This window comes from Euphorbia lathyris, chromosome 8 (genome assembly GCF_963576675.1).
Source record: "Euphorbia lathyris chromosome 8, ddEupLath1.1, whole genome shotgun sequence".
NCBI classification, from domain to species: domain Eukaryota; kingdom Viridiplantae; phylum Streptophyta; class Magnoliopsida; order Malpighiales; family Euphorbiaceae; genus Euphorbia; species Euphorbia lathyris.
In genome coordinates this window covers 44,356,059-44,428,147 of record NC_088917.1, presented here as the reverse complement: position 1 = coordinate 44,428,147, position 72,089 = coordinate 44,356,059, and the positions used below count along the sequence as shown (strand labels likewise).

General features: G+C 36.1%; 2 protein-coding genes, 1 long non-coding RNA gene and 1 pseudogene across 6 annotated transcripts; 1 reads left to right on the top strand and 3 right to left on the bottom strand.

Moving 5' to 3' along the window:
* Nucleotides 1-28,086: 28,086 nt before the first annotated feature.
* On the bottom strand, nucleotides 28,087-45,986 carry LOC136202093 (protein tesmin/TSO1-like CXC 6). Of its 3 annotated transcripts, none has more exons than XR_010674311.1 (10): nucleotides 44,960-45,986; nucleotides 44,467-44,574; nucleotides 43,553-43,730; nucleotides 42,807-43,160; nucleotides 42,309-42,385; nucleotides 42,119-42,213; nucleotides 33,878-34,294; nucleotides 32,622-32,723; nucleotides 32,432-32,538; nucleotides 28,087-28,145 (listed from the first exon to the last, which is right to left on the bottom strand). XR_010674311.1 is itself a non-coding variant. In XM_065992564.1 (9 exons), the coding sequence occupies exons 1-9, from the start codon at nucleotides 45,229-45,231 to the stop codon at nucleotides 32,489-32,491; spliced, it is 1,653 nt and encodes a 550-aa protein (XP_065848636.1). In that variant the 5' UTR covers nucleotides 45,232-45,986; the 3' UTR covers nucleotides 31,532-32,488. The 3 variants fall into 3 exon arrangements, 1 of the variants encoding a protein (XP_065848636.1); XR_010674310.1 differs by lacking the exon at nucleotides 28,087-28,145 and adding an exon at nucleotides 30,742-31,423 and having other exon boundaries at nucleotides 44,960-45,985; XM_065992564.1 differs by lacking the exon at nucleotides 28,087-28,145 and having other exon boundaries at nucleotides 31,532-32,538.
* LOC136202094 (uncharacterized) lies at nucleotides 28,697-29,598 on the bottom strand (annotated as a pseudogene).
* On the bottom strand, nucleotides 45,124-48,492 carry LOC136202095 (histone H3.2-like). The gene is made up of 2 exons (XM_065992565.1): nucleotides 47,676-48,492; nucleotides 45,124-45,262 (listed from the first exon to the last, which is right to left on the bottom strand). Exon 1 carries the CDS (start codon nucleotides 48,328-48,330, stop codon nucleotides 47,917-47,919), a length of 414 nt encoding a protein of 137 aa, XP_065848637.1. The 5' UTR covers nucleotides 48,331-48,492; the 3' UTR covers nucleotides 45,124-45,262; nucleotides 47,676-47,916.
* Nucleotides 48,493-62,346: 13,854 nt separating this feature from the next.
* LOC136204193 (uncharacterized) lies at nucleotides 62,347-64,849 on the top strand. 2 transcript variants are annotated; one of them, XR_010675075.1, is made up of 3 exons: nucleotides 62,347-62,625; nucleotides 62,742-64,454; nucleotides 64,545-64,849. It is a non-coding gene; the product is annotated as an uncharacterized lncRNA (long non-coding RNA). The 2 variants fall into 2 exon arrangements; XR_010675074.1 differs by having other exon boundaries at nucleotides 62,742-64,849.
* The last annotated feature ends 7,240 nt before the right edge of the window (nucleotides 64,850-72,089 follow it).

Below are 72,089 nucleotides of genomic sequence, written 5' to 3'. Positions count from 1 at the left end.
TTCCATTCAACCCCCTTTGGAACTAATTCTACCTAACAAGGGACCAATAAGTGGTATAAGAGGTTAAGCTCTATTCATAAGATAAAACCATCTTGAGCCAGATCCTTCAATGGCATCTAATAGCACACGTTTCCTTTCGGGAAATAAGACAACTCAAATCCTCCCAGAAGGATTGTCCATCACCAGACCACCTTTGTTTGGATCAAATTATACATTATGGAAAAACAGAATGAAGAATTTTACCCAAGCACAAAACATGAGCGTCTGGATAACGATAATCAGAGGCTTTTATGAACCATTTGAAATGTTTGATGAAACTCAAGTCCCGAAGTCTGAGGACAAATGGACAGAAGAAGACTTAAAGAAGCTACAATATAATGCTTCGGCTATCAATATGTTTCACTGTGATCTAGATGCTGCAGAGTACAATAAGATTTCAAGTTGCAAATCAATATAGGAAATATGGAACAAATTGGAAGTTACCTATGAAGGCACCAACAAAGTCAAGTAGTAAAAGGTGAATCAGAACATGAGACTCTTGATAGAGGTAAAAAAAACCCTATCTTTTATTTACTTATTCAGCTATTTAGTTTTCGCACTCACTTCAGCACTTTTTATAGTTTTTTTTAATGTCTTTTTAGATGTTTTTGGACAGAATAACGTCAAAATAGCACAAACTTGAACTTCACCCTATTTATTTTGGCCGTCACCAAAAGTCACACAAAAAAGAGTGTTTACTCAAATCCAAAGACCAGTGGATCAATTCGGCCCTTGGACTAATTATTTTTGGAGTTTAATGCTTGTGTGCAGGTCAGACGTGGGTGAAAACGGTGGAAAATCGACATTCGGAGACCCCCGGGAGCAGCCTCGACGAGTTGGGCTCAACAGCCCACCAAGTTGGCATCCATTGGCCAGCTCGGCGAGTTGGCCATCGAAAATCAGTCAAAAAGACTGATTTCCGACCCTTCGGGGCAATTTTTCACACCTAAAATAAGACTCATTCTCGAATGTATTTTTTTATCTTTTGCTTGGTAATTTTACCTTCCCCCAACCTTGAGAATCCTCCTTCCTTCCATCTTCCATTGAAGAGCTCCAGCTTCAAGGATTCACAAGGTTCCATCCTTCAGTTCTAGGAAGACGACTGCTTGGTCGACATGTTCCCATAAAGAGATTTCTACTCTCTTTTTATTCCTGTTTGCTTTAGATCTTTCCTATGTATCCTAGGTCGATTGTACTCGTGACATATTTTCTCCATCTTTAATATAATTTTCGTTGTTAATTTCTCAAGTGATTGTTATTTCTTCTGTTTATGCTTTACCTAATTGATTTAAATCATTTAAAAGTCCAAATATAATCTACGTTCATATTGCGAGTCGAATTTGATTATCCCTGATCAAAGAACCTATGAAATTGACAATTCTATAGTTGGTAAGACCCAAATTCCTGAACCTTAGAGCTAGCTCGGCCTGTAACAAAGGAATAGCGGACTAGGAACCCTTGAACGATAAGTAGGTTTAATCGCCTTAGGCCTAAGCAACTCATATTAGATTATCAATTAATTGTTAAATTTGGTTGAAATTCATATTATCGTATCATTCCATCCATTCCCTAGTTTAATTTCCTAGCTTAAGATCACTTAGAAGTAGGATTAACTTAGATAAAACCAATCAATCCAATCTTCCACCGCCTAGATAACATTAGAAGCCTAGTAGTTTGGTACTTGTGGTATAAATCATGTGGATTCGATACATGGACTTGTCCATATTATTACTTGATAACGACGGGGTACACTTATCCCTTAGTGAGCCCTTGAGCGTCAGCTCGAGGCACATCAAGTTTTTGGCACCATTGCCGGGGATTTATTGTCTAGCAATATCGAACCAAAGGTCGAAATTGTTAGTTTAGACACTTTTTATGAATATTATCTTTTTTATGAATATTTGTTTTTAATTTTTATTGTTATTTCTAATGATTCTTCTTTTTTAAGGAGATGGCTCGAAACAATAAGGTGTTCGTTAAGAACTTGCTTGATTTACTATCTATTCACGAAGATAAAAATGGTGAGTTGTATGCTCCAATTAAAGGTTTATGCATACAAAAAGGGATCTTAGTTGATTCAACCGCGGACGAATCAATCAAGGAACCCAGTTATGTTGGTCAAGTTGAGGAGGTAATATATTTTTCCATTAAAAATGAAGAACTGATCCTTAATTATGAGAAATCAAAAGTTTCAATATTAATTGATGAATCAGTTGAAATTGAACCTCTAAAGAAGAATGTAAAAATAGATGAGTTCGGGTTTGCTCCAAGGCCATAAATTTTTATTCTCTTTGATATACCAAGGGAATAAAAAATGGAACAAACTAATCTTTTTCATAATTTATTCAAATATTATTGTTTATTTTCATTAAATTTCTTTGAAACTGATAACCCGTTTTGTAGGTACGAATTATTTATTCCGGAATTTGAATTCCTAATGTGAATGGAAGCATGCACTTATGAGGGAATTCTATGTCAAACTCACCGACTATAACGTAGCGCTTCTTGGGAGGCAACCCAAGTTTGAATAAAACTTGTTCAGGTTTTTACCTTTTCATAAATTTTATATTATGGGTATGCTTTTAGGTTAATTATTTCTTTAGTTTTCCTTTACATTTTGTTTTTTTAAATTGTCCGGATTAAAAACTAAAAAAAATAAAAAATAATTTTGGCACTTTCTGCTAGCCGGCCGGCAGCTGGGCGAAAAAAAATTCCTGAATTCCTCTTTAAAGAATTTTTTTTATTAAATTAATTTAAATTAAAATGAAAAAGGAAAAAAAAAGAAAAAAGAGAGGAAGAGATAGGCCTTCTCTTCCTCATCCTACCTTTCACTCTCTCTCCTCACATTCATCTTCTTCCTTCTTCTCTCTCACACACTCTCTCTTTCTAAGACCCTAAACACAATCCTTCTAATCCTCAACCAAATTCAACGTTTGAGGCATGATTTATTACTAATTTTTATTTTATGTATGTTTCTAATCTTAGTTTATCAATTGGCGATATCTAACTTAGTTTTTGTGTAAAACCTAACTTTTACCCTTTTCTAATCTATGGTCTCCTTGCACATTTTTGTTGATTTCTTGCTAGTTTGTTTGATAATTAGTCATTCTAACATGTTTGGGTTATTAATTGTGCTTTCTAACTTTAAAATTGTGCAAACCCTTACCTTTGGGTATTTACATTATTTGTTTTTAGGCTAAATGCCTTAATTTTGCATAAATCTAACCCTTGGGACTAATATTAAGCTCATTGATAGCCCTTAAATTTGCAAATAATTATGAATTTTATATTTATGCCTTGTGAATTTTTGGGGTAACCTAAAATTATTGATTATAAATTAGGTAGCTAACTTTGAATTGTATAAATACTAAATGTTGTTATTAACTTAGTCTGCTTGGTGTTTTCCTCTAAATTTCAGTTAATATGGGACGGAAATCTGCAATTCTGAAAGGAAAGGGTAAAGCAATTGAACAAGAGGAGGATATTGCGCCTGAGGTAGAATTCACCCATTCTCTTAGAGGTAAGTATAATACTCCTTTCGACTTGACTTATGAAGATGAAGGGATTTAAGCATTTTTCCACTCAGACTCATGCCCCTCAGTTTATTTTTGATATGGGTCATTTAGCAACTCTAGGGCTAGACAAGGTAGTTCTAAAAATCCTTAAATTTCAAGGATGGTTCGAACTAGCCATCAAGAGAGTGGTTGCTTATGATAGCCTCACACTAGAGTTCCTAAGCACACTCACGAAAGAGGAGTTAAAGAATGGGGATACTTATTCATTCCACCTCAATGTGCGATATTTGTATCGCCTAAAACAAGGGTGCATATGTGCCTTTATGGGGATACAGAATAAAGAGGGGGCTATGTTGCATTTCCAAAGGCCTATAGACGCTGATCAGGCTTGGCTTGAACTGACTAGGGATAATAACTTTCATTATAACAACTCTAGCCTCGGGTCTCTACGAGACCCTGTGCTAAATTTAATTCATAAGTTCATAGCCCATAATTTACTTGGGAAGAAGGAAAGCAACAAAATCAGTAGGACTAAGGTATTTATCTTGTGGTGCATATATAAAAGGATACCAACTAATAGCGTGGATGTTATTTTCACTTGCTTTCATGAAATGCTAAGTCATAGGCGTAAATACATTGGGTTGGGCTACTTAGTGACTAATCTTGTAAGGGATTGTTGGAAAAACACATTCTTTGAGGAAATTGGCCCACACCCACCTTGTGTTATTGGCAAGCACTTCATTGGCAAGTCCACTTTTAGCACTGTTTTGCAGAACTTCAGGGACTCGAAAGCAGAATAAAGCAGCCAACCACAAAAAAGAGCAAGAAAACCACCACAACGAAGGCTGAGGAAGAAGAAGAAAAACACAAAGAGGAAGAGCAAGGGCCGACGATCTAGGCTCAGCTGCAGTACATGCTCACCATGATGCTCGAGATGAAAGATCTCAATCTCGGGACCTATAATATAGTCCAATACATGGATCAGCGTTTGTCAAGGCTTGAGCACGTGGCGGAGGATTATTGTAACCGCCACAATCTGCAGTGGCCCTGGCCTCTGGCCAATCGTTAAGTTGTCTTCTCCACCCTAACTTTTTACATTGTGCACGTTCATTATTAAAATTGCAATGTTGGAACTTATTGCAAATTTTGAATGTGAGAAGGAGGGGTAGACAAACTTACAAAAAAAATTCTTCTGTGTTATTTGTTTAAATTTTTTGTTGTGTCATATCTAGTTTAATTTTATGCTGTGTTTAGCTTAATTTTGTGTTATTTGGGTTTTTGTTTGTTTAAATATGTCCTAAAAACCCACGTCCTTCAAAGTTAAATTTTGTTAATTGTCCATGGAAATTGAAAATTGAGCCTAATATTGCATGCTAGCTAGTTTAGGTGTAAGACGCAACCCCTGTATCTGTAAAAGCATGAGCTAAGATCACACATATACCCTACTTTGAATAAAATGCTAAAATCGTTACTTAAGTAGATAAGTTAAGAATTGAAGGCATGTGAAGCTAAACTTGGGCTTAGGAGAACTAGTAACACAAAATTAAACCTAACGATTTGTGAGCTATACTTGAGCCTAAGAGCGAAAATCAAAAGCTCTTTTTTGACATTTTTGTGTGTATGCTTTGACTTGTGAGAAATTGCAGATTTTGCACTAAATACTGAGTTGAGTCTACACGTACTGATGTGAAAAAGTAAACGATGAAACAAGCTTTCGTAGAATTAATCTTTTTCTTTACCTTATTTTTGTCTTTTTCATCAACTGTAGAAAGCTCATTTGAGCTTTATTTTGATAAATTTCAGATGTTAGTTTTTCTTCTTTCTCACCCAAATTTTTGCAAACTCTCATTGAGTTTGTTTTCTAACCCATATTTTTGCAAACTCCTATAAAGTTTATTTTAGAACTTTTTCTTTGTTTATGGCATTTAATAAAAAGTAAGCTAGAAGGCTAAAAGGAGAACGAGCACACTCATTTCAATAAAGGTCCAATCATTCAGTCCACACCTTAAAGAAAAAAAAAGAGAAATAAAAGGGGGAAAACATCATTCCCAGGTTCAATTATGATCAAATCTCACAATTTTGATCATACCAAAAAGAATTTTTTTTTTAAATTTCAATAAAAAAAACTCGTTCCCTGTATGTTTGCTAAAAGTCATTTATACTTTGTTTTTCTAGTGCTAAATTTCTTAACCTTTTAACTTACCTTTACCCTCTAACCACATTACAACCCGATTTTGATGCTATTTTTTAGATAAATCTATAAACATTGAAATGGGTAGCCGTATATCACCAAATGCGATTTATATGCTGATATGTGAATGCGTTCGCATATACCCCAATTACGAAGGCTTTGGTAATATGTGAATAGTTGGTCTGGAACAATGTAGTCACATATTGATGAAATGGGATACTCACTACATCGAATGTGATTCGCATTTAGGTGTCGCATATTGATGAAATGGGATACTCACTACATCGAATGTGATTCGCATTTAGGTGTCTGTATCACATTTCTATGTAAATGCAAAAATATCTCTTTTGCATTTAGAGAAATACGAAGCCATTTGTTAAATGCGAACAATTGTGTTTTGTCTGAACAGTAATTATATTCACTGAAATTCAAACTGTTTTCATTTTTACAGGGTCTAGTAATCAAAATAAAAGCGATAAAAGAGGATAGTGGTGTAAAATTTAAGTACCTTTAGAGCTTGGCTTCAAAAGGCACAATAACTGTAAGAGGTGACATTGAAGCGATGATTGACTAGCAAAATATATTGACGCCTTCGGACATCTTATACAAAAAGAGAAAATGTATAAAACATATTGAAATTGATTGAAACTGGATGAAATCCATATTACATTTAATTCATATCATCCAAACCTTGAGATGCTCTAAAGGTGAACAACTTGGTATTTCACTTGGAGGTCAAGATGTATTCGGTACATGGCTATGACAATTCAAACGATTATTTCTAGTAAGTCCACACCTGCTGCATCGCCTAGGAACTACATCTCCACCTTGAGATGGTCTTCAATTTTGACTTCTAGGTCGTCTGGCAGATGGTCTCTTGGTTACAGGGGGAAGTATGTTCACAGGGTTATCACACATCTTCCATTCAGACTATTGTCCAACCGGATATATAGACATATCGTAAGCCAATTTCAGTGTATGCTTTTGTAATAACTATCAACCCACTAATATGCATTCGTTAATCAAAACTCGTAAGCAACTCTATACACGTGTCTACATAAAAACCCGAAATAGTTGTCATTTCCTATATGTGCATGTTCTTGCTTCTAAATCAACAATTATATCCTTATTTCGATCGTGAATCTCAAATATGTGATTATCGATTCACCAAAATGAACAAGTAACTACTTTGTGCACGTGCCTTATCATCTTTATTTCAGCTCATTCTGTCAAGTGGGATGTACGTTCTCCTGAAAAAGAAATACATTATGTTAAAACATGAGGTTAAATTGAACAAATATTATATGCACATTTATATTTGTAACGTACTGGGTTTTGTTAGGCATGAAATTGACTAAGTTTAACATAGTATTTATAAGGGAATTTGGGTATTTTTATGTCAGTTGGTGAAGAATGAGGGCTAATTATTGTCCTTATGCAGATAAGCAAAGTGAAATGCTAAACTCGCTGGAAACAACTTGTTTTGCTAATGCCAAAGAGGAGTGGAGCCTTTCTTGTATCCAGCGGCAAACGCCGGATTATCCAATGACGGACAGCGACATGTCAGTGGTGGCAGAGGCAGAGGCAGAGCGGCAGGTGAAAGTGTGTTGCGATGGGATTTCTAAAAGTAGCAAGATGACATGAAGTATCAACCCATTGAGTGTTCAAGGGTCAATGGATTTTTAATCATTTCATTTTATTTCGGTTGTAGTGTTTAGTTGACTTATTTTGCTGGAAGGGTACGAAAGTTGTACCGATTTTGCCCCTGTCTTTCTCTTTAAGTAGGTTAAGCAAAGGAAAGATAGGGAGTTCAGATTTTTAGTCGTTTTTAGACAAGTAGAATAGTGGTAGAAAGAAAGAAAAGAAGAGCTCCCATGGAGTCTCGAGCTGTATCAAGAACTACCGACTGCTCACTGCTCGATATGAGTGAGTAGTCCATTTTGAATGGGCACGGCCAGGCCGACCCGGTTATGTAAGTTTTTACAATCGTTTTTAATGAATAGTTAGTATTTCGCCAATGTTGTGATTAATGAGGATTTAACTTTCATGCCTATGCATTTATTTATGTGTTAGATGGATGATAGGACACTGCTTTCATCTTCACTGATATCTCTATTAATCTCCCAACCTCGAAGCTGACAAGTTAGATGGTTGTGTCAAGGGTTTTCTTAACCAGAAATGCAGTTTTGTTCTTAATGCTAGAAAGAACGTATCTTTAGGACGCTAAAGGTGCTAGTAAGTCTTAGGAGTTTGAGAACACACGAAAGTTGACTCAAACTCACTTCAAAACTGATACTTTGGCTTCATTGGCATTATCTTCTATTTCATGTGAATGTTGTAAGACGAAGCACAACCTGTTCGGCCGGGTTGAGCCTGTTCTACTCTCTAAATCATTACAAAGCTATCTAATTTCTTACCGCATCAGCCCTCTTACATCTTACTAAACCAACATCACACAATCAACTTAAAAGAAGAAAGCTTGTTTGACACACACACACGCTGTTTAGCAACAATTTCTGATATACATTTGAATCTCAATCCATATGGAGACGATACTTAACTTATCACTTTATTACTTGTATCTAGTGCACTTGCTAGAGTCTAATCATAGGACAACAAGTTTTTGGCGCCGTTGCCGGGGATTGAAAGCAACAAATCTATCTGAAATTTCTGTGAAACAGGGTGTTTTTAATCCGTTTGCTTAGGCGTGCAGGAAACAAAGAAGCTATTAACCTGTTTATGCGCAGAGTTGGACCTCCTGTTTTTCCTATCGATCTCGAATTAGAGAGGACGTGTAGACGAAACAGAGCGGGAGCTCGACGTGCTAGACAGAGAGAAAGGCAAAGAGAGAGAAGAAATGGCTGGAAGGGAAGGACCAGAACAACCAGTTCCACCAAACCAAGAAGAAGAAGGAGAAAATAATAACCCTCCTGTTATGGGAATCAGAGACTACTCGAGGCCAACCACAGAGGGACATTCATCATGTATCGTGTTACCCAACGAGGGGAACAACATGTTCGAAGTGAAGGGGTCAATGATATAGATGATCCAGGCCTCCATACAATTTAATGGGTTTCAATCTGAAGATCCAAATGGGCATATTCAAGAATTCATCACGTTGTGCAACACATTCAGATCGAACAGAGGTGTTTCTGACGACGTAATCAGATTGAAGCTGTTTCCTTTTTCCCTGAGGGATAAAGCGAAAACCTGGCTGCGAAATTTACAGCCGGGCACAATCACGAGTTGGGAAGAGATGACACGAGCTTTTCTGATGAAATATTTCCCACCTCGACAAGCCATTAAACTGAGAAATGAAGTGTCACGCTTTATACAAGACGAAGACGAGTCGCTGGCAGAAGCATGGGAAAGGTACAAAGAGCTACTCAGAAGGGTGCCAAATCATGGTATCCCTATGTGGATGCAAATGCAGAATTTTTACAATGGCGCGACCAACATTTACAAAATCCAGATTGAATCTATCGCGAATGGTAACCCAGAAGATCTAGAGCCACAAGCTTTATATGACCTCATAGAGAAAGTGGTAAGCACAAGCTACAACTGGCACTCCGCCAGAAGTGAAGGGAAAAGGACAGGAAACGAAGATGTTGTGGCAAAATTGACAAGCCAAGTAGAACAACTTACTCGACAGCTGGGAAAGATAAATGTTTCGTCCATTCACAATGAACCACCATTCAATGACATTTGTGATTTTTGCGGAGGAGCCCATTTCAACATAAATTGTCCCGGAGATAAGTCAGGAAAAGGCAAACAGGCTGAATGTGACTACGCAGGGTATAATCAAAGGAACCAGCCTAACCGTTACTCTAACACATACAACTCTGAAACCAGGAACCATCCAAATTTTGGATGGATAGGCCAACCGGACCAGCTGGGACAACCACGGTATCAAGATCAGCTGAGGTATCAACAACAGCAAGGAGGACATTACCAAAGATAACCTCAGCAGCAATACAAGCAACCTGTGCCACAAAAGGAAGATGTCGAACCAGATATGAAAACAATGATGATGCAGTTCATGAAACAGACGCAGGCATCAATCAAGAATCTGGAGACACAAGTTCACCAGATAGCCGCATCCACATCAAAAGGAAAGGGAATAATGCCAAGCAACACAGAGCCAAATCCTAAAGGCGACGTCATGGCAATCACCCTAAGGTCTGGTAAGGAAACTCAACCAGTTGTTTTGTCTGATAAGAATGCTGAGTCTGCAGGAATGTCCAAAGAAGCTGAAGGGGAACAGGAACAGGCCGTTCCTAGTAATAAAGAAACAAGAAAGGCTAACCAAGCAAGTAAGCTAGATCAAGAGGAGGAGGAAAGAACGTATAAACCACCACCGCCGTATGTCCTACTTGTGCCATATCCAACGCGTCTAATCAACAAGAAGTTGGAAGAGCAGAATTCGAAGGTGTTGGATACCTTAAGGAAGTTACACATCAACATTCCTTTTGTGGAAGCACTGGCACAGATGCCGACATACGCCAAATTCCTCAAAGACATCCTATCGAACAAAAAGAAACTGGAGAACATTTCCATGATCCAACTCAACAGAGATTGTTCGTCAATACTCCAAAACAAGCAGCAGCTGCCCAAGAAGCTAAAAGATCCAGGGAGTTTTTCGATTCCTTGCTCTATTGGAAAGCTAAATATTGAAAATGCATTGTGTGATTTAGGGGCTAGCATAAATCTCATGCCATATTCTGTATATGCAAAACTTGGACTAGGAGAACCCCAACCTACTCGAATGTCTATTCAATTAGCTGATCGTTCAGTATGCTATCCTAGGGGGGTTGTGGAAGATGTGCTAGTCAAAGTAGGGAAATTTATTTTGCCCGTTGATTTCATTATAATGGACATAGATGAAGACTTGCATGTTCCTATCATCCTAGGTAGACCATTCTTAGCCACGGGAAAGGCATTAATAGACGTAGGTGAGGGACAATTATTTTTAAGAATTAATGGGGAAGAAGTCATCTTTAAGATGAACGAGGCAATGAGACGTGCAAATAATAATGATGACACATGCTGTTTCTTGGATGATTTTCAAAGTCTTTCTACTTTGCAGGAACAAAACACTTTAGAAACTTTATTGGGAGAAGAGGTGAACATATGCGAAGAAACAGGCTGTTCCATTGAATCCAGCTTACCGGCACCTCCTTTCGATCCTACTGTTCCTACTCATCAAGAACCACCAGAGATACCAACTGTGCCGGTGACTAAACCAGAATTAAAACCGTTGCCTGCACACCTCGAGTATGCATTCCTTGAACCACCTAATGGGAGTCCTGTCATCATATCATCGAAGTTAACTCTTGACCAGAAAGCACAGCCATGGTAGTGTTACGGAGAAACAAAAACGCGATTGCATGGAAAATTGATGACATCAAATGAATCAGCCCAACAGTCTGTGTTCACAGAATTTTAATGGAAAAAGAGCACAAGCCATCTGTCCAGCCGCAACGCAGACTAAATCCCCATATGAAGGAGGTTGTGCGGAAAGAAGTAATCAAGCTTCTTGATGCGGGTATTATCTACCCAATATCTGATAGTGTGTGGACAAGCCCTGTTCACGTTGTGCCCAAGAAGGGAGGAACGATCGTAGTTCGCAATGAGAAAGACGAGTTGGTACCCACAAGAACGATTACAGGATGGAGAGTTTGTGTTGATTACAGGAAGCTCAATGAAGCAACAAGGAAGGATCATTTTCCGCTGCCTTTCATTGATCAGATGTTAGAGCGTTTAGCCGGATATGCTTTCTATTGCTTTCTCGATGGTTATTCAGGATACAATCAGATCGCAATTCACAGTGAGGACCAAGAGAAGACAACATTCACATGTTCGTATGGAACGTATGCTTACAGAAGAATGCCTTTCGGGTTGTGCAATGCTCCAGCGATGTATGATGTCCATTTTTCATGACATGGTGGAGCGAACAGTAGAAATATTCATGGATGACTTCTCGGTTTATGGAAACTCCTTTGACAACTGTCTGAACAACCTCGAAGCTGTGCTCGTGCGATGCAAGGAGACTCACTTGGTCTTAAATTGGGAGAAGTGTCACTTCATGGTCACAGGAGGAATCGTCCTCGGGCATAAAATTTCAGAGAAATGGATGGAAGTTGACAGAGCAAAAGTAGAAGTTATAGAAAAGCTTGCCACTCCGGCCAACGTGAAGGATGTGCGAAGTTTTCTGGGGCACGCAGGGTTTTATCGCCGGTTTATCAAAGATTTTTCAAAGATTGCGTTGCCCTTATCTGCCCTACTTCATAAGGAAGCCGAATTTTCATTCACCGCAAGCTGTGTGCAGGCATTTGAACTCTTGAAGAGCAAGCTGATCAACTCGCCAATACTAGCGGGACCAGACTGGGAGCACCCTTTTGAAATAATGTGCGACGCAAGCGATACTTGTGTGGGAGCTGTCCTTGGACAAAGAATAGAAAAGAAGTTCAGGCCAATCTACTATGCAAGAAAAACTTTAAACGAGGCACAGCAAAACTACACCACCACCGAAAAGGAGCTTCTGGCCGTAGTCTATGCCTTTGACAAATTTCGACCTTATTTGGTGTTATCTAGGGTGATTGTTCACACAGACCACGCTGCGTTGAGGTACTTGTTCGCGAAAAAGGATGCTAAGCCAAGGTTGATCCGATGGTTGTTATTACTTCAAGAGTTTGATCTAGAAATTAAGGATAAAAAGGGAACGGAGAATGTTGCAGCTGATCATTTGTCAAGGATTGATCACCAAGGCAGTTTGGAACAAGCAGAAATTGTTGAAAGGTTTCCTGACGAACATCTATATACTGCACAGTCTGCGCCATGGTTCGCCGATATAGCTAATTACCTTGCAACTTCGCTCAAGCCACACAACCTATCCACGAATCAAAGAAGGAAGTTTTTCTCTGAAATCAAATATTACTTTTGGGATGACCCTTATCTTTTCAGGTTATGCGCGGACCAAATCATTCGAAGATGTATATCACACGAAGGACAAGATGTTCTAAGCCACTATCATGATCGTGAAGCCGGAGGACACCATAGCGCTAGCAGAACTGCGGCTAAGGTTCTTCAATCAGGTTTTTTCTGGCCAACACTTTTTAAAGATGCCCATCTGTTCGTTAGCACTTGTAATGAGTGCCAGTGAACAGGCAACATCTCGGCTCGGAATGCTATGCCCCTCAACAACATAGTTGTGTGCGAAATTTTTGACATCTGGGGCATAGATTTTATGGGACCAATCCCTACATCCTTAGGAAATAAATACATCTTAGTGGCTGTAGATTATGTGAGCAAGTGGGTCGAAGCAATGGCTAGTCCCACCAATGACGCCCGTGTGGTAGTAAAATTCCTGAAAAGGCTGTTTGCCAGATTCGGTGTCCCACGAGCAATCATTAGTGACCAAGGAACCCACTTTTGCAATGCCAAATTCGAGAAGCTGATGGGAAAGCTTGGAGTCTCTCACAGAATTGCCACACCTTACCATCCACAAACAAGTGGACAGGTAGAGATTTCCAATCGTGAAATCAAAAGAATTTTAGAGAAAACTATTGGCAATTCTAGGAGAGACTGGGCGAACAAGCTTGACGATGCTCTTTGGGCATATGGGACTGCCTATAAAACACCAATTGGAATGTCTCCGTTTAGATTATTATACGGAAAATCTTGTCACCTTCCTGTTGAAATGGAACACAGGGCCTTCTGGGCATTAACTTTCTTAAATTTTGAGCAATAGGCTGTTGGAGATCAGAGAAGACTTCAACTCTGCGACTGGAAGAATTCAGGTTGTTCTCATATGAGAATGCTGTGAATTACAAAAACAAGACTAAGTTGTGGCATGATAGAAAACTCCAGACAAAAACGTTCCAAGAAGGTCAGAGAGTCCTCATGTACAACTCAAGACTCAAGTTGTTTCCTGGGAAGCTAAAGTCAAGATGGACGGGACCTTATACGGTGCACAAAGTGTTTAGTCATGGAGCAGTTGAGATTGGCAGGGAAGGTCAGGAACCTTTCAAAGTGAACGGGCAGAGATTAAAGCCATATTTAGAGAACGATCACACAAGGAAGATCGATACTGTTCATTTCCAGGACCCCCCGAGTCAGTAAAAGCACGAGAACAGGGTGTCCGCTACAAACACCAATTGTAGCACAAGTAACTTTGCATTTTAATTATTTTAATTTTGTTAAAAAGTGTCAAATGTGTTGAATTTTGATTCTTGATGAGTATCTTCTGGCCAGACACAATTGTAAAACCCAAAACTCCTTCCAAAGGGTGTGGTAGTACAATTGTACCTGTTTAGTAGGGAAGGATTTATCGTGGAAATTAGGGCGGTAGAAAAAAATTAAAAATCAGTAAAAGTGGAAACGTCCACTCTTATACCCATAGGCACTCATACCGCCTGTTTTTCCTCGATAAGATTGAACGGCTAGGGGGCAATAAATTCTAAATTCAAATCATGACCGTTCATCGCCCCTCGTTCCAATTCGAATATACGCGCCTTTCTGCCAATCTGTCCAGGTGGCATACTCTGATTCGACCTAATAATGACAGATTGGCGAGAAGATGTATCTTCTCCCCTACTTAAAGAAGCTCTATCTCATGACGGTTCGTCATTCACCATACTTCTTTCTTTTCTTTGATATTTCTTTCACCGAGGCAGTTCATGCTCTGTGCCCTGTACCGCTGGAAAACCTTACCTAAAAAAGAGAACGAAATGAGAACCCGGGGTTCAGGCAAACACGTTAAAATTGAAGGATCCTCCAAGAGAGAAAAAGCGAAAGCAAAGATGACTGAGCCGAGCACTGTAACTTTTGTCCCAGACGAAAAGCTGGTCAAGAAACTCGCCCAGTTTAAAGACACAACTATACAGGCTTACTATGAAGAGTTAGCGAAACTTCAGTTCGGACCCATCCGAACAGTTTATTGGGAAACCCTAAGGCGGCTGAAGCTCGAAGATCGTGTGCACACTCTAATGAAGGCAGGACACTTTGAATGTTTCTTTGAAATGACGGAACCTGCCTATCGGGAACTGACACTCGAGTTCTTGGCCACTTTTAAGCACAACGTGGAGATCACCGATCCCGAGGAAGAGGGAAAGTTCAGTTTTCGACTCATGGGTCACTCCCAGCGGCCGTCGCTTAACCTATTCAATCAAATGTTAGGAGTTGCAGATGATGACGATCTAGAATCCGGGAGCTATAAAGAGGCATTCACCACAACGCCTGATGTTTTTGACCCTGTGGCTTTCTGGGACTCACTTTCGGGACAGAAACATTACGACGGTAGTTCGTCCAAGGCTTCCAATATCGATGATTATACCGTTCGGTATTTGCACAAGTTGATCTCCGGCACAATATTCGCTCGGGAAAACCAAGCCACCATGCCACATGCAGATCTCACCGCGTTGTGGAGTATGGCAGTTGGATCGAGAATGAATTTGAGGTTCTGGTTCGGAGAATACATCAGCGTTTTTTGCAAGAAAAACTCGTCGATCATCTGTTGTGGGAGCATCGTCACCAGAATCGCGGAATCAATCGGGGTCTTTAAACCAGAAGACCACTCTCATCTCACGATTGTGAATCACCCAGACCCGATTGACTTCAAGAGCCTCCAGAAAATGCTGTTCGGAAAAATGGTGAACGGGAAGTGGGTATGGATGTCTGACTTTGTTACATCTAGGCAGAATGAGAGCCGAAATAGGAAAAGCGAGCCAACTGTGTCAGTATCCTCTGAATCTGAACAAGTTGAGAAGCCAAAGGACCTGGACTTTTATAAGAAGTGTGCAAAGCTTTCCAGCGAAGATGTAATGGATCGATTCAACGCCCTGTTTGCCCAGAGTCTGGCAAACCGCGAGATGATATTCGCCCTGGAGCAAAAATACGCGTCTCAACAAGGCGAGATCGATATGCTCAAGACTATTTGTATTGAGGAGCATGGAAAGGAAAGTCCTTCTGGTTTTTCTGAAAAAAGTCCGGTAAGAAAAGTGCCTGAAACGCCTGCTAGTGCTCATGTTAATGCTAATGCTGGTACGCCCTCGAAAGAGGATGGCATTCCTGCCACTGTGGATAGAGAGGTTAACTCCTCTCTCTCCCATCACGCCTGATCTGTCAAAATTGTCACTGTCCTAGCATCTGGTAACCTCTAATAGCCTTATTCTATCATGTTTTGCTTTGCATGAATATCTATGTTTTCACTTGTCTACAATCTGCTGCCGTTTTCATAACATTGAGGACAATGTTTGGTTTTCTTTTGGGGGTGAGGATTGTATATCACAATTTATGCGGGCATTGACATGATAAATGCTTTGAATAATAAATGTTTTAAATTTTGCTTGTATATTTAGTAATTTGATGTAGAACGAATATCCCTTGAGAATCTCTGTTGCATATATCCTCAGTACTTATTGTGATAATTGTGTTCATTTTCTCTTCTGCCTATTTGTTCTCGCCTTCTAGTAAATTGTCTTGTGTTCGGCGGGAATCAAAGAACAGACTGTGCATGTTTTGATGTAGTAGCTTAGTATTACTTGCTTATTTGCATTGTGTGTCCCTAAATCAGGAAGTTCCAAAAAAATTTAAATTTTTAATTCCTCTTTCAAAATTAATAACCCTTGCCTTACTGCATTTCCCCAAAAATAGTGAGAACTTGAGCCTAAGGATGCATCTATGGTATGCATCAATTTTTATGAGTGGGCCAGCGCTCACTATCTTTAGGGAGAATTTGCCTTGGTGCCCTGTTGATATGGTGATTAATTCTGACTTTCATAGGAAGAAAAAGGCACTTAGTTACCCTCTCCGCTACACAAAAAGACACATGTGCTTTGCACCCCAATGATTAGGATAACCAAGTCGAGCCATGGCCTGCTCTTTCTGGAAAACACCACGAATGATAGCCCTCTCCCTTCACTTATAACTCTAAAACACCCTGAGTTCTGTCTTATGCTTCGAAAGGCCAATTGTTTAAAATAAAATCATGTGCTTAAGTCATGCGAAAATAAGCGATTGAGCAAACATTGCTTAGGAAAAGATTGAAAGGACTGGGGAATATAATGTAGGGAGGAAGGAACCTTAATGAATGTTCAAAAAAAGTACTGGGTCATGAGGAAACAGGTTGTGTAGATGAGCTAAATAAGGGAATAAAAGTAATCAATGTAGGCCGTGTAGGCTAAATAAATCGCAAAAAGACAGAGTTCGTACACTGAAATAGCCTTTCACTGTCAAACCTGAACCTAAGCCGTACATTACAACCGTTATAAAGTCCTTTGGACTATGTCTGGAGGAACTTTGACCCTTAGATTCGGGACCGATAGGCAAACTCGCACCCTAAGGGTGTGATGTCTGAGCTGAGGAGTGAAATCACATTCTTTTTCCTGTGGTAAGTAAATGCCATACGAGAGTGAGTGAATTATTCCATTCCTTAGTGAGGCATGTCTGGCAAGTGGGTAGCTTTTTGTGAAGGAGGAAATCTAAATTTTAAGATTTAAGGAAAGTCTTGAGCAAAAAGGACACAATGTTTACAACAAGCATTAATTCGTCAATGAAATCTGAGTGTGCATCTGTTCATTTCCTTATTACACAAAACAATCTTTGTTTTTCCTTTCACTCTCTGAACAAATTTCATTCCTAACTCTTCTCCTGATTCCTTCTTACAATTGGTTGCTTGAGGACAAGCAAAGATTCAATTTGGGGGTATTTGTTAGGCATGAAATTGACTAAGTTTAACATAGTATTTATAAGGGAATTTGGGTATTTTTATGTCATTTGGTGAAGAATGAGGGCTAATTATTGTCCTTATGCAGATAAGCAAAGTGAAATGCTAAACTCACTGGAAACAGCTTGTTTTGCTAATGCCAAAGAGGAGTGGAGCCTTTCTTGTATCCAGCGGTCAAACGCCGGATTATCCAATGGCGGATAGCGACAGGTCAGTGGTGGCAGAGGCAGAGGCAGAGCGGCAGGTGAAAGTGTGTTGCGATGGGATTTCTAAAAGTAGCAAGATGACATGAAGTATCAACCCCTTGAGTGTTCAAGGGTCAATGGATTTTTAATCATTTCATTTTATTTCGGTTGTAGTGTTTAGTTGACTTATTTTGCTGGAAGGGTACGAAAGTTGTACCGATTTTTCCCCTGTCTTTCTCTTTAAGTAGGTTAAGCAAAGGAAAGATAAGGAGTTCGGATTTTTAGTCGTTTTTAGACAAGTAGAATAGTGGTAGAAAGAAAGAAAAGAAGAGCTCCCATGGAGTCTCGAGCTGTATCAAGAACTACCGACTGCTCACTGCTCGATGAGTGAGTAGTCCATTTTGAATGGGCACGGCCAGGCCGACCCGGTTATGTAAGTTTTTACAATCGTTTTTAATGAATAGTTAGTATTTCGCCAATGTTGTGATTAACGAGGATTTAACTTTCATGCCTAGGCATTTATTTATGTGTTAGATGGATGATAGGACACTGCTTTCATCTTCACTAATATCTCTATTAATCTCCCAACCTCGAAGCTGACAAGTTAGATGGTTGTGTCAAGGGTTTTCTTAACCAGAAATGCAGTTTTATTCTTAATGCTAGAAAGAACGTATCTTTAGGACGCTAAAGGTGCTAGTAAGTCTTAGGAGTTTGAGAACACACGAAAGTTGACTCAAACTCACTTCAAAACTGATACTTTGGCTTCATTGGCATTATCTTCTATTTCATGTGAATGTTGTAAGACGAAGCACAACCTGTTCGGCCGGGTTGAGCCTGTTCTACTCTCTAAATCATTACAAAGCTATCTCATTTCTTACCGCATCAGCCCTCTTACATCTTACTAAACGAACATCACACAATCAACTTAAAGAAGAAAGCTTGTTTGACACACACACGCTGTTTAGCAACAATTTCTGATATACATTTGAATCTCAATCCATGTGGAGACGATACTTAACTTATCACTTTATTACTTGTATCTAGTGCACTTGCTAGAGTCTAATCATAGGACAACAGTTGCGTCTCTCATAAAACCATTTTTGAAGGGTTGCTTTTATGTACTTCACCAACATTGTGATAGCTAAACACAATGTTGTAAAAAAACGATAGATGTTAATCAGGTAAACAGGGCCCTCGAGGATTAATCAGGGATTAGTCGGAGATTAATCGAATTTGTATATTTGTATTTTTGATTTGATAATCAATAAATTGTTATATAAATTCAATTAATATAAAATTATTTAATATAGAAAACATGTATTTTTTCAAATGTGCAAATATCAATATTTCAACAACAATATCATTAAAACAACTCAAAAGTAAATTACAATAAAGCAAAAAATATATTCACAATAAAAAAAATGCTTTTATTCATCGTCTCTTAGTCGGTGCCTAGGCGGAGCACATGCAGCTAAAAATCGCATAGGAGCAAAAAAAAACACCTAAAGGGACTAATCGGGGCGAATTCTCAATTTTGAACGCCTAGGTGGTCAAGGAGGCCATGGTTTTGAACAGTGGGTACATGTCTACCATGACTGCGTTGAACAATTCTGTTATACTTATAGTCTTGATATTGTAACGGTGAGTAGAAAAGTGTGCATGTGATCATTTTTGGATTCCAGCTTCCTCTAAATATGTCACGCAAGGGGCATGTATTTCACGTAGTTTTGAGAATGCCTCTTCAAAATCGAAGATTCCATAAGCCTTAGCAGCTCGCCAATACTGCTTTGTTATCTTCTTAATAGACCGGTATTTGGTCTTCACATTCATTTTGAGACATTGACAACAACATCTATATATCGCATTTGGAAATACCAAATTCACGGCATGATCAATGATCTTATGTCTATCTAATATTATGGCAAAATTGTCAACATCATTGATACATTCCCTTAGTTTGGTCACAAACCATGTCTATGCTTCGTTTGATTCATTCGGTACAATCCCAAAAGCAATGGAATAAATATGATTATTACAATCTTTGCAAACCGCAATGAACCAAACACATATAACATGTTGAATATATTCTTTAAAGGACCCATAGACATGAAGAAATACTTAAAGTGACCATCCTCACCGGTTTTAATATGAGCAACCTTACCTGGATTAGTACTCTTCAATGTCTCACAGTAGTCCGGTTATTGTGTGTTCTTTCCCTAACATCAAACTTTTTTCTCTCCAAACTTGCATGTAAGAGAAGTTAATTTTGTGTTTTTTCCCAAAATAAAAAATAATGTCTTTTGGCTGATAAACTCTATCATCCTGATCAAACTTATTTGCTAGTAGTGTGCCTGCAACATGTTTCCTCACTTGCTTGTGATGTGATAGAATTTGATCTCTAGAACAAGTGTGTTGGTCCATCCTATCCATTCTTAGAAGCCTGAACATATCGAAATTCTGTATCACGGTAGCTGTAGCTCGCCACTTACATACATCATCATGTCTACATTTAACGTTAAAGAATGACTTGTTGGATTTATAGACATTTCATTCATATTTCTCTTGAATTGCATGTCTCCCGAGTGCATCTTGCAATTCTCTTTTGTTTATGAATATATCATGCACTTTTAAACCGATCATCCATGTTGATGCTTTAGATACAATATGTAGGAAAATAGACAAGCCTAGGCATAGCGGAATAATAAAATTTTATCTATTTTATCTATTTCCTTTTTCCAAGATCTGTTAATTGTTATTTAATATAAAGAGAGATAGAAAGTAATACCTTCGGTGAAGAACTATCTACGGTTGCAAACGAAGTGCCCACAACTTCTTATTATCAATCCGTGAGCAACGAATGTTTTTGTTCAACACAGAAAAACAAAACTAATCAGTAATCAACCTTTAAAGTATAGCAATCGCAATGATTGCCTCTAACGGAAATCGATACGAGATCAAAGAGAGAGTAAGAATAATGTGAATTAGCCGAGACGACGACGGAACGATTCCTCCTCCCTTATTTTGTGTTGACCGAATTTTCTAGGCTAGGGAGTCTATTTATAGACTTCTCAAAACTCTAGTCCTAGTTGTGTTAGGTAATTAATTAATTAGAATCTTATTCCGAATAGGATTCCTAATTAGATAATTAAATAAACACTTTACTATTATCTAAATAATAACTAATTATATCTAGATAATTATTATTAATCAAATTAATAATTAATTAATGTTAGGGATAATTAATTAGAGTTTCAATCACATAAAAACTTCTAATTAATATTATCAGATAATTCTTTAATTTAATTCATAACCATAATCAAATTATAATTATTAATCAAATTAATTTATCCCCTAATTAATATATAAATTTCGGCCCATATATACATGTCTCACTAATTATATTTTCGTCCTCCGATTCCAAGTCCCATATGCGACCCATGAGGTTCTTTATTGCCACTAGCCGTATATATCCTTTGAAATTATTCATCACGATTAATTCCACATATATATAACGGAATACCGTCGCGAGCTGTTACTAGCAGAACCTATGATATTCCCCAGAGCAATTAAGAAGTCAGGTTGATAACTGACGTTAACCTTTCTGTATTAGGTACAATATAATACGATCCTTCATCAACTATATCCAGTCGGTCAATTCCTTATAACCATGGAACATGTCAAGGTTATATATAACAAAGAGTCCGATTTTACTTGTACAGGTTGAATTCACTCTAAAAAGATAAGTTAAGTGAAATATTCATTTCTACTCTTAACTCTATCACCTTGCAAGGATTTCAGTCAATTCACCACAAGCGGCCATTTGGATATATCTCCCACTTATCGGGAGTGACGAATGCTCAATCTGACATTAACTATTCTGCAATTACGTTGTGTGATACCCAACCCTGCTCTCACACACCCCAGGCGCTCACCTGTTGGATCGTGCTCACACAGAATCAAAGTATCAGACTTCATAATCCAGAATCACTAATTAACGAATGTTTGAGTCTGATGATTAGTTATACCTACTAATACCAATGAGATGAACAGTTGACACATTAGATAAATCAATCCATTCTGTTATCTCAAGTCGGGTCCCAATCCTAATGAACTCCTTCACCGGATCCATGTAACTGTCTAGATATCTGAATATCTAAAGCTTGTGAGATCAGCTTTCTGTCTCGACAGAAAACACTGTTACATGCAAGTCTCAACAGTAATATGCCAACCCCTATAACATATTACTTGCCTTGGGTTAACTTTAAGTCTATTGGTCTATTATAAAGTACAGTCTCACTTCATGCTTGTATCAACACTTTATAACTACTTAAATAAACTTAAGGTTACTTTCTTTATGAAAGATTTGTGCCTTTATATATAGTTATATTTAATGCTATATATCTGATTAAACAAATGATCAAATAAACAATTTATTCATTAATATTAATATCCTAAAACAATTGTCTTTAGGACAGTAAACTCCAACATTCTCCCACTTGGACTATAGCCAATTGTTTCTGAAACTAATACCAGAAGAACTAAGATGTTTATCGTGAGCTCTTTGTGGTAATGGCTTGGTCAACGGATCTGCAACGTTGTCCTCAGTAGGCACCTTTTCTATTCTCACATCTCCCCTAGCTATGATCTCCCTAATGAGATGATATCGCTTGAGATAATGTTTGGATGCATTATGAGACCGTGGTTCCTTTGCTTGTGCAATGACTCCATTGTTATCACAGTACAGAGTAATGGGATTCACAATGTCAGGCACCACTCCTAGTTCTGTTATGAACTTCCTAATCCAAACAGCCTCATTTGCCGCTTCTGCAGCTGCGATGTACTCTGATTCAGTCGACGAGAAAGCAACACTTCCTTGCTTGGAACTCTTCCAACTGATTGAGCCTCCATTCAGGATAAACTGGTATCCTGATTGTGATCTATAATCATTTTCATCAGTCAGATGACTAGCATCTGAATATCCTTCAATTTTCAATTCTCAGTGTCCATATATGAGGAACATGTCTTTAGTTCTTCTAAGATACTTAAGAATGTTCTTGACAGCAATCCAGTGATCAAATCCTGGATTCCCTTGATATCGGCTCGTCATACTCAATGCGAACGCCACATCAGGTCTAGTGCAAAGCATGGCATACATGATCGAACCAACCGCACTGGAGTAAGGAAATACAGCCACGCGTTTCTTATCATTGTCCGTTTTAGGACACTGATTATTTGATAACTTGACACCATGGACCATTGGCAAGTTACCCCTTTTCGATTCATACATGTCAAAACGCTTTAGGACTTTGTCAATATATGTAGACTGTGATAGTCCAAGCAGCGTTTTCGATCTATCCCGATAGATTTTAATCCCCAAGATATAAGCTGCTTCTCCCAAGTCTTTCATGGAGAAATTACCTGATAACCAAACTTTTACTGTTTGCAACATTGCAACATCGTTTCCCATAAGTAGTATATCATCAACATATAGTACTAAGAAAACGACTGAGCTCCCACTTGTCTTCTTGTAAACACAAGCCTCTTCAGAGTTTTGTTCGAAACCAAATTGTTTTATGGTTTCATCAAAATGCTTGTTCCAGCTTCAAGATGCTTGCTTAAGTCCATAAATGGACCTTTGAAGTTTGCAAACCTTGGCTGCATCCTTCGATGTGAAACCTTCAGGTTGCATCATGTATACATCCTCAAGCAGGTTTCCATTTAGGAAAGCTGTTTTCACATCCATTTGCCAAATCTCATAGTCAAAATGAGCGGCAATTGCAAGCAATATTCTGATGGATTTGAACATGGCTACTGGAGAGAAAGCCGTTGACGATATCCTTTCGCTACTAACCTAGCTTTGTAGGTACTAACCTATCCATCCATGTCCGTCTTCTTTTTGAAGATCCACCTGCACCCAATGGGTTTTATCCCTTCGGGTGGATCAACCAAAGTCCACACTTGGTTAGTATACATGGAGTCCATTTCAGAATTCATGGCTTCAAGCCATGCTTTAGATTTTGGACTAGCAAGAGCTTCTTTGTAGGTTTCGGGTTCATCGTCTAACACGGGAACCAGTTCGTTATCTCCCACTAGAAAACCATATCTAACTAGGAGTTCACGAACTCTTTGAGATCTATGAGTGGGATATGACACTTGTGTTTCATCTAGTGAAACAGGTTCGGGCTCGACTTCCTCTTCCGCGGTTTCAGTATGTGATTCCTCTTGAACTTCCTCAAGCTCAACTACGCTTCCATTTTGTGTTTCCTCTAGAAACTCTTTCTCTAGAAACACTGCGTGTTTGGATACAATTATTTTCTGTTCATCTGGATGATAAAAGTAATATCCCATGGTTTCTTTTGGGTATCCAATAAAGAAACACTTGTCAGATTTGGGATCTAATTTATCTGACACAATACGCTTGACATATGCTGAACATCCCCATATTCTCATGAAGGAGAAGATGGGTTTTCTACCAACGAACAGTTCGAATGGTGTGGAACTGGCGGATTTGGTTGGAACTCGGTTCAAGGTAAATAGGGCAGTTTCTAAGGCATAGTCCCAGAAAGATTTTGGAAGAGAAGCGGTGCTCATCATGGATCGTACCATATCTAGTAAGGTGCAATTTCTCCTTTCTGATACACCATTGTGTTGTGGTGTATAAGGAGGCGTCAATTGTAAGCATATTCCACATTCATTTAGATAATTCATAAATTCTTCGGAAAGATATTCCCCACCTCGATCAGATCGAAGTATCTTAATAGTCTTTCCTGTTTGATTTTCAACTTCATTCTTAAAGCATTTGAACTTCTCAAAAGCTTCTGACTTGTGCTTCATCAAATAGATATAACCACATCTAGTATGATCATCTATGAAGCTAGTGAAGTATCTGAATCCTCCTCTTGCTTGGACTGACATAGGACCACATACATCTGAATGTATTAATCCTAGAGTGTCTGATACACGCTGACCTTTATTGCTAAAGGGTGTCTTTGTCATTTTTCCTTTTAAACATGACTCACATGTTCCCATTGATTCACAATCAATCGAGTCTATAAGCCCATCTTGATGTAGCTTAAACATGCGTCTCTGGTTTATATGGCCTAAACGACAATGCCACAAGTTGAATTATCTAGTCTAAGTCTTTTGGTATCAATTGTGAAAGCAGAAACTTTATCATTCAAAGTATAAATCCCATTCAATGATATTCCTGAAAAATAGAAAATGTTGTTTCTATAAAATTCACAACTATTGTTCTTAATTGAAACATGAAAGCCATCATTAACTAGACAACTAATAGAAATAATGTTACGAGACATCTCTGGAACATACAAACAATTCCTTAATTCTATTACAAGTCCTGATGGTAGATATAGATTATAATCTCCAATCGCGAGTGCGGCAACCCTTGCACCATTTCCAACTCGCAGATTCACGTCTCCTTTCTTCAATTCCCTAGTCTGCTTTAGTTCCTGCATATTCATACAAATATGAGATCCACATCCGGTATCCAATACCCAAGATTCAAACTGCGAAATTGAGTTAATTTCAATATAGAACATACCAGAAGTTGAAGCACCATTCTTTCCCTTCTTGAGAAAAGCTAGGTACTCTTTGCAATTTCTCCTCCAATGCCCATCTTTACCACAGAAGTGGCATTCCCCTTTGGGCTTCTTGACTTGCTTTCCTTTGGCATGGGTTGGCTTGCCTCTCTTGTTCTTCTTAGGATATTTTGAATTGGGAAAATTCTCTTTCCTCTTCTTTGATCCCTCAATTACAAGAGCGGGTATCACTTTGTCTTTCTTTAAGTTGGGCTCAACAGTCTTGAGCATATTGGCAAGCTCTTTAAGAGAGGTATGTAAGTCATTCATCTGGTAGTTCATGGTGAACTGCGAATAACTTTCTGGGAGGGATGTGAGAAGTAAGTCGACACTTAGTTCATGACCCATCGCGAAGCCAATACTAGAAAGTTTGGTGATATAGCCAATCATCTTGACACAATGTGTCATAACAGATGTGCCCTCTTGCATCCTGCAGCAAAACAACAGTTTTGATATCTCAAAACGTTCACAACGAGTCTGTTTCCCAAACAGCTCTTTCAAGTGCATGACAATAGAATAGGCATCCATCTTCTCTTGTTGCCTTTGTAGATCTGGTGTCATCGATGCAAGTATGATGCACCCCACGTGTTCATCATCAGATTTATGCTTCTGATAGGCATCAATCTCTTCAATGGGTGCATCATCGGCCGAAAGAGCGGGTATCGACATATCCAATACATACCCTATCTTTTCAAACTTCAAAACAATTTTGAGATTTCAAAACCAGTCGGCGAAGTTTGAACCATTCAATTTGTTATCAGTAAGGATATTTCTTAGATCGGTTTTCGACATGATTGTTTTTAGAGTACGATTTGTTAATAACCTGAGAATGAGAAAAGTGACGGATGTTATTCATTTGTTTAATTCATTTACAATTTAAATACGTTGGACTTTTATATTTTTAAATTGCTCCCACTATTTTACCAAATTAATAACCCTCCATATTAATTCGAAGGATATTCAAAAACCCTTTAGTGAGCTAGAATCCTAACTCATAAAATTTCACCTTGAGTTTACTCAACAAGCTAAGTTCTATTCATTAGGTAGATACATGCAATCAATCACATCAACAATGTGACTTCTAGGTTATTGGGTTACTAACCACATTAGTAACTGATATGTGTCGTTTATCAATCTCAACCATATTGCCCATTAGGTTAGAACAACATGAGTTTACTCATCCAATTATTCTAACCTAATCCAAGTCGTTACCTTGTATTCGTGAAAACGATTTTCGATAATTCAGGTGTTACCATAAGACCCCGAGCTTAAGTTTACTCAACAACCCTAAGGCCACCAGTACTGCCGGCTGAATTATAATATTAGGGAGGGGCACTCGATTTTTACAATAACTCATTTATTGACTTGACTTTTGATTAGTGAGGGGTTTTATTTAAAGTCTCATAATCTAACCTAGTCTTGATTTGCTTTAGCATTCATCAGACACCCATACATTCAACATTGACAATTATGGACATATGTCTAAGTTTATTCCGTTGAGCCAGAAACGGAATAAAGGGTCACCCTAGAGAAATACTAACTATTATATATTTCTCTTTGGGTCCTCCGTCTTCTCCTTGGCGCCTTGAATTACAACAATATTCAATTTCTAAGAAACTTCAATTTATTTGAAGGGATTTGGATGAGAAGAGAAATACAATAGAGAGTAAGAGAAGGAAGGACACGCAGGTCCTATTTAAAAAAAATTCAAAAGACTGAATAACTATTATAGAGAGTCTAATATGTCTATAACACCAAACATGCAAAGACCCAATTAAATTAAATTTAATTGGTTGATTACATAAACTATTTATGTAATATTTGAGTTAATCAAATTAACAACTTTAAATTAATTTACATCCAATTTTAATCTTGTCAGTTTTGTATCCTTTATATTTAATCTAATCAAATTGTAGCAAGTACATATTAGATTAATATAACATGTACAAAATCAGTATTATGCATATCCTAATTAATTCGTATAATTCATTTAACGCTTTGAATTACTTATATCAAATATTCAGGTAAAAAAACTTTTAAAAAAATTGATTTTGATAATCAAAACAAATTATTATATTCTGAAACATATATATATATATATATATATATATATATATATATATATATATATATATATATATATAAAACGGGTCTGTTTTAAAACAACTTTTAAAACCGGTACCACCAGTATTATGCATATCCCTTTTCATAACAGCTGCTGCCGTAGGGAAGCAGCAGGCGGCGTGACGCTACTGCCTCAGCGGCAGCAGCGTCACGCTGCGGATGGTTGCTGCCGCACGGCAGTAACCAGAGGCAACAGCGATCGGGGTTGCTGCCTCGCGACAGCGACCCCGAAACGCTACTATTTTATATATTTTTTTTTTATTTAAATACATATATACATATAATTGTTTTAAAAACGGTTTCAAAACAATTTTCAGGATATCAGAAAACAGTTTTATCTTTTAGATTCAATAAAACCAAAACGTTTTAATTATCTAACTATAAAACCTTTAAGTTTTGTTTAAACGATTATCAACCGAAATAATCAGGAACTATGCATAATCAGTTTTAATTAACAAGTAATCAAAACTTATTTATCTTTAGATTAATTAAACTAACTGATTAATTAATTAACCTAACAATAAATCTACTCAATCTGATTGAAAACTCTTTTATTTACATATATGAAATAACAGATTAACATAGGCTCTTATACCAATAAAGGAAAATAGACAAGCCTAGGCGTAGCGAAATAATAAAATTTTATCTATTTCTTTTTTCCAAGATCTGTTAATTGTTATTTCATATAAAGAGGCATAGAAAGTAATACCTTCGGTGAAGAACTATCTACGGTTGCAAACGAAGTGCCCACAACTTCTTATTATCAATCTGTAAGCAACGAACGTTTTTGTTCAATACAGAAAAACAAAACTAATCAGTAATCAACCTTTAAAGTATAGCAATCGCAATGATTGCCTCTAACGGAAATCGATACGAGATCAAAGAGAGAGTAAGAATAATGTGAATTAGCCGAGACGACGACGGAACAGTTCCTCCTCCCTTATTTTGTGTTGACCGAATTTCCTAGGCTAGGAAGTCTATTTATAGACTTCTCAAAACCCTAGTCCTAGTTGTGTTAGGTAATTAATTAATTAGAATCTTATTCCGAATATGATTCCTAATTAGATAATTAAATAAACACTTTACTATTATCTAAATAATAACTAATTATATCTAGATAATTATTAATCAAATTAATAATTAATTAATATTAGGGATAATTAATTAGAGTTTCAATCACATAAAAACTTATAATTAATATTAGGGTAAATTCCAAAAACAACCCTGGTGGTTTAGTGTTGTTCAAAAAAAAAACCATGTGGTTTGTTTTTACCAAAAAAAAGAACTGTGTTATATGCCGTTACACGAATTAAGGAAAATGACTTAACACCGTTAAAATTGATGACGTGACAAAGGGTAAAATTGTCCGAATTAAAATAAAAAATGAAAAATAACAAAATTAAAATAAATAAAAAAATAAAAAAAATCTCAAAGTGGGGCTTCTTCTTCTTCGGCCTCTTTCTTCTTCGTCTGAATCTACTCCAATATTTCCTTTCCCAATCCATGGTTTCACTCTTTAGAAGTTTACAAATCCAAAAATAATAATAAAAGAACAATTAAAAAAGTTAAATTGAAAAGCAAAACCAACACTGATGATGAGATTAGAAAGTCCATTTCCAGATCTTGATTTTCATATGAACCTTACATTTGGAACCACTATTCACTGCCACCGTCGGCGACTTACCTTTCGGTACACTTCCTTTAATTTGGTCCCAAGTAACTCTGATTCCCACTTTCTTTGTCTTCAATCCGCCCATCTTCACTTTCACTTTAATGTCCAGCTGAATCTTCAATGTAACCGCCGCACCACTCTTCTTCTTCAGATCCGATCTCAATGAATTAACAGACTCCGCATCGTAGAAGAAAGTGAGATGAGAGTTATGATTTTTGGAAATTACAGTGAAATTAAAAAGAGTAGATAGATGCGAACCGACCAAAAGCAGCAACAGCAAATGCTACGACCACTGCGGGAATGACGACGGCGGTTATGCGACTGAGGTCGGTAAGGAGCTCGAGCAGTGGGGTTATAAAGATGAGATTTGGCAGGCAGTGGTGGAGGATTAGCACTATTGGCGACGGCGGCAGGTTTGGAAGAAGACGAAGGAGAGAGAAGGAACCGAGAGAAAAAAAAATTGGGTTTTCCCATAATACCCTTTGCCACGTCATCAACTTTAACGGTGTTAAGTCATTTTCCTTAATTCGTGTAACGGCGTATAACACGGTCCTTTTTTTAGTAAAAACAAACCACAGGGGTTTTTTTTTGGAATTTACCTATTAATATTATCAGATAATCCTTTAATTTAATTCATAACCATAATCAAATTATAATTATTAATCAAATTAATTTATCCCCTAATTAATATATAAATTTCGGCCCATATATACATGTCTCACTAATTACATTTTCGTCCTCCGATTCCAAGTCCCATATGCGACCCATTAAGTTCTTTATTGCCACTAGCCGTATATATTCTTTGAAATTATTCATCACGATTAATTCCAACATATATATAACGGAATACCGTCGCGAGCTGTTACTAACAGAACCTATGATATTCCTCAGAGCAATTAAGAAGTCAGGTTGATAACTGACGTTAACTTTTCTGCATTAGGTACAATATAATACGATCCTTCATCAACTATATCCAGTCGGTCAATTCCTTATAACCATGGAACGTGTCAAGGTTATATATAACAAAGAGTCCGATTTTACTTGTACAGGTTGAATTCACTCTAAAAAGATAAGTTAAGTGAAATGTTCATTTCTACTCTTAACTCTATCACCTTGCAAGGATTTCAGTCAATTCACCACAAGCGGCCATTTGGATATATCTCCCACTTATCGGGAGTGACGAATGCTCAATCTGACATTAACTATTCTGCAATTACTTTGTGTGATACCCAACCTTGCTCTCACACACCCCAAGCTCTCACCTGTTGGATCGTGCTCGCACAGAATCAAAGTATCAGACTCCATAATCCAGAATCACTAATTAACGAATGTTTGAGTCTGAGGATTAGTTATACCTACTAATACCAATGAGATGAACAGTTGACACATTAGATAAATCAATCCATTCTGTTATCTCAAGTCGGGTCCCAATCCTAATGAACTCCTTCACCGGATCCATGTAACTTTCTAGATATCTGAATATCTAAAGCTTGTGAGATCAGCTTTCTGTCTCGACAGAAAACACTGTTACATGCAAGTCTCAACAGTAATATGCCAACCCCTATAACATATTACTTGCCTTGGGTTAACTTTAAGTCTATTGGTCTATTATAAAGTACAGTCTCACTTCATGCTTGTATCAACACTTTATAACTACTTAAATAAACTTAAGGTTACTTTCTTTATGAAAGATTTGTGCCTTTATATATAGTTATATTTTAATGCTATATATCTGATTAAACAAATGATCAAATAAACAATTTATTCATTAATATTAATATCCTAAAACAATTGTCTTTAGGACACTAAACTCCAACACAATAGGAACCACGGATGCATCATGGACTTCTGGAAGCCACCAAAATGGATCAATCCTCCTTCGTTTTCTGTCTTCGTCATCTGTCTCATAGATACTTGATGGGACATGGTCAGCTCGTGCATTTGTTTCAATACCAACTTTATGAATTGGTTGTGTCTCAGGTACAAATGTATCTCCAGCATCATCATGCTCGACATTATAAGTACCACATGTATCTCCAACATCACCACGCTCAACATTATAAGTACCCCATACATCTTCATGTGTCATTTGATCAACAATTGGCTCACTACTCAAAGTCCGACATATGCTTTGAACGTGCATTGTCTTGCGAAAAGTTACTCGTCTCAACATTGTCTTCCTTACAACCTCGCGGAATTTGTGCATCTATTGTTCGACGTATCAAATAAACATATAGTGGCATCACATGAGTCGAATTCATCGAGCAATTGTCTATGAAGCATCGTACATCATTGCGATCTACAATGGAAACTTTGTTTGGACTATCTTTTGCTTGCATGGACATTCGTAAATCATATAAGACTGAATCAACACCTACACAAATGTAAATTCTCTCTTTTAACTTCTCCAACTTGATTTTTTTATGAAACCTGAAGCAACTTCGAATCATATGAAAAACGTAGAAAAGATAGTTCTAAACTGAGTGAACATTAGTGAAATTGAATTAAACTGGGTGAAATTCAGTTTCGCATTTAGTATATACGTCTATGATCTGTATCGCATTTGTAGCAATGCGATGTGAATTCGCATTTCATCATATGCGAACACATACCCTCGTTCGCAATCTAGTCGCATTTTTCACTAAATGGAAGTGAGAAAAGAGTGTTTGCAATTTCGAACAAAGGCTCGCATTTCGCGATTTTCGAACATCGAACCTTAGAGAAGTATATATAAACGCGTAAAAAACCTTGCATATAACTTTTCTAACACTACAAATGATTATTATGTTTTTAAAATAAAAAATAACTTACATGATGTTTAGAGATGAAAATTGTAAGTGATTTGAAGAAAATTATGAAGCTTGAAAGTAATTTGGAGGTGAAATGAAAGTGAATCTTGAAAGTGTTTGTTATATATACTAAGGGTATTTTTGGAAAATATATAATGAAAAAATCTAGTTTGGTAGCATGTCTCTAAATGTGTCTAAATATGTAAATGTGCTTCTCACTGAGTAAGATTTGTAAATTTCCCTATGAACTAATAAAGGATCAAACAGGTTGCAGTGCTACTCTACACAAAGGATCCTACACAGTTAATTAGTTACGAGTAAAATAACATTAGAATTCAAACTTGACATCTCTAGATTAAGTGATTTAAGGCCCTTGAACACTCCGTTCAACTTTAATTAGTTAAAAATGAAAAAGAAAGAAAAAGCTTATGAAGACTAGTTAAAAATGAAAAAGAAAGAAAAAGCTTATGAAGCTCTTCCTTGCATACAAAATTTTATTTACAGCAAATGCAGGTGGAGCAATTTGGGATCTAAGAATTTCTTGTAAGTAAATCCTCAAGGAAAGCATCTGAAAGAAGATTTGGACTTCTTACCACATGAAGTTTGGAGCTGGTATGTCATCGCTGATATTGTGAAGTGTGAACTATCCTCTACATAATTCCAGCCCTTCTTCTCTTGATTGATCTCTCCATTTTTGCAACTGATGCAGATATTATAGGCAGATTACCTTGGGAAGCAAAAATTCTCTATAGGAGATTCCAAAACACCATTACTTTAAAGCACCTTTGTCTTTTTCTGTTTCAGCTTCGGCATCTATCGTATCCCTCTGTTCTGGTTCTTGTTGGTTCCCCATTTTACTCTTGGCTAACGGAGAACACATTGTTTCTGAAATTTAAAAGATACCACTCCAATAATAGCAACTCAGAGTATGTAAATTCTTAAGAATCAAGGGCAAAAAATACCCCGTTTCAGAAAATTTTCTTAGTATGTAAGGCGTGCAGAATTTTTAAAGTCTTTTCAGTTAATGTCATTCCACTTGCATCTTAAATTTTAGAGATGCCAGTAAAACAAAATTAAAGGGGTCTACTTTCATAAGCTTGTTAACTGGTAATTAAAAGAAGAGATAAGGTACCAAAATAGGTCTAAAGTTTTTAGAAAAGTATCAATTTAGGCCTCACGTACAAAATAGCACGAATGTAGGCTTAACGTTTACAATAGAGTACCAATTTAAGCCTAAATTGGTACTCTTTTGTAAACGTTAAGCTTACATTGGTGCTATTTTATTCGTGGAGCCTAAATTGATACTTTCTGAAAAACTTTAGGCCTATTTTTGTATCTTATCCCTTAAAAAAACTCTAACAATCCTATTTGGGGACCATATGCATAGGGTTGCAATCTAGGCGGGGAGGGGAATTTGCCTTAATGGAAACGGTGAATCCCCATTTTTTCCCCCACCGAGTAGGGATAGGGGAAAAAATTCAGAGGCAGGTATGAGAGGGAACAGGGACCTCTCTCTTGGGGATCCCCATCCCCATACCGATTAATGTACTGTTTGCATTGGAAATTTGTAGCCTATATGAATTTTTAGGTGTATGCTTTTATATTTGGATAATTATTATATTTGATGGAATAATCTATTGCTTGTGAATTATGATTCATTCATTTTTTGTATCAAATTATAAATTATATTTGCATAATTGCATTATACGGCAAGATTTTAAATTTCACTAAAGAAAATATTAATTAGAATATTAGTATTTAAGAAAAGGGGATCCCCACAGTGATCCTATTCCCCACGGGGATGGGATGGGGCCAATATTTTCCCATTTTATAGATGGGGATCCGGACGGGGATTCCCCATTTAGACAGAGATAGGCATTTCCACTTGCCTATAGAGAAATTCTGTTAGCTATCTACAAAAAGTTGAGAATAAATTTGAGTAGCAAGAATAACATTTTCTCAGGAAAACACTGAACCGCATTTGTCTAACTAATCATGGGAAATCAAACCTGACAAATTTCAAAACAAAGACAATTTACCTTTTATGCTTCCACAAGTAACAAGTCTATTGAGGAAATCCCGGAACCTGGTTAAGATGAGCTTTTCTTGCTCTGGATAAACGTCTGAGAACTCGTGCCCACTAGCTGCTATCTTTGTTTTGTTTTTACAGCATTCTGTCGACCCAGTTGGTGATCCAGCTTCTGTAACCATCATCTCTTGTTCATGGCACATCAAATCGATCTCCAATGATGCTGATCTTCCATCTTCCAAATTACCACCATCAGATCCAGAATCACTGTTTGTACGTAATGTGGCTTTGCTCCCATTCACATAATCATAAGGGGAAGTTTTATGGACATCATGCACGTTTATATCCTGTGCCCCTTGAACGGATGAAGCAGAAGTAGTTTTGAATTTGTGACTATTTCCCCTCTCACCTTGTATATCAACTTTCCCTGATAATTACAGATCAGAAAGAATCAAAATTGTTTAGGGATTAGAGAATGGAGTATTTAAAACCTTCTATATTCACTCCTACATAGAAGTAAACCATGTAACTTATAGCAAACATATAGACAGAAGAAACAGATGATTCAAAAATTCACATCAGTCAATATCTAATCTATCAAAAACTATACTAGATTTGCTACATGTAAAAAGAAATAAATAAAGGGAAATTTGAGGATTTTTTTTCTACTCAAAATGATAGAAAAGATGAGGCAAGCAAGTGGTGTCATCAAGAACTAAATTAATCGTTTGAACAACAACAACAGCAGCAACAAAGCCTTAGTCCCGAAATGATTCGGGGTCGGCTAACATGAACCATCATATAAAACCGTGAAATCAAGTCGTGTCAGCGACACAAATTCTCTCCCTCCACTCTTTCCTATCCACTACCATATTTTCCTCAATCTCCAATAAACTGTTACGTATAGGCGTAAATTAGCTAAGTGAATTGAATAATTACTGTTTTATCTTGCTTATTATGTGACTTCTTAAGTTTGTTATTTACTAGCCTTATTGTTAGTATTTAGTAATTTCTATTATTCCCTAAAAGAATAGTTGTCATCACAGCTATGGTACTATTCTGTCCTTTAGTACAGATATTGTACTATTTCTGTCCTTTAGTGTAACAGAATTAGCCACCTCATAGTTGTACTGCTATATATGAGGTATCTCTATCCTCGTAAGTTTTATCCAGAAATTAATGAAGAATTCCTTCCCTTAATTATCTTCTCTCTCTCTTAATTCTCTCTCTCTCTCTACCCTAAATTCTCTATATCATATTCAATACACGACATTGGTATCAGAGCAGCCTTTCCTCTGGCCACCTCATGAATGTTAAAAACCTCCAATAAAAAGACTAGAGCAGCTACTAAAAGAGCACAGAAAGCTATGGACGATTTACAACGACAAATCAGGGATCTTACCACTCAGTTCCATGATCGATTAGAATCTACCGCCGAGACACTTGACGGGATCAAGGCTCAACAGGCCTCCCAGCAACAACGATATGAGTCTCTCCTGGCTGAGCAAAATATTTTGCGCAGGGCACAACTGGACTCTCACCAGTCCCTGGAGAAATCCATCCATTCTTTATCCCAAATGATTCAGAACCAACATGGAAACACCCTCCAAACCTTCCACCAGCTTCCACTTCATCTCCAAATCCCGTTCAAGCCATCGTTGTACATGATTCTAATAGGGGAATACTAGGAAGTTCCCCTGGAATTTCTGTTGGAAACACTTCCCTCCAGAAAAATGTTACTTACAATAAACTCCTTCCTAAATGTGATTTACCATCCTTTGATGGCACAGATGTTGAGCAATGGGTGAGCAAGTGCAACAAATACTTCCAACTTTTCGAAGTGGAAGAAGAAGAACTGGATTCCAAACCACCCTCAAATTTCTTGGCAAGCCTTTGTGGAAGAGGTTGAAAAAAGGTTCCAAGAGAAGGAGGCTGTGGATGTCGTGGAGCAGCTCTCTATGCTAAGGCAAACAGGATCTGTGGTAGATTATCAGGACCAATTTGAGACTATTAAGCTCAAAATGGAGAAGGTACATCCTGAAAACTCTGAATCATTTTATCTATCTTCATTCACTACTGGGTTAAAACCTGAAATAAGATCTGCTGTTAGAGCTTCACACCCCACTGATTTATATGCTGCCCATTAACCAAGCTAAGTTAGCTGAAATCCATCTCAAGGACATGGTAGAATTACTGAAACCTAAACCCTCCTTTAGATCCCCTGCACCTACTAAACCCTATTCTACTTATGCACCTAACACCAGTAAACCTTCCTATGCACCATATAACCCTACATCCTCCACTATCAACATAAAACCTTTCTCAAACATAACCCAGACACCAAAGTCCTTTGAAACCAAACCTATTACAACACCTGTACCCATTAAGAAGGCCCCTGGGGCATGCTAGAAATGCGGGGACAGATATTTTCCAGGCCACAAATGCACCCAGAAGAAACTTAATGCCTTACAAATGGAAGATGGGGGACAAGAATTGATTGAGGAACTTGAAATGGGAGACCAGGACATGATGGAGGAACCTGAGCAAGGGGAAGTGGAGCACATTGAGCTCTCTCTCAATGCCTTGGGAGGAGGAATGAAGGATGGTACCCTCAAGTTGAAAGGAGTCTTAAATAAGAAGACCATTATGATTTTGATCGACAGTGGCAGTACCCACAGTTTTGTGGATCAAAAGTTGGCTAAGGAGGCAAAGTTACCCTTGGAACAAATTCACCCTGCAGCTGTTTCAGTTGCAGATGGGCGGCAATTGACTGTGACATCCAAATGCAGTGATTGCACATGGACCATGCAGGTGCTAAGTTCAGATTTACTGTCAGAGTGTTCGAACTGGGAGAGTATGATTTGATATTGGGGGTAGACTGGATGAGAAGCCATTCACCAGTCACTTTTGACTTTGGAGAAAACAAGTTGCTCATACAAAAAGATAAAAGGCAAATGGCTCTTAAAGGAATGACTGAGGAGGTAACCTTGCGATTGATGACACTAAAATCAGTCAACAAGATGGTGACTAAAGGGTGGAAAGGCGTCACTGCTAGACTTTTTCTAATGTCTCTTACCGATGTACCTCAACCAAACCTCAACCAACTTGATGACAAACCTACATCCAACCCACCAAACCTCAATGACCAAACAAACCCTGCATTACAACCATTACTTACCAAATACAACCATTTGTTCCAAATACCTACCAACTTACCTCCCTGTCGTTCCCATGACCATTCAATACCCCTAAAATCAGGAACCCAGCCAGTCAAAGTGAGACCTTACAGGTACTCTCACCTCCAAAAGGATGAAATAGAGAAACTTATTGAGGAAATGCTTAAGAATGGCATCATTCGTCCAAGCACTAGTCCTTTTGCCTCTCCTGTTCTCCTAGTTAAGAAGAAGGATGGTTCCTGGAGGTTTTGCATTGACTACCGGGAGTTGAACAAGGTGACAATTAAGGACAAGTTTCCAATTCCAGTAATTCAGGAACTGATTGATGAACTCAAGGGGGCCACCTACTTCACTAAACTGGATTTAAGGGCTGGTTATCATCAGATAAGGATGATGGTTCAGGATATTGAGAAGACAGCTTTTAGAACTCATTCAGGGCATTTTGAGTTCTTGGTAATGCCATTTGGGCTCACAAATGCCCCAACAACCTTTCAAGCCCTCATGAACTCCATTTTTAAGCCATACCTCCGCAAATTTGTTCTAGTCTTCTTTGATGACATCCTAATATATAGCCCTACCCTGTCTTCCCACCTTCACCATTTACAGCTCATCTTTGAGTTGTTAACTCAACATCAACTAATGGTTAAGGCTTCAAAGTGTGCGTTTGGGGTACTTCAGGTGTCTTATCTTGGGCACATCATTTCCAATGAAGGAGTATCTACTGATCCAGCCAAGATAGAGGCAATGGTGAATTGGCCAAAACCAACTTCCTTGAAAGGATTGAGGGGGTTCTTAGGCCTTACTGGATACTATAGGCGTTTCATTAAGGACTATGGTACAATCAGCAGGCCTCTTACCGATCTTCTTAAGAAGGATCAGTTTTATTGGACTGAGGAGGCTACCAAGGCTTTTGAAGATCTCAAGCTGCTGATGACAAATGCACCAGTGCTAGCCATGCCTGATTTTTCCAAGCCATTCACACTGGAATGTGATGCTAGTGGTACAGGAATTGGGGCTGTCCTTATGCAGAACAACAGACCCTTGTGTTATCTATCCAAAGCACTGAGCCCAAGGAATCAGCGCTTGTCAGCCTATGAAAGGGAGCTACTGGCAATCATTCAGGCTTGCACAACATGGAGACATTATTTGGAGAATGCACCCTTTATCATCAGGACTGATCATGAAAGTATCAAGCACTTGCTTGAACAAAAATTGCACACTTACAATTTAAAAGGGTCTCTAAGTTACTAGGGCTTGACTACACTATCCACTACAAACGGGGAGTGGAGAATAAGGTGGCTGATGCTTTATCAAGGAGATTCGAAGAACCTTCTGCCCTTAACTCTTACAATGCAGCCCTTACTATGGCTGTCCCAACTTGGCTTGAAGAGGTGCACAATTCTTATAAGGGAGATCAAGAAGTACTGCAACTCATTCAACAAATGTCAATCAACCCACAGCAACACCTTAATTATTCCTACAAACAAGGGGTACTCAAGTTTAAGGATAGACTTTATATTGGTTCTTCCTCTCAACTCAGGTCTCAACTTATAGAGGCTTGTCATAATTCGCCCATTGGGGGCCATTTTGGCATTCGAGGAACATTCTCCAGGTTGCAACAAGCTTTTTATTGGCCTAAGATGCTGACTCATGTCACCACTTGGATCGCATCGCGTGACACTTGCCTAAGATGCAAATCAGACCACTGTGCCTACCCAGGGTTGCTGCAACCACTACCAATTCCACAGGGTGCATGGCAAGATATTGCCATGGATTTTATAGAAAAGTTGCCTAAGTCGGGTGGGTTCGATACTATCCTTGTAGTGGTGGACAGGTTCACAAAAACAGGGCATTTTATACCTCTAACACACCCTTTCAATGCAACTGTGGTGGCCAAGGCTTTCCTAGACAACATATTCAGACTACATGGCATGCCAAAGACAATTGTGTCTGACCGAGATAGGGTGTTCACTGGGATTTTTTGGAAAGAATTTATGAAGCTTTTGGGCACTCGCTTGCTATACAGCAGTGCTTATCATCCTCAGACAGATGGGCAATCTGAGCGATTGAACCAGTGTTTAGAGAATTACTTGAGGAGTATGACTTATCTCTCACCCAAAAAGTGGTCCACCTGGCTCAGCTTAGCAGAGTACTGGTACAATTCCAGTTTCCATAGTGCCATTAAAATGACACCTTTTCAAGCTCTCTATGGGTCTAATCCTACCTTACCAGTTCTACTTCCCACAGAGTCTCATGTAGCTGCAGTTGGGCACTTATTGGAAGCAAGACAGAAAATGAACTCAACTCTGAAAGAATGTCTCTCTGCTGCTCAGAACAGGATGAAGCAATTAGCTGATAAAAGAAGGACAGATAGAGAATTTTCAGTTGGTGACTGGGTTTTCCTAAAGCTTCAGCCTTACAGACAATCTACAGTGGCTACACGCAGCTCCCTCAAGCTATCAGCTAAGTTTTATGGGCCATTTCAAGTGCTGGAAAGAATTGGGAAAGTGGCTTATAAGCTGAAGTTGCCTCCTACATGTAGGGTCCATCCTGTGTTCCACATCTCTCTAAAAAGAGGCCTTCACCCACACTTCCAGTTTTAACAACCTTGCCTCCAGTTCATGATGAGACCTTCACCATACAGCCAGCAAAGGTGCTCAACACTCGTAATGCAATAATTGGTGATACCTCTGTTCCTCAGCTTTTAATCCAATGGCTGGATCTGCCTACCATTGATGCTACTTGGGAAGATACTTCAATGATTGCAGCCCAATTTCCAGACTACCATTCTTGGGGACAAGAATGTGCCAAAGGGGGAGGCATTGTTACGTATAGGCGTAAATTAGCTAAGTGAATTGAATAATTACTGTTTTATCTTGCTTATTATGTGACTTCTTAAGTTTGTTATTTACTAGCCTTATTGTTAGTATTTAGTAATTTCTATTATTCCCTAAAAGAATAGCTGTCATCACAGCTATGGTACTATTCTATCCTTTAGTACAGCTATTGTACTATTTCTGTCCTTTAGTGTAACAGAATTAGCCACCTCATAGTTGTACTGCTACATATGAGGTATCTCTATCCTTGTAAGTTTTATCCAGAAATTAATGAAGAATTCCTTCCCTTAATTATCTTCTCTCTCTCTTAATTCTCTCTCTCTCTCTACCCTAAATTCTCTATATCATATTCAATACACGACATAAACTCATATCACTCTCGATCACCCTCCTCCAAGTTTACTTAGGTCTTCCCCTAAGCCTCACCACTACATCCCTTTGCCACTCTTCAGTCCTCCTAACCGACGCATCAAGCGCTCTTCGTCTTACATGGCCAAACCACCTTAGTCGGTTTTCCCTCATTTTATTCTCAATAGATGTAACCCCTACTTTTGTCCTAATTATTTCATTACTCACCCGATCCTTTCTCGTATGACCACAAATCCATCTCAACATACGCATCTCCGCCATCGACATCTTATGAGTGTGACAGTGTTTCACTGCCCAACACTCCGTACCATATAACAGTGCTGGTCTGATTGACGTGCGGTAGAATTTTTCCCTTCAGTCTATTTGGCATGCCGGGGTCACAAAGGAAACCCGTAGCACTCTTCTATTTCGCCCAACCAGATTTAATCCTATGAGCAACATCTCCATCTACTTCTCCATCCGTTTGGATAATAGATCCTAAATACCGAAAGCAATCCGATGCCTGAACAACTCTCCCATCTAGAGTGATTGTCCCTGCCTCCCTACTCCTATCGTCGCTAAACTCACACTCCAAATATTCTGTCTTACATCAGCTCAGCTTAAAGCCTCTAGATTCTAAAGTTTGTCTCCATAGTTCCAACTTCCTCTCCACGCCTTCTTTCGTCTCATCAACCAACACAATATCATCTGCAAACAACATGGTATACCATCTTGAAGTGAACTCGTTAGTTCATCCATAACGATGGCAAAAAGAAATGGGCTTAGTGCAGAACCGTGATGCACTCCAATCGTAATAGGGAACTCTTCAGTCTTCCCAACACTGGTGCGTACACTCGTGCATGCTCCCTCATACATGTCCTTTATGATGTCAACATATTTCCGCGAAATGTCTTTCCTTATTAAGACCCACCAAAGTACTTCCCTTGGTACCTTATCGTATGCCTTCTCCAAGTCAATGAAAACCATATGCAAGTCCTTCTTCTTATTTCGATAGTGCTCCATTAATTGTCTCATTAGATGGATGGCTTCCATAGTTGATCTTCCCGGCATAAAGTCAAACTGGTTTTCCGAGATCTTCACCGTCCTCTTGTTCGATCACTCGCTCCCACAGTTTCATAGTGTGATTCATTAATTTGATTCCTCGATAGTTGGCACAATCTTGGATATCGCCTTTGTTCTTATACAACGGGATTAGGATACTTTTCCTCCATTCGGATGGCATCTTATTGTTTCTCCAAATTTTGTTGAAGAACGTCGTCAACCATTCGATTCCTCTCTCTCCCAAACATCTCCAAATCTCAATAGGGATGCCATCAGGTCCTACTGCTTTCTTCAATCTCATCTTATTTAATGCCATTTTGACTTCACCCTTTTGAATTCTTCGTATGCATTCACGATTTATCATATCGTTTGAACAAAGATTGGAAATAATGCTTTTAAGGGAGGTTTTTCTCCTTCCTTCAAAAGCAAAAGCTTCTGTACCTCCACCAAAAACTGCCTTAGTTAAGTGCATAACAAAGTCAATCTCAATTAATATAATAAACATACTTCAGAGCAAAACCTCATCATAATAACTAGACTTGGAAGTTTAGATTATTTAGATGGATCTACGCTAATGTATAAAATAAGTTCCCAAATATCAAGAAAGCACATAAAGCAACCAGTTTAAAGACTGCACTGGAATTTTCTAAAGCTATTTGTGCATTTCTGATGATAAGTCAACAAGTTAGACAAGGAAACAGATCAAAGTACAGTACTACTTACAATCTTACATCCACTGCAGTCAATGTAATTAACAATTAGGATTGAGGAAAGGTAATTGAAATGTTATGTGTAAGAGAATATATGTTTCTATTTACTTATCCACACCTGAAAGTTCCTTTATAGTTTTTTGTGAAAGTAAGACCAAGAGCGAGCATATCCCATTCACATCCTGTGACTGAAGTATGCCTGCCAAAGGAGACCTGCATCCAAATTGATGAATCTTAATCAGTACTCAGGCAAAAGAAAAAGAATGTCCCATCAATAATGTGGTGCGAATGATACCAAAATTGTTTACTTGTAATTTAATTTAGTGGCCTGAGGAATTTGGCCAGAAGGAGAAAGAGAAGCTGCGGCATAATTTTGACGATTTTCCTGAACGAAAGTGAAAAATGAGAAAAACAAAAGTTAAAATGAGAAATAGCTTGCAGCTTGAACCAGATAACATGCGAAGCTAAGAAGCAAGACACAATAATTTAAGATTTACACGACCTAACCTAAAACAAGAGACTGAATGTCTCAAAGGATTAAAATAATAGCAATCCTCAGCATTATAGCAAAATTAATTTTGGTGAAGTATAGGCAAAAACTACAGGAACAAGGACCCATCATTAACCACTAAATTAAGAACATGTTTTGTTTATTGAAGAACAAACCAGTGCTAATAGAACTGCCGATACCTTTAGATGAATAACTCAAAATGGTACAAGCTTTTAAATATATAAGATAAATAAAAAATTGAAATCCACTACTTAAAATATAAGGTCCTTAGGATAAATTGAATTTGTCAGCATACCTCTTGGAATTTTGCAGTAGAATGAACAACTTGACCCTTAGCTAGACTGCCTGGGTGTTCCTCACTTTTTCTTTTCCTGGAAGCAAGTGGAGTCCCATAACCAGATGATCCAATAGCCCCACTAATGGCTGCATTTGCTGCTTGTTTCATGTAGGCTATGCCATTATGATTACCAAGCAAGAGAGACCTTCTTGCTTCACTTCCTTCAGAATTTCTGCAGTCCATGCATTTACAATTTTCAGAGCACAAAATATTGGCTTGGAAACACTCACAGTACTTCTTGAGGCACCCTGATTTCTTGCAGTGACATCCTTTATTGTGCTTGCCAATAATTTGAGCTTCCCTTACATCTTCCTGTTTTGATATTTTTGGAATATTATAAATGCATTCAAGTTAAAATAGAAATAAAAATTCAAAGGCTGATAAGTAAAACTAAGAAAGAAATGCAGAAAAAGCAAGCAGAATTGACTTTGTGATCTGCCCCTTCAAAGCAGCATCTAGTTTGAAGAAACAGGGAGAACCCAGTATAGGTGAATCTCCTCATATGAGGCCATTGATTTGGAAATCAGAAATTTTTTATATGCCAAAGCCAACAAGAAACTTGGAGATATTTGTCGTGCATTTTGAAAGTTATATCTTCTTAAAGGAAGAGAGAATAAGGGACATTACCATTTAATCAAACTATAGACTTGTGATATTATCAAATATTAGACATCATTTATCACACTCAAAGGGACAATACATACCCTTGCATCCAGAGATCCTTGAGGACTGGTAGCAATCTTAGGTCTGAAAGCATTTGGATTACGCTCTAAGGTAACTCCAACAGCTTCTTGCCTAGCCACCTCATTTTCCACATTGTTAAAACAATTTAAGCAATTGCAACCATTACACTGAATTCCAGCTGCGAAGCACTCACAGTATCTAAAACAAAAGTTTTCTTGTTGTATGATAAAATCGAACATGTAGTAAAGATGTGATGCATTATTGCAATGTTGAATTAAGGTAAACAAAATATATTCTTGCACACAAAAGCTTGTGCTTTGTATAACTATAAAATGATCAAATATCAGGAGCAGAGAATAAAATAAAATAACATGCACTAGTTTTTAAAAATTGTGAAAAGGATGCTAAAATTAAAGTGTAAGTCAAGAGGAAATACGTGAAGTATCTGGGACTTGGATACTAAAAGCCACATCTTTTTTTTTTCTTATTTGTCATTCATCCATCCGATTACTCGGTCCGAGTTTGTTCAGGCATCCTTTAGGTGTTTCTGCGTACACTAGGAATCGGACCTAAGACCTAACTTAAGCGACTAGAGGCCCTTCCCCACAAGTCAACCTTAATTGGTTAAAAGCCACATCTATTAGAATATGACAGAACAGTCTTTGAGGTAACCCATTCATTTCCACCATAAAGCATTTTGACATTCCTAACTTGAGGAAAAATTTGATGAAAAGAATAACAGTCAAGAAATGTATATCTAATTTATAACTATAGTAATAGCAACCAATTTAAATTAAAAGCTCTCTTTAGCTAAACATGAAAACATATATGACATCCGATTGACAACAGTTTGATAATGAAAAATACCAAACGAAAAGCAAAGACAAAAGAAATAAAACTGAAAATGCAAGCAAAAGAGAGATGAAGTCTTTACAATTTCAAGCATCGTGAATTTTTGCAATTACATTGCTTTCCTTTCTTAGGAGTTCCATCCTTTGCTTCAACATTATTTCTGACCTGTGATCCAAGAGACTCTTGCTTGCTGAACAAAAATAGACAGTCAGAACAAAGTTAGGAGGAAAAATTGAAGGCAAAAAAACTAAATTTAGACGAATATTGATCCTTGCATCTGTCATTAATTGATTAAACATGGACTACGAGTAAGTAGGTCGGTAGTTCAATGCTACATGCAGGACTGAGCATGCTGCGAGCTTTTCATAAATGATGTTCCTTTTAAAGATTGACGAAATATTTGAACTTTCTCTCTAAATCACTTTTAACAATCTAATCGTGTGTGTGTGTGTGTGTGTGTGTGTATATATATATATATACAGTCTAGTTTCTCAGTATAATCCCAAAGTTCAAATGCAATTCAGCTCTAATCCATCACAAGGAATCAAAAGAAATAATTAAAGTAATGAACTTACTGCACAATTTGCATCGGGAGTTTCTGGACAGGGTGAGGAATCCGTCCCAGAACCGGCACCTGCTGTGGCCGGGCTTGATATTGCAGCACAGCCTGTGACTGTTTCAGTGACGTTTGTAGATGAGACGGCGGCAGAGACTGCAATTTTGAGTGCTGAGATAAAGCAACATTTGCGGATGCTCTGCAAATCGCCGTAAAATCCAACTGCCGCGCCAATTTCTTTGGCGCAAAATCGGCAATAGCTTCACTTTCTCCCATCAGATTCAAAATCATTCACCAAGAAATCTTCAATTAGCAGAAAATTCTGCCAAAGTTTATCAGCAAGAATCAAAAGCAAAACAATAACCAACACCAGACAGTACACTGTAACTCGACAATGGAGCAGTTTTGAAATATCGGGAGCTGAGCTGAATGAACTGAGGGTTTTCTCTCAATCTCTTTCTTTATTTTTCCCATTTAATCCGTTTTTTTCTTCTCTCCCTCTTCAAATTTTTGAAATTTTAATTTTAACATAATTCAAGGGTAGGATGAAAAACAGCGATTGATCTGACGGATGCACTTGAAAGTTTGTGATAAACGGCTTAGATTGAGTAAATATTATAGGATCGATCAGGAGCCATTGGATTAGAGAAAGAAGCTTTTGGGCTTTTAGGTGTTTCCGTGGAAAGCCACGAGGAAATTTGGCGCCAACTGAGTCTGAAAGAGGAAGAGGGCTTTGTTTCTATTATACACGCGTACGGTGAGATGCTGTTTTCGTCTCACATACGGTTCTGATCGATGTATGGCGATAATCATTTTTTAAAACGGTGTGGTTTTACTTGGATAATTTTGTAATAAAATGAGTTTCTGCATCCAGGTACAATAATTAAAATTTGGACTGGACGGGTGGGTGGGTCCTATTTCAAAGATTTTGCCACATGATCATTCTGACAGAACCTAAAACAATTTAATATTGTAATGACTTAATGCTCGGTTGCTCCCTCAACTTGTTAAAAAAATTTGATTAGCCCTCTGAACATATATGGTATCTTATTAGCTCCCTAAATTTATTTGAAGTGTTATGATTAAGTCCTTATATCTATAAAAAAACGTAATAAATATGTACAAAATAGAAAGTTAATTTATTTTAAAGATTTAGAATCACGAGTAATGCCTTTATTTTCTAAGTTTTGAATTTTTTTTTTACATATTTAGACGAATTGATTTTTATATCACTTTAAACAAGTTTAAAGGATATTAACAAATTCAGGGGGGTCAATAGGTCACTCTAAATAAATTGAGGTGACTAATGAGTTACTTTAAACAAATTTAGAGGGTTAACAAGACATCATATAAGTTTAGGAGTCAATCAAACTTTTTACACAAATCCAGATAACTAATGATGTATTAAGCCTATTCTACATATTAATCATTCTACTTTAATACATCATTAACCTCTTAACTTATCTAATAAGTTTAATTAGTCTTCTGAACTTTTAAAGTATCTATGTAGTCCCCTCAACTTCTATAAAATATTCAGTTAGCTTCCTGAATTTGCGTAAAATATAATTGATTGCAAAAAAAAATTAAATACGAAAAATGTATTACATGCGTCTTAAAAAATTATTACATAATTCATAGAATAGATTTAAAAAAAATTCTTACTTGCTCAATAATAAAACTTGTTTTCTCTAATATTGCAATAGCATATCCAATCTTGATTGTTTTACTTTTTTTAACGTGCGTCTAATACATCATCCGTATTTAACTTACTTGTTTGCAATCAATTGATTACATTTTATGCTAATTTAGAAACCTAATTGAATATTTTATACAAATTGAAGGGGTTATAAAGACACTTTTTAAAAATTCAGAGGACAGAAATGATTTATTAAGCCTGTTATAAACTTTAAGAAAGCATAATTCCAAAATTGTGGTTAATTTTAGTTTTTTCACAATTTAAAAAAAAAATCAATGATTTAGTAACTCATTATATACATTCATAATACGTGTTAAATATATAAAAACATATAATATCAAATGTATATATCAATATTTGAGTTTCACTTCTATAAAATAAAATTTTACATAGTAAAAGTTTGTATTAGTTGCTAAAACTAGATTTTGAATTTAATTAGGGATAATAATGTTCACAAAGTAATTTTATCTTTAATATTTAAAATTTTAAAAGTATAATTTTATCTTAATGTTAGCGATCAATAACAATTTATCCCTAATAGTTTGGTCAATTTCATGCATCATTAAAAATACATGAATACTTTTTCCTTATATTCTCCATAAGTTATAGGGAAAAGTATAAAAATAAACCTTGTGGTTACACTCATTTTCGAACAACACCCATGTGGTTTAAAAGTTTGCAAAGTGGTACCATGTATTTCATTCCGTTAGCAAACACATACTAAATTGACTAACGGTGTTAAAAGTCAAAAGAAAAAGAGTTAATTTGGTCCTTATATTTATTTATTTTTATAAATTGACCCCCTTATTATCTAATTATCACAAACAAATCCTAAAATAAAAAATAAAAATCAAATATACCATATTCTCCATCTCTCTTTAATTTTTTTTTTTTCTTATTTCTCTCTTCTTCGTCATTTGAACAAGAGCATATCATTTTTCAACAACCAACATTTCAAAAAGAACATACATTATATCAATGAGAAAATAATGAGTAGGCTAAAGCAAATGAAAATAAGAGATACAGCAATGTTGCTTACTTGGAATCTTCAAACGTTTAGTCAAGCTTTGCGTTGTAAAAATCTTCATAGTATCCACTTATCAATTATCCTTGTGAAATTCGCTAATCCAGGCTTAATCAACATGTTAGCTAAATTAGTTAGTTTAGAACAAATAATTATTGCATCATACAAGAATTAAAGCCAATTACTAATACTTTTCATAAACATGTGCAGTGCAGTTTTTAATTCACCAAAATCAATGAAACTTGTATTTGATTTTTCATCCCAACAAATCGCCCCTAATTCTTCTAGCCAACTGGATATCCTTAGGCATAATGGTAACCCTCTTAGCATGAATAGCGCAAAGATTGGTATCCTCAAACACTCCAACCAAATAGGCTTCAGATGCCTCCTGTAGTGCGGCAACATCGTCGCTCTGGAATCTCAAATCCGTTTTAAAATCTTGAGTGATTTCCCTCACCGATCTCTGGAATGGAAGTTTACTGATCAACAGCTCAATACTCTTCTGATACTTCCTAATTTCTCTCAGGGCCACATTCTCAGGCCTGAACCTGTGCGGCTTCTTTACTCCACCAGTTGCCAGAGCAGATTTCCTGGCAGCCTTTGTAGCAAGCTGCTTCCTCGGTGCCTTTCCTCCGGTTGATTTTCTGGCAGTTTGCTTTGTACGAGCCATTGGAGATAAAATTAAAACTCTTTGATTGAATAGAAAGCAGGTGATTAAGAGTGAAGAGACGATTTGTGTGTTGAGAAGCAGGAGGGGGGATTTTATAATGGAAATTTGGCGAGGAGGAGGGAAATTTGGCGAGGAGGAGGGAAATTTGGCAGGTTTTGAAATATTTAGAAGGGATGAAATTGGAATGTAGATTGAAATAAAATGGTTAGGCTAAAGAGAAGGGGAGAAAGTATAAGGGTCATTAAATTGAAAATATGTAAATTCAATTGATTTTAGAAATAAGAAAAAAAATTAAAAAGAGATAGAGAAGATGGTATATTTGATTTTTATTTTATATTTTAGTGTTTGTTTGTGATAATTAGATAATAAGGAGGTCAATTTATAAAAATAAATAAATATAAGGACCAAATTAACTCTTTTCCTTTTGACTTTTAACACCGTTAGTCAATTTGGTATGTGTTTGCTAACGGAATGAAATACATAGTACCACTTTGCAAACTTTTAAACCACATGGGTGTTGTTTGAAAATTGATGTAACCACAAAGTTTATTTTTATACTTTTCCGTAAGTTATATTAGTTAAGTTTTTTTTCTACGTTTTTATAATTTTAAAATAGAAATGGAGATTAATATTTTTCAATTGGCCAAAACATTTGGATTCTTTTATCCAACTCGTAAACAACAAATGTGTAATTTTTTTAATTTTATCTTCATATATATATATATATATATGGAAAAGTCTTCAATGGTTTTAACCCATCCTATGGAACCCTAAAAAAATAGTCCCTCAATAAATGCAGATCATATTTCTCTCTTCTCAATTATTCTCTCTCCATTTACCTTTACAATTCACCATTTTTACAGAAAATCCGATGTATTGTTTCCAAATTCCGACGCTAGGTTCCAGATTCCGACCACAAGGTTCCAGATTCCGGCCACCGCGGAAAATTTTCCGATTAAAAAAGGAAATAAGGAAATAAGAAAGAAGAATGATATTGATAATTTTTTCGGTTTATTGTTTAGGGACACTTTTCCATTGAGACCAAAACCTCAATTTATGTCTTCTGGGCAATCGTTTTTATCGTTCAAGGACAAGTTTTAATGTGAACAAACAAGAAGCCGTTTTCGAATGGCTATTAATTAGATTATATAAAAAAAATCCGATTAGCAAAGGAAATAAGAAGGAAGAATGATATTGGGAATTTTTTCGGTTTACCGTACACTTTTCCGTTGAGACCAAAACCTCAATTTATGTCTTCTGGGCAATCGTTTTTATCGTTCAGGGACAAGTTTTAATGTGAACAAACAATAAGCCGTTTTCTTATGGCTATTAATTTGATTATAGCAAAGTACACTTCCAATTATTGTAATCAATCAATAGATTGTACATAAGACAGTTGGTTGCTGCATTTACCACAAAATCATTCACCCACAGAATTATATTTAGTAGTCTTTTGGTACGATGTAATGTAATGCAATACAATGTAATGTAATAAATGTTGAAATGCAATCGTGACTAAAAAGAAAAAAACTCATTCGTAAGATTCAGTTAAAATTTATGATATTATAAAAAAATTGAAGATTTACCATGTTGAAGATGAAATGGAATCGTAAGATTCTATTTTAATTTAGATTCGTCGGTAGATTCAGATCGAAATAAAGCTGAATTGAATCGAATCGTAATATTCAAATCCAGAATCATAAGATTCTAACATTAGTGGTTGTAATGCAATGGAATGTAATAATGATTCCATTTTAGTAATTGGTGTGAAATTTAAAAAAAAAATTGTCAAAAATAATTATTATTACAATATTTCCGTTGTAATTTAATCGAAATTTATTCTCAAATTTTCATATGCACGGGAACATCATCCACATATGATGATTATTACAATATTTGTGTTCATTTTTCATGTTTCCCTGTTTTTCTATTTTCTGCATTTTTCGTGTTTTTCATGATTTTAGTTTTCACGTATTTTTATTATTCTGTTCCTGCATTTTCACGTTTTCCCCATCTTTTGCGTTTTTTCTTAATTTTTTCATTTTTCACATATTTCAAATTCATTGAAAAGTGATTTGCATATTGGGCAAGCGTAAGCCAGAGTGAACTGTGAATGTGAAACTGTGAAGGATATGCATCTTAGACAAGAGTAAGCCAGACTTCATATGTTAACAAGACTAACATGAATAAAGTAAAAATTATAACGTAGTTTGCCATAAAGTAATTTTAAATTGTTCAAATACAAAACGGAGAATGAAGTAAAAACTTGAAAACTAACATGAGATTCTCTTAACTCTACTTCTACTCATACAATATTTCCCTAATTCGATCAAGTTCGGCAAAAGCCCTATGAAAACATGCTCTGATTTCAGTTTTCTTTTCATTGTATGCTGGCCTACGGTTCGTACTTGATTCATCTAATCCTCTTATCAATTGGGTTATGTTACTCTTCTTCTACTCATATTCAGCATAATTGTAGCCCATAATCTCAACTCCCTTATGAATACGGAAATATCTCAGACATTCTATTGCAGCCTTCTTTATTGCTACACTCTGTGAAATATAGCTTTCACCCGTGAATCTAATCCGAGTTAGGTGCAAATCGAAGAAGAGGGTTGTTCCACATATGTGCTTGTGTGGAAAATCAAAATTCTCAGTATTCTCGATAGCGAGATTGTTTACTGGCTCTCTCAAAGACAGTTACCGAACTGCCTCCTTTAATATATCCGCTTTTCGGAATGTAACAACGGTATTCATCTAAAAAATCGGCTATATAACAAACCAAAAGGTCAAATATTAATCCAAGACATAAAGTAAACATAAAAAGAGAACAAGAAAATATGATTTATATTAATAGTTACTATATACATCAAACAACAACCAACTTCTAGTCATAAAAAAAAGCCCTAGTACATGTCTATTCAAGTGAATCCATTGCAGCACTGTAGATTTGGTCTAGCCGACTAAGGACTCTAATGTTTTTCTTAATTACATGCTTAGATACTTTTTTCCTTATTTCAAAATCTCTCCTTTCTTCATACATTTGCATTGCAAAGATTGCATCATTAATGCTATCAACACTCTCTAGTTCAATGTGGTTGTAGTCTTCATAAATCAATTGGTACTGTACCTTAAGAAAGTCTAGTGCCTTCTTACAAGCATCCCAAAGAGCTTCTGGTTCGGATGCTGATGGCTCACTGATTATGGTATGATAGCATGCAAGCTCAGTGTCTACTCTCTTATATATGAAAGAGACAGTGGTTATGAAATTTTTGTTTCCGACAGTGGTCCGGGAAACGAAATTTGGTAACTGAAGTGTTTCTAGTGTTTGAGTTAAAAATCTGTCAAGTGGAACCCTAACAGCAGCCATGGCTGGAGATCTATTTTGGGGGTTGAAATATAACATTTCATGAGAATTCAGTATTAAATATATTGCAAAGAGTAAAAACATAAATTAAAAAACATATGGATAAGGAATGATTACCAGGAATGCTTTGGGATGAAAAACTTCTTCTTCTTCGTTTGAAACAGAGAGAAGGTATTCGAATAAAGAGAGATTTTGTGGATTGTAAAGGATATTCAGTGATGTGCTCTAAATTTATAATGGAGGACTCTAGTTACAAGAAAGCTTTGGAATATCAAAGGTCCATTAACAAAATTCGAAATGACTTCCTCAAGATCTTCTAAATCCACTTAAATCGATGAAAGAACAGAGATGGGTATTTTCGATGTACAGTCATAATGTCGATCGTTTTTCAACGCGAGTCCTGCAGGTTAGAGGGGCCAATCAATGTATTTACAGAATCGAAGCATTTATGTCCACTAATATGAATAACTTAAAATTAAACGGGAAAATGAAATGTTTTCTTATGTCATTTACTATTTCTATTTATGTACCTCAAGGATTACTCGGGGATTACTCGTAGACTAATCGGGGATTAGTCGGAGACTAATCGGGGTTTAATCGGATTTGTATTTTGGTATTTTTTTATTGGGTTAAGTTGCAAAAATACCCCCAACGTTTTGGGTCAGGAGAAATTTTACCCCTAACGTCTAAAATGGTGCAATTTTACCCCTAATGTTTGTAGCCAAGAGCAATTTTACTCCTAACGTTGATAAATTGGATCAATTTCAAACACTATTATAAAATACAGTCATTTTTTTTATTTTGCACCAATTCTATATCAATTTGTTCTAAAAAAAAGGATATAATGTTTTTTGTAATTTAATAATAAAATTAGAGATTAATATTTATAAATTCGGTGAGTTTTTTGAATTTTTGTCTAATTTGTACAAAAGACAGTATATTTTTAATATTTTTTTCTTATTTTTTTCATATCCCAACATATGTTTGTGATTTGTTACTGATAAAATAATGCATGCGTGAAGTGTAGATGACAAGATTCATGACCGAAAAGACATTTTGATGAATTATTTCATAATAGTGTCTCAAATTGACCCAATTTATCAACTTTATGGGTAAAAATTGCTATTGGCTTCCAACATTAGGGATAAAATCGCACCATTTTAGATGTTAGGGGTGACCCAAAACGTTAGGGGTATTTTTGCACTTTAACCCTTTTTTATTTATTAATCAACAAATTATTATATAAATTCAATTTTTTTAAGTAAAGATTGGGACGTGAATAAGAGGTCAAACATTCCAATTAGGTTGGCACCCCTAACACACTTAGACAACCCGTAATATTATATTAATCAATAAATTATTATATAAATTCAATTAAAAAATGTATAATTTCTAAATATTAATACAAATTACTTATTATGGAAAAGCATCAACATGTCAACAACAATATCATAGAAATAACTTATAAGTAAATCATAATAGAGAAAAAAAAATCACTACTAAAAAATAAGCTGGTGAATAGAAGAAATTGTGGTATCTTGGAGCAATACTACGTGTTATCTTATTAATGAATAGAACCAAGTATATATACATGAGAGGGGAACCGAAAAACCCCTTGCTTCTTAACCCGTGTCTAACACTAAGACTCATAATTGCTTACTATTGTAACTGTACTTTCTCTTTATGTATAATACAATATTTACATATAATACAGCAGGTATATACTTATCATCATAGTACAATTGTCAATTTGTATGACGAATCAAGTTATAACGCTCACAGGCAATAATGCATTGTAAATATATGTCGTCATACTGTGAAAGTGCACTATTTCCAAAGTGATTCCCTTAAATGAACGTAGCAATGTCATCAGTAATTGCAAGTGCCTTCAGGTATCGTACAAAAGGTCCGTTTGTATCTGCAAATTTTCGTGTTACATCAGTTGAATAATTACATTTTGGTTGGGTACTGAAGATTACTACAGATATAATTGACACAAACTTCACCTAGGAAATTGTCATCTGGTTCATTTCCTGAATATGTCTGTGGAAAGAGGAAATTGTATTCCTACACATTTCGAAAAAAAGAAAAAATTAAACCATCGACAATGCCCAGTTAACTATACTATGATGGATACACTTACAGAATTCATGAATGCTTTATAGGGACTTTCATCAATCAACAATGTGTTTGAGGCATTATATTCTCGATAGTCTGCCCAAACAGCTCGCAAGTCCTTAAACATTATTAGTTTTTCTATATGTGTGTTAGTGTTGACATTCGTTACTATGCATTTGTCCTGATCCTGCAAAGTAAAAAACGTTCTATGGAACGATTCTGAAAAGAAATGATAATAATCGGAATAAATGATGTCTAACCCAAATAAACTTGAGTTTTCTATAGACATCTCTGGCTCTTTTGAAAGATCTGATTACTCTATTGATATTGTGCCTTGGAAAACAGAAAAACAAAAAAAAAAGGAATAAAGATGAATGGATGGACTGGAAGTATACGAAGATAAAAAAACATTGACCAAACGGATCATCACACCTCATTTTTTACGACCAAAGTGCCACATCAAAATGTTCAAAGCAGAATTTTAAAAAAGGAATGGAATGTCGCCGCAGGACACGGGTTGTAGAACCGAAAAGCAATCCATTTAAATCCAGTATAAGCAGTTTCATGATTGAATGAGTTGATAAAGGCAACTCCTTAAGTACTCTGCATTCCTCAACCACATGCTCCAACCGAGTTTCTTTCTCTATTTGGTCGTTTTCGACTGAAGCATCTTTTTCCATAGATTGCTCATTCTCACAATGTAATTCCTCATTCACATGTTGATAATTATCATTATCATCTGATGGCCGACCAGTTCCTCCAACGTTCCCAACACCATCATCAGCATCAGTTCCAACAAAATGACCATTCATATCCTCATCTCTCCCATCATCTTCCTCATTTTCCACATCATTTAACACTGGTCTTTTGTCATAAAGCACTCCATCAGTTCCTACATCGACAAATTTCGACAAAATCCATCCTCTCCTTTCAGTCAAGTTGGCTAAACATAGCCAGTATCTTGCATTGATAGTATGTATACTATTGGACACTTTGTCGTTCACTGTCATAGGAACTTTGAAGTGCTTAAAAATCACAGTTAGCAAATTACCATACGGGAGATGGACATCTTTCTGTCGTTCCTTTTTTCCTGCTCTATGCCTATTCAAGATGTTGTAAATTATTTGTTGTGCAAAATTCATAGGCTTCTTGTTGAACAAATGCCACATAACTAGCCTCTCAGCAATGCTACAGTTATCTCGGATGCTATGTTTAGGCAACAAGTTTTTTATAATTACGGGTAAATTTCATCAATGGTGTACAACCTTTACCCCATTTCACACTTTGATGTACAACCTTCAATTTGTCTCATTAATATGTACGAACTTATAGGTGACCTCCCACTATGGTGTATGGCCGGTAAAAATGACCGGTCAACCTAAAGTCAACGCGTCAACTCATTAATTTTTACTTTATTTATTTAAATAATGGGACCCACATATAATTCAATTACAAAAATACCCTCTTCCTAAATAAAAAAATAATATGTCCATCTTTTCATTTCTCTTTCCATCTTTCATAACTTTTCCTGCAGATCCTTCTTACTTCTCCATTTCCTTCTCTCTCTACCTTATTTCTTCATTTAATTTTGCTAAACCCCAAAGCTACAATCAAATCACAATTTAAAAACTTATCCAAGTTAAAATTGAAAGAGGTGAAATACCCAGATCGCGGTTTCAATTTTTGCCATTCTTAGCATCCATCATTTTCTTAAAATCTGGAAAATTAACACAAGCATCGCCTGTTCTTCCATGACTGGCAATGTTTTCTTCATAACATTTATCGTCTATCACATGTTCTTCCATGACTGATAATATTTTCATATTAAATATGCGAGCGATGGAATAGAAAGCTTCTACTCGTGTATGGCTGATGTTGGATTTTTTTCCACAATTGAAGAATTTGAAGAGTGTGGTGATTTTTAGTATCTCAACATCTATAAAGGCCTCAAGTGGTAAATTAGCAAGAAGGTTAAGGCTAGTTCTTGGCCTGTGTGTGTCAGGGTCAATACCCAATTGCAGAAGTTTCTTCTTCAAATGTGTATTCCACAAGTTTTTAATTTTGTTGACGGTCCTTCTAGGTCGACTTTGTGTTATGGCTAACCATCTGTAAAACCTATTTCTTAAAGCAAAGTGTGAAGTCGAAAATTGGTTTTGGGGAGAGAGGTTTTAGAGAGGGAAATTAGGAGAGGGAGGAGTTAATTCTAAGAAAGTGAATGAATTAAAAAAATAAAAATTAGAAGAAAGAATTAGGGAAAATAATATTGTAATTTGATTGTAGCTCTTTTAGATTTGGGGTTTAGCAAAATTAAATGAAGAAATAAGGTAGAGAGAGAAAGAAATGGAGAAGGAAGAAGGATTTGCAGGAAAAAAATATGAAAGATGGAGAGAGAAATGAAAAGATGGAGACATATTGTTTTTTATTTAAGAAGAGGGTATTTTTGTAATTGTATTATATGTAGGTCCCAATTTTTAAAAGAATAAAGTAAAAATTGATGAGTTGGCACGTTGACTTTGGGTTGACCAGTCATTTTTACCGGCCATACACCATAGTAGGAGGTCACCTATAAGTTCGTATATATTAGTGAGACAAATTGAAGGTTGTACACCAAAGTGTGAAATGAGGTAAACACCATTGATGAAATTTACCCTTATAATTACTATATGCATAAATTTGGCAAAAGCTTTCAAATTTCCCCCACAGAACCGTTTAGCATCTTTCTCTAAAATACATGCTTTGAAAGAGCTATCATTGTACCCATCCCACACAATAGCCTTGTCAGACGGATTTTTGACACAAAAACCATTGGTATCATCTTTCAAACCAAACAATGTTTCTAACAATGTACAATCAATTTTAATGTTCACATTCCTAACACTTGAATGCAACTCAGTAGAATTCCTATTTCGTCTTATGTTCTTATAAAACTCCCTAACCAATTTATCATAGGTAGGTTTTTTGACAGTCAATAACTTCCTCAGGTGCAATGCATTAATCCAATCAGAAACATAAAATTTAATCTTATATAGAGACTCCAAATCAACATACATACCTTTTAGAATAGGCATGCTATCAAGTTTAGCCGCATTAAACCTTAGATACCCAGTTTCCACATCACAGTCAACTTTCGTCTTCTTATTGCTTCGTGTTCCACTGTTACTTCCTTTTCTCATGCTCTCCATTTGTAAGATTAACAATTTGTACTGTAAATTGGTTAAAGGAAATAATGAGGGAGACTAACAGGAAGGAAAGAAGGACAGAATGATCAAAGCGAAGGTTGAATTCCGTACGGATTTTAAAGTGCTTAGGGTTTATAGCGGGAAAGAAACGTCCTGAAAGGGGGGGGGAGTTTTTGAGTTGTTGAATGTCTAAACACGAAAAAGAGACGCGTTTAATGTATGTTTTTTTAAATGACAAATTAATCCATGTACTTAATTTATTTCACACATTGGAACATCATTGAATATATTTTTTAAAACATAACAAAAATATTCATAAGAAAACAATTTCAAATACAAAAACTTCAGCTTATAATATAAGTTAATATAAAATGTTTGAAATGATAATTCCATCAGAAAATTAAACGAAACATGAGTCTTACATTTAAAGAAGAAAAAAGTACAAACCATTAAAAAAATGCATAATTTAACAGCAGGGGATATTATGATAATTCATTATCGATTCCTTCATTTACTGCAAATCCATGCATGAGCTTCTCCCACTCTTCCTCATTACCCAAAATTATCTTATCATCATTGTTCAACTTGAGCCAACTTATCATCATCAACCACCTTATTATTCCATTTGTCCATTTTGGTTCTCAAGCTACACTCCCCAGCCTCAAGCCTTTTCTCACGTTCTTCCAACTTGGTCTTCTAGGCACTAAAGAAGTTTGCCACGGACATTTGCATCACATACAATGATTGAGCAAGAGCACGCATTGTGTTCACAATGCTCTTTGTATCATCGTCATTCTGTAGCATTTCCTCGGTCATTCTAATGGTTTCATCATACTTTGAACCAGAATATCGCTTATACGCTTCAGAATCCCTATAGTTGTAAAAAAAGCTTCTTCGATGGACAATCGGATTTATCTTCACTGAAATCCTCCATTTTTCTCTTTCCCAGATAAGTGCCCGCTACTTCCTTATCCTTCCTATCCGTCTTTAGCTTCAGTTCCGGTGACGTAACCTCATCATCTTTGAAAAGAAATGGAGAAAAACTATTCACTGTCTATGGATTTCTCGATTGTAGTTTGATCAGTTGAAGAGCTTATGTTAATGATTCTCATCTTTATTGTTAGGGATATAGTGTAGTATATTATTTTGAAGAATGAAGACTATTTATAGAGAAATAAAAAGGGAAAATTACAAGGAAATTCAAATTTTATAACTTATCTACAATTTTGTCAATCACTAATTTTAATTATATCAGGTCTAAAAATATGGACAGTTATAGAAAATGTTCCTTCCATTACCCATTTCACCGGTTAACTTTTTCAAAAACTGATCTGACATTTATAATAAAAAAAATTAAAATTTTTGATATATTAAAAATTAAACTATTAAAATTGATAAAGAAAGAATATTATTACTACTTATGATTTTCATGTAAATGACCCAAATAAAAACCCTTTCAAATTCTATTCCAAATTAATCCCTGCATTGGAAGCCAAAATATCATTATAGCTAAACCATCTTGAAAATAGAACAACTATTAAACCAAAGCAAGAAACGGGTTTGTTTATTATTTTTTTCTACTTTTTTTAATGACCTTTGCATATGAAATTACCGGATTAATATTTTATTTTTTTCCATATCAGAAATATTCGAATTATAATGAACCATCTTGAAAATAAAAATAAAAAAATGAATAAAAACTAAACTAATGCAAAAAGAAAACGCGTTCTTCATGAACATTTAAAAAAAAGGAAACTGAAGAGTCACTTCTAATACCATTTAGGTAATTGTTAGTCGTTTTTTGTGATTTTTTGAGATTTAAGGAATTAATTGTGCTGCCTTTGGATTTTCAAGTTTAATGCTAGGAAAAAGCTTCATTTGTTGTGTTCTTTTTTTTTTTGCATTTGGAAAATGAATATTTTTGGATTACAATATAACGCGTTCGTTATGTTTTCAAAACGTATCGTAATTTATTTTCGAATAATTACATTGCACTTTTAGCAAAATGTTTGTTGTAATCGAAACGGTATAATGTAACGTAATTCGTTAACCTACCGTGGCTTAATATTTACAATCTCGATTGTTTAACAATTGAACCGCATAAATCATATAAAATATCTTTTTTTGAAATAAAATTTTGTAATTTTATAGTTTGATTATTTATTTCCAGTTTAAAAATATAGTGCTAGTAGTATAATTTTGTTAAAATATGATTTAGTAGTGATATAAGGACAAAATTATCAACAAAATGAAGTTTTTTAAAAAAAAATGCATTCACACAATGAGCTTACAATATGTAACGTAACGTAATTCGTTAACTTTCAATACGTTTCTTAGCTCGTATCAAAAACAATATTAGATGTAATGGTTCTTGTATAATTGTACTTCTTCTGGTTGTGTGAAATGATAAGGCATGATAATCAATGTTTAGTTCCTTCGAACACAAGCAATGTCTTGTCCGAGTCAGAGTAAGTCTCTTTTATTAGATTTTCAAATCGTATTGTAATTTATTTGCGAAAAATACGTTGGACTTTTACAGAAATATGTCATTGTGATTCTAATGGAATCCTTGCGAGATGTCAAGCTCGACAACAGTGGGAACCGAATAATTGACGCGAGCTTGTAATACGCAATGTAAAGTAATTCGTTAACTAACTATGACGTAATATTTAGAATCTCGATTTAAGCAATGTATTTGTTAGAATGCTTACTGAATCAATGTTTAGTTGCTTCGAACACAAGCAATGTCTTGTCCGAGTCAGAGTAAGTCTATTTTATTAGATTTTCAAATCGTATTGTAATTTATTTGTGAAAAATACGTTGGACTTTTACGGAAATAGGTCATTGTGATTCTAACGGAATCCTTGCGAGATGTAATTTATTACATACATACGCGGCTTATCATTATTTGAAATAAAACCTTACTATGTTGGAGATAAGGATATCAAGGAATGATGGAGGTCATATTTTGATGACTTATTTAATGGAGATCGCATTCAAGATGTTGGAGATATAAGTATCCCTCACGATAAGATAAATCATGAATGCCTGCGGAGAATTCAAAAGGGTGAAGTCAAAATGGCATTAAATAAGATGAGGTTGAAGAAAGCAGTAGGACCTGATGGCATCCCTATTGAGATTTGGAGATGTTTGGGAGAGAGAGGAATTGAATGGTTGACGACGTTCTTCAACAAAATTTGGAGAAACAATAAGATGCCATCAGAATGGAGGGAAAGTATCTTAAGCCCTTTGTATAAGAACAAAGGCGATGTCTAAGATTGTGCCAACTATCGAGGAATCAAATTAATGAGCCATACTATGAAACTTTAGGAGCGAGTGATCGAACAAAGGCTAAGGAGGACGGTGAAGATCTCGGAAAACCAGTTTGGCTTTATGCCGGGAAGATCAACTATGGAAGCCATCCATCTAATGAGACAATTAATGAAGCACTATCGAAATAAGAAGAAAGACTTGCATATGGTTTTCATTGACTTGGAGAAAGCATATGATAATGTACCAAGGGAAGTACTTTGGTGGGCCTTGATAAGGAAAGGCATTTCGCGGAAATATATTAACATCATAAAGGCATATATGAGGGAGCATGCATGAGTGTATGTACTAGTGTTGGGAAGACTGAAGAATTCCCTATTACGATTGGAGTGCATCAAGGTTCCGCACTAAGCCCATTTCTTTTTTCCATCGTTATGGATGAACTAACAAGTTCACTTCATGATGGTATACCATGGTGCATGTTGTTTGCAGATGATATTGTGTTGGTTGATGAGACGAAAGAAGGAGTGGAGAGTAAGTTGGAACTATGGAGACAAACTCTAGAAATAATATAAAAGGAATACAAATGAAGCAGTATAAATCCTTGCGAGATGTCAAGCTCGACAACAGCGGGAACCGAATAATCGACGCGATCTTGTAATACGTAACGTAAAGTAATTCGTTAACTAACTGTGATGTAATATTTAGAATCTCGATTTAAGCAATGTATTTGTTAGAATGCTTACTGAATCAATGTTTAGCTGCTTCGAACACAAGCAATGTCTTGTCCGAGTCAGATTAAGTCTATTTTATTAGATTTTTAAATCGTATTGTAATTTATTTACGAAAAATACGTTGGACTTTTACGAAAATAGGTCATTGTGATTCAAACGGAATCATTGTGAGATGTCAAGCTCGACAACAGTGGGAACCAAATAATCGACGCGAGCTTGTAATACGTAACATAAAGTAATTCGTTAACTAACTATGACATCTATCTATATACTTAAAGGAACATACATCTTGCTGATGTGTAATTTTCCTAATTTTCTAAGAATATTTTAACTTCAATATGCACCGCTTAATACCTAACCATGATCTCAAGTCTCAACTGCTTCTCCACTACCCAATTTTTTTGCTTCCATTATTCCATAAAACCGTCTTCCCTACTATGTGTACCTTAAAATGCATCCTTTGGTATTCCTTCTTCTTATTCTTAAAACTGATTCCCTCTCTGCTCTTTTCATGTCGAATTCTTAAAATTGGATATTGTTCTATTAAGTACCTTCTTTTGCATGTAAGATGTAATTTTGATTACGAAATTCTGTCTCTGGGTGTTCTTTCTCAGAAATTCAAATTCATCAGATTTTATGCCCGATCTAGCATTGTTTTGGGTTTTATTTTTGTTCACCTCTTCACTTTCCGTCTTCCAGTATCATGTTCACCTCTTCACTTGCAGTGGGTTCTGATTATTTTTTCTTTTTTCGATTTTGATCAGTTGGTTGAAATTATACTACCAGTGAAGTTGAACTGTTCAACCATTGAAAGTGCAAAAGAAAATGAAAGGGGGTAAGAAATTGAATTATGTCAGTGAATTTGAACGCTTCATTTTTTTCAACTTTTATATTTCTATTTTCTCAATTTTGTTTTTTCATTTTTCTCCTTTTTGGACTGCTTTTGTATGGCACTCGAATTTTATAAATCGTTCATAGTGATGACTTTAGTCATGTAGAACGATATAGATTTTTTTGGCTTTGGTATTTCTACTTTTATTGTAATTTTCTTTTCTCTTTAATAAGATTGGGCCTAGCTTGAGCTCCAAGTGACAACCTATTCCACTCTCTTCTTCTAGCTAGGTTCCATTCTTTATTTAAAAAAAAAAACTATAAGATAAATATATAACACGTGCATTGCACGGGAGTTCATACTAGTAATAATCTAAATCTGTAGACAATATTTACAGGTGGCAGGTTTTCACTGTATTTGCTGATGTGTCGCAAATTGAGAATGTATCAAATTTTCTATAAAAAATATTAATTTTATTTATTCAATTTTACTTATCTCCACGTTCTTGGTGGTTTTCAAAGCTAACTGCTCCTTATCTCACTGAGTAAATGCGTATGCACACAAACAAACAACACAATCTTAATTAACAAATGCTTTTATCCATTCTTTGCTTGCTTAAATCTCCGGCTTTGAATCCACCAATTGTTACCCTCTCCACCTCTGATTTTCAATTTCCGGCAGAGGACTGACAAAGCACCTGACGAGGAAAACAGAAGATACCCCTTTCCATATGGTGTCGAGGGAGGGAAGTTTGGAAGTGATTCCGGAGATGGTAGATCTGCTCCTTGGTCACAGGTACTTTAATTTCACCTTAATTTTTCAATTACTTTGTATTTCGCAATTTGCATTTTGGAGGAGGATTAACATGGTGTTTTCCTTATTGGTCTAATCTGTTTATTTGTTTTGGTCAGTGGCTACTCCATCTTACTCCTGTCAGTAGAGATGATTTCGCCACTCCAACTCCAAATGCGCCGAAAACTGCTTCTATACTGTGTTTGCAGATTTAACTGCTACTCCTACATTTTCTCTCATCTACTATATCATAATTTTTTTCCACATCTCTGGAATTCCTCTTCTCAACTTATTTCCTCAGCCATCATTAACCTAATCAAGCTTGGGTACCTAATTTTGTTTTGCATGACCTTATTAAGAGTTTCAGTGATCCGTTCATCAAGTTTTTGAAGTTGTTTTAAATCTTACTTAAGTTGATGTGTGCTCTATTGCTTCATCATTTTTTCATACTTTGTTTGTCTCAAACTCCATTGTTGAAAATATATGACTTCTCTCTGATAGTAAAATAAAAGAATGGGTTTTAATTTGTTTAGTTTCTCTATGTTTGAATTGGTTTTTGAAATATGAAATGTATAGATTTGGTTTTGGATGGACACTTTAGGTAGGAAAATTTGCTGACCTCTACATTTTCTCTTATTTTCATATTTTCTTTACTATTCCAATTTATTCACTTGATTGTATGATATTAATCAGTCTAAACTTTTTATTTTCAATTTTTTTCCTATATATTATAATAATAGACTCATGTCCAAAGAGCCAAAAGTGGATGGAAAGAGTTTGTAGTGTTATCAAGGAGCAACTCGATTGTTCTTCATGATTTCTTCATTACAGTTCTGTTTTTCTAGATTGAAAATTGAAAAGAAAAATACCTTCACAGATATAGACAATGTGTTTTTCTTTATCGTAAGCATTTACAATTTGATAAGCTATTGACAATGTGTTTCTGATTAAGGACGTGTTAATTTGTTGATTAAAAGCATTGTGTTCATCAACGATGGATAAATATATTAACTCTTCCTGTTCTGATCCTTACATTTCAGGTCATACAATGTTTTTAATGATTCAGTTTAACATGATATTCCATCTTGCTATCTTGCTTTGCTACAATTTTAAGTTTCCAACATTTTGACACTACAAATCTTTTTTCATTTCCCCTCTCAAAAATTTGTTATCACGGGTTGTTTGTAGATCTACTTTCATGTTTTGTACTCTTCCCATTCTATATTTTTAATATCCTCTTCTGCTTCCTAAATGTATGATTTTTACTAAATTGATTTTTACCATGTCAAGTATTTCAGTGACTATGGGAGTGAAAGATTTGATAAGCTAGGCAAGTATAATTTTCCATCTCTTCTCCAAATCTCATAAAGACATCTTAATTATTGTGAACAATTTCATAATTCTCTGTGTTGAGATGAATTTTAGTTGTCAGGACAGCTTTCACAAAAGAGAAAAAGTAATGAGTTTCAAACAGATTTACATTATAATCTGAAAGGTAAATGGCCTAATCTATTTCTTTATTGATTTAGTTAGTTCTCAACATATTGATCAGGATGCATCATTGATGGACTATAACCATCTTGCTCCTTCTACAGTCTATGAACGTCAGAGTTTTCAATTTTGTTTTAATCGGTTGATAATGATTCTTATCATGCGATCAACTGGGTTGCTGATTCATTATGGTAGTAGTCAAGTCATATGGTTTAGTTGATTGATTATGGTGTTAAGAGTATTGGAATTCCTAATAATTTGTGTCTGTTTTTTTATGTGTTAATAGTAGCAAAAGAGTAAGATACATGTTATGATGCTTATACTTTTCACATGATATACAGGTAACATATTCTTGGTCTAATCTTATTTGATTTTAAGTTTGTATTTGATTTTCTGTAGATCTATTCCCATGGGTTTTTTCATTTGTTTAGGTAAGAGAACGTATGGAACATACAGAAAAGGGATTGGAAATGAACTGGGGCAGAATCTTTATAGCCTTCGGCAACATAAAATCTAAAAATATAGAAAGGGGGAGAAAGTAAGAAAAAACCAGAATGCTTCACCTCACAGAATATAGAAGGAAGCAACATTTGTTTATAGTTCAATAATATTATTGTTTTTAATTAGTTCAATAATACTATTATTGTTTTTAGTTAGGTGCTTGAAAGATATATAGAAGATATATCAGTATAACATATTTGTTTATTGAATGTTATCAAATTAGTAAATTTCTTACCATTCATTTTACTAATTTATTTTTTGATCTTATATAACTTAGAGTATGAAATTAGAAAAATGACAAAATAATAATATTAAACACTACTTTCGAACTATTAAAAATAAAAATTTCAAACACAGGTGAAATTAATAACACTTTTATGGTCGTCAATGGCTTAGTATGACTAAAAATAAAAATCAAAGATTTAATATATTCAATAAAAGATCAATGACTTCATACGTCAAAAATTAAATGATCATATATCTCTAAATGCTTTTTGCCTACTTTTTTAGTATAGTATTTAGTAAAATCATTAAATTTTTTTTTATTTCACTATTAAAATTATAATCATCCAAAAACCCGTGCATTGCACGGGTGCTCATTCTAGTAATATTTAGAATCTCGATTTAAGCAATGTATTTGTTAGAATGCTTACTGAATCAATGTTTAGTTGCTTCGAACACAAGCAATGTCTTGTCCGAGTTAGAGTAAGTCTCTTTTATTAGATTTTCAAATCGTATTGTAATTTATTTGCGAAAAATACGCTGGACTTTTACGGAAATAGGTCATTATGATTCTAACAGAATCCTTGTGAGATGTCAAGCTCAACAACAGTGGGAACCGAATAATCGACGCGAGCTTGTAATACCTAACGTAAATTAATTCGTTAACTATCTGTGACGTAATATTTAGAATCTCGATTTAAGCAATGTATTTGTTAGAATGCTTACTGAATCAATGTTTAGTTGCTTCGAACACAAGTAAGGTCTTGTTCGAGTCAGAGTAGGTCTCTTTTATTAGATTTTCAAATCATATTGTAATTTATTTGCGAAAAATAGGTTGGACTTTTACGGAAATAGGTCATTGTGATTCAAACGGAATCCTTGCGAGATGTAATTTATTACATACATACGCGGTTTATCATTATTTGAAATAAAACCTTACTATGTTTTTTTACATTTTGATTATTTATTTCCAGTTATAAAAACAGAATACTAGTATGATTTCGTTAGAACATGATTTCGTAGTGAAGTAAGGATAGAATAATCAACAAAGCAGAATTTGTTTTTGTATATATATATAAAAAAATCATTCACAAAAGTAGTAATTTGGATGAAGTATTTATTTTAATTCCCTTTAAAAGTTTTAGGACAATTGTGGATCCCAACATGCATCAAATTTTGTGAAAAAGGAATAAAGAAAGTAATTTATTAGCTGCAATAAATGCATATGTTGGTAAAAGAAAAGGGGATGAGAAAGATAAAATTCGGATATATGGCTTGCAATCCGCACTCTATGTGTGGGAGGGAGGGTTTCGTTCCATAGTAAATAACCTATTCGATTGAGAAGAGGAGCAGATGATGCTTGTAGCTAAACAGTTAGGTATGGTGTTCCCTGAATAAACTGGACTAGGTTCGATCCGTGGATTCTGCAGATAGTAATTACATTTTATTCTTCCATTTTGCATTCGAAAATGGATAGTAAACGTTTTCATATTTAGAATTCAAATTTCGAATAAATACATTGGACTATTTTGGAAATAAGTCATTTTGTATCAAACAGAATCCTTACTATGGATTTTTTGGCATGTGTTGTTTTATCCTTTTCAGGTCTTAATTTTCTAAATAACAATTGAACAATTATTAAACCAAAGCATGAAACGAGTTGTTGATTTTTTCCATCTTTTTATTTTTATTACATTTGCATATGATAGTTTTTTTTTAAAAAAAATAAAATATAATGAAGCAGTATAAGTGCATGAACCATCTTGAAAAATAAAAATAATTTAAATGGAATAAAAATTTAATAAATCCAAGCAGAAAATGTTTTATTCATTGTAAAAATATAAAGAAACTCAACAGTCACTTCCAATACCACTAGTACTTAGTAAATTGTTATTCTAGTACATTTGACTAAGAAACAATTATTTATACTGGTAGTAGTCTAGGAGTCTCTCGAAGATGCTCTAATTGTAGAGATTTTTCACACAAATTAAGAAATACAATTAATGTGGAGTCAAATTAATGAATTTACATTTGTTAACTTAAAAAATAAAATTCTCTCTCATGTAATCGTTGGCTAATAAGAATTGATATATTCAAAAACACATAGACCAAGACAATATATTTAATGTTTGGACCAAAAAACTAAACTATTTCATAGTAAAGTCCATCTCCATATTCATTTTACATAGAATCTGTTCTACTTGTTCTGTATATGAAACTTGTATCCAAATAGCAAAGTCCATCTTCATATTCATTCCTTTGTAAATCAAAATCGTCTTGCATATTTCTTGTAAAATATAGTTCTATTGTAAAAATGTGTAGCACATCCGAACAAATTGACGCAGACCATGACGAGTATGAAGATGAACATGAAGATACGATTTATTCGATCGAAAACCAAATAATAGCTCGTGGTGGGGTGGACGGATGTACCGGAGAAGACATTACACAGTGGGATCGCTTACTGGAATTTATAGGTATCGACAAAGAAGCAATACAAATACAAGAGTTAGACTTTGCCAATAAAATATTTGTAAGTATGGAATAAGCCGAATCTTTTTACATGTTGTATTCGAAGATGATGAGGTTCAGTGTTAGAAAAAAATTTGAAAAGGCCAAACACAAAGGGTATTATAACCACTCGAAGTTGAGTGTGTTCATGCCAGGGTCAAAGAGAGCCGAAATATTGCAATCTTGAAAATAGGACTAGAGAAGTACGCCCGATATCAATGACCACCATAACCACACACTTGCAAGATTCAGTGAAAAGGCATTCTTGAGATCTAACAGAAAAGTCAGTGATTCAGCAAGGGAGCAAGCACTATCAATGAAAAGGGCTGGAATCAGGACAACTCAAGTTTATAAATACCAAACTGAACTTAGTGATGGTTGGAATAAAGTTGCAAATCAATGAATAAAGCACTAGAAACAATCGTGCCCGGGATTCCACATCGTATTTGCTCTTGGCACATATTGAAGAATGCAATCCAACATGTTCACATCCAAGGATTTAATACAGAGCTGAGAAGGTTTATTTTCAGGTAAGAAATTTTATTTATGATCTTAAGTTTATTGAACTATCGGAATTGAGGTATTTTTTATATTGAATTGGCTTCATTTATTTATTCTGTAACGACCTAGGTACTACGGAGAGTATGAGTGGGAGCAAAGATGGGAGGAGATGGTAGCAAAACATGGATTGGAAATAATGTATGGATACAGGCCCAACACGCGACTAGAAAGCAGTGGGCATACACATTTCTTCGACATCACTATTTTGGCGGTGCTAAAGCGACGGGTAGATGTGAGTCAATGAATGCTTTATTGAAAGCTGACTTGGAAAACAAAATACCACTATGGATGTTTTTCAGACAATATGAGTATTCTTTATCACAACTACATTTTTTCGAGATGAAAGAGCACTTCAAAACACATATGACTGAAACAATGCCGGGACAAACTTCTATGTCGTCTGTGGAGGAACAAGTTTCTTCAATTTTCACAAGGGAAATTTACCTACGGATCAAAAGGAAGATAGACCGATCTAGTAAATATATTTTCAGCATGAGTGATGAAATGGATCCCGATAATACCATTATTCTCGTAAAACAATATGGGGGTTCAGGGCCAAAGCGCCGAGTTAAGCTTTCTAAAGATCTAGAAAATGTGGAATGCAGTTGTAATTGTTTGGTGGCAAAAGGAATTCCTGTTGAAACACCTTTCCACAAGATTTTGATTTGACAAAATCATCCATGATTAAGAGACAATGAAATTTAAGTGCTTTATTTTAATTGTACTAATCCGTTTGTTCAATGTTGAGTATGAATATGAATAAAGATAAATATTAAAAGAAAGACAGGAAGAAGTCAGGTCAGCATAGAAGCCTAAAGTATCAAGCTGAGTGGAATCAAACTTAGCATCAAAAGACAAAGACATAATCGCCAACAACAACAAGTGTCTTACGAAGCTGAGCTGACTAAAAACATACTTAGCCTAAGAATTGCCAAAGACAATGATTTACGCAGTAGAAGCTGAGTGATTCTTCAGGACATCATGAAAAAGTCGTTTGCTAAAAGACAATGATTACCGCCCTTCTGAGCCAATAATTGAATCCTTGGAAATACGCAGAAGACGCATTCCGAGATGTATGGGTCAATGGATTATTGGTAAAGGACGACTGGCACAAAAAGACAAGCCAGACGCAAGAAGACAAGCCTGACGTCTGAAGGAATGCAGAGAAAGGGAATGGCCGGAACAGTCTGAAGCTGACCAGAATCTGTCCCCTAAAAGAGCCGTTTTAACATTAACGGCTAGATCATTTCAAAATGATCCATCACAGATTTTCCTATATAAGGACAATCAAACTTCTTGGATCATTGCCGAACTACAAAAAGAAAAATACAAGAGAGAAAAGATACAAAAGCACTTAGATACAAAAAGAGATCTTACACCCATCTTCTATTTCTTGTGTAAATGCTAGAGTGATTACTTGTAATCTTCTAAAGTGTTCTTTATTTGAAAAGGAACAAGTGTTTATCAATTGTAAAATTGAGAGTGTAGTGCTGAGTGTTTGGTTGTAAACATTCAGTGGTAGAGAAATCTAGGTGCTGGGCTGTAGCACTATTCAACTGCCTTGTAATCGGTTTGTGCTCTACCTTTAAAGAGCTCAGTATTGGATTCTAAAAGCCCGGAGGACTCTGGGGACTGGACGTAGGCAGAGAGGCCGAACCAGGATAAGTGATACTGAGTAATCTCTAAACTCTCTCTCAATATACATATATGTGCATGTGTTGTGTGTGAAGCTTACTCAGCATATAAAATTGTTTAAAGTTGACTCTGAGTAATTTCAAGTGCTGAGTTAGAAGCTGACCTCCAAGAGTTTCAATATCTAACTTACAAATAAAACAGTCTTAGTCAATATCCGGCCAAAGCTGTCTCATAGCATATCTGGCCAAGCTGACCAAAAGCTGAGTTGACAAACTAGCAAAATAATTGAGTCAGCATATACAATTAAACGAAAAAATTATATTAGTTCCTAACCCCCCCCCCCCCCCCCCTTTGGAACTAATCACACGGGACCAACAAGTGGTATCAGAGCTAAAGCTCACTACTCAAAGATATAACTATCTTGAGCGGATCCCCTTAAATGGCTGAGAACAGCACTCGTTTCCTTCCAGGGAACCAAACAACACAGATACTCCTTGAGGGATTATCAATCACTAGACCTCCCCTATTCTTTGGATCTAATTATACATTCTGGAAGAATAGGATGAAAAACTTTATTCAAGCCACAAACATGAGTGCATGGCTTGTAATTGTTCAAGGTCCACATGTGCCATATAAAACTGTTAACAATGAGAAAATTGTTAAGAGCGAAGCTGAGTGGACAGAGGATGACCTCAGAAAATTACAAAATAATGCTTCGGCTATAAATATGCTTCACTGTGCTTTAAATGCTGCAGAATACAATAAGATTTCAGGTTCTGAGTCAGCACAGGAGATTTGGAAAAAGCTTGAAGTGACCTATGAAGGCACCAGTAAGGTTAAGGAGTCCAAAGTCAATCAGCATATGAGACTCTACGAGCTGTTCGAGATGAACGAAAACGAAGACATCTCAGAAATGAACTCAAGGTTCACCAACATCATAAATGAGCTCAAAAGACTTGGAAAGAACTTCACTGAAGAGGAACAGATGAAGAAAATCCTGAGAAGTCTACCTAAGAGCTGACAAGCAAAGAAAACAGCTGTAGAAGAAGCTCAGGACTTGACTACCTACAAATATGATGAGCTGATCGAATCTCTGCTGACCCATGAGATCTCTATGAAAATTTTTGAAGCTAAAGAAAAGTCCGAAGATAAGAAACAGAAATCACTAGTGATGAAAGCCGACTCCACAGAAGCTGAGTCAACTGATGATGAAGAAATGGCTATGTTCACTAGAAAGATGAAGAAATTGTTCAGAAGAAATGACAGAAACAGCAAAAGGCCATACAAGAAAGGTGATAGGTACAAGGCTGAGTCCAATGACAAATATAAGAAGGACAGCTCCAAGTCTGTCACATGTTTTGAGTGCCACCAAACTGGGCACATCAAGTCAAGCTGCCCAAACCTAAAAAGAGATAAGAAGGGAAACAAGAAGGCAATGGTAGTAACATGGAGTGACAGTGATGAGTCAACATCATCCGAAGCTGATGCAAATGAAACGGCAAACATATGCTTTATGGCCGATGATGCTGATCACTCTCAATCTGAGCAAGCTGACCTCTCTGATGAAACTGACTAGGAGGTACACAACAATGAGGTAACACCCCTACTTTTGCTTAGAAATGAGATGGTAAATGCCTTGAGTGATTTATACACACTAACTAAAAGGTGTAACAAGAAAATCAAATCACTCAGCAGGCGGTGTGACGAGATTGAAGAGGTCAAGCTAAGTGACCTCAGATATCTCCTCCAAGACAATGCAGATTTACATAACAACATTCAAATAATGCATAAGTTTGTCACGGAGGTTCAATCTGAGTCAAAGAAACTCAGAAAGGATGTTACAACCTTACAGAGTCAAATAAAAGGCTCAAATGGAAATAAACCCCATACTGAGTACGCAAGTACTAGTCAGCATAAGCAGTTCACTCAATGTGAATGTTGTGGAAAAAGGGGGCACACAAAAGAAGTGTGTTGGCATAACAAGCGAGTTGTCCAATGTGACTTCTGCGGAAGAAAAGGACATTCCACAAAGGTATGTTGGCATGCTCAGCACAACAATGCTGACCGCACTCAGTACAACCCCCAAAGGGTAATATTTTGTGACTTTTGTGGTAAGCCAGGCCACACTATAAAAGTATGTCGTCACAAATTAAAATATGATTTTGCACCTATTTACACTAACAAGAAAGGACCCAAAAAGAATTGGGTACCTAAAAATGAATAGTTTAAAATGCAGGTTAGCTTGACATGCGTAGAGAAGTCAAAGCTGTGGTATATAGACAGCGCATGCTCAAGGCACATGACAGGTGATGAAACACAATTCATCACACTAGAGCTTAAACGAGGTGGAAGTGTAAGCTTCGGAGACAATAAGAAGGGTAAGATAGTCGGCTCAGGTACTATCGGAGGTAACCCAACTATTGAGTCTGTCTCCTTAGTCAAAGGTCTCAAATACAACCTACTGAGTGTAGCTCAGCTTTGCAAGAGCGGCAGAAAGGTTGTATTCGATGGTACTAAGTGTCAAATACTCGAGGGGAACACAAATG

Excerpts from the sequence above, each read along its gene's own strand:
- LOC136202093 (XM_065992564.1), bottom strand. The coding sequence starts at position 45,231 with ATGATTTTGAATCTGATGGGAGAAAGTGAAGCTATTGCCGATTTTGCG. Across the intron at positions 44,575-44,959 it reads CTCCCGATGCAAATTGTGCA|CAAGCAAGAGTCTCTTGGAT; the intron begins GTAAGTTCATTA and ends ATTTTTGTTCAG. Across the intron at positions 43,161-43,552 it reads AAGGATCTCTGGATGCAAGG|GAAGATGTAAGGGAAGCTCA; the intron begins GTATGTATTGTC and ends ATATCAAAACAG.
- LOC136202095 (XM_065992565.1), bottom strand. The coding sequence starts at position 48,330 with ATGGCTCGTACAAAGCAAACTGCCAGAAAATCAACCGGAGGAAAGGCA.